The sequence below is a fragment of the Hyperoodon ampullatus genome (genome assembly GCF_949752795.1).
Source record: "Hyperoodon ampullatus genome assembly, chromosome: 13".
Classification (NCBI taxonomy): domain Eukaryota; kingdom Metazoa; phylum Chordata; class Mammalia; order Artiodactyla; family Ziphiidae; genus Hyperoodon; species Hyperoodon ampullatus.
The window spans coordinates 47,139,892-47,200,839 of record NC_136926.1 but is presented as its reverse complement, the minus strand read 5'-3'; the positions used below and the strand labels follow the sequence as shown (position 1 = coordinate 47,200,839).

General features: G+C 37.1%; 1 protein-coding gene across 1 annotated transcript; it reads left to right on the top strand.

Annotated features, from left to right (window-relative positions):
• The first annotated feature begins 319 nt into the window (after positions 1 to 319).
• DSC3 (desmocollin 3) lies at positions 320 to 40,260 on the top strand. The gene is made up of 16 exons (XM_079716969.1): positions 320 to 1,026; positions 7,249 to 7,333; positions 9,112 to 9,311; positions 10,873 to 10,992; positions 14,860 to 15,015; positions 16,732 to 16,876; positions 19,436 to 19,602; positions 22,188 to 22,322; positions 22,709 to 22,894; positions 25,913 to 26,172; positions 26,285 to 26,427; positions 26,849 to 27,073; positions 29,177 to 29,398; positions 31,580 to 31,701; positions 35,690 to 35,932; positions 37,853 to 40,260. Exons 1-16 carry the CDS (start codon positions 958 to 960, stop codon positions 38,048 to 38,050), a joined length of 2,676 nt encoding a protein of 891 aa, XP_079573095.1. The 5' UTR covers positions 320 to 957; the 3' UTR covers positions 38,051 to 40,260.
• The last annotated feature ends 20,688 nt before the right edge of the window (positions 40,261 to 60,948 follow it).

Below are 60,948 nucleotides of genomic sequence, written 5' to 3'. Positions count from 1 at the left end.
CTGGGCAGTGATAAACATTTGTCGAATGATATTGAATCTGGAAGCTTCATTTTAGACTAGAAGCTTTTGTGTGGTAGATTTTTCTTTTACCACAAACTGAAAAATTGCATCTTAGTACAATTACCAGGTAATTACTCAAATCAATAATTTCATATAAGAAGAACAAATTCTTAGAAGACTCAGATAAGACCACAAGATTGGCAGGAAATGAAAGCTTTGAGTGTAATCCCTCATATTTTGGGTGCGTGAAAATGGTAAGATATCAGAATTTCCTTTATTTGCTTTTAATTTCTGGTATAACAAGTGTCAACTTATTCATTCCTCTTGGGATAATTTCCCCTCCCGTCCTTTATCTTATCGTGTGAGTCAAATTTGGGTAGAATACATATATTTTGCATTAACCAGGAGACTTTGCCCAGCATTTGATCAGATGTTGAAGGGAGGATCCGCTGGCCCAATGACAAGGGTGTTGCTGGCACCCAGGAGCGCCCGTGTTGGGGCAGGGATCCCTTCAGGCGGTTTTGGGCTCCGCAGTAGGAACGCGCTAAGCATTGTCTGCGAGGAAGACCCCACTGAACTTTGGGCGAAAGGCGTGGCAGCCAGGTGGGGGGAGGGGCGTGGGAGAGCTGGTAGAGAGGGGGTGGCCTGGACAGCTTTCCCGCGAGCGAGCACCCGGCGCGGCCTCCGAGAAGCCTAAGGGCAGGCTTGAGCAGTTCCCCAGAGGCTCTCGCGGTGATAAAACTTGAGAGAAAAAACGAGGAGGGGCGGCTCGGCGTCTCCCGAGTCCAATCCTGTCTCAGGAGTGAAAACGCTCTCGGGCAGGCAAGCCTGATAAAGGCCCGGGCGACGAAACGAGCAGCTGAAAGAAGTGCACCTCCGCGCCGCTGCACCTCGGCGGGCTCTGGTCTCTTACGTCCCGCCCGGTGCCTGCGTCCTCCTCTCCGGCCCCGCGCCCCGATGGCCGCCGCCGGGCCCCAGAGCTCCCTGCGCGGAGCCCTCTGCAGGCAGCTACTGCTGACCCTTGTGGTGAGTGGAGCCCGGGCGGGGTGGGGCGCGACCACCTACCCGGAGCCGGGATGCGGCAGGGGGGCGAATGGGCCCTGGTCCTGCACGGGGAGCGGTGGGGGCGAAGCCGACCGAAAGGTGACATCCGCGGCTCAGCTCCATCTTGGGGGTGGGGGCAGGCGGGGCACAGACGAGCCAGATTCGGGGTCTGAGGGATGAGGATGGGAAACGAGTCCTCAGTCAGTTCCGGACTGAGGGTTTTGTTTCGGACTTGTTCGATTGTTTGAATTACGGGATGGGCTCTCGCTTCGCTGAGCTCTCTCGTGCTCCGTGGCGAGTGGGCCGGCTTGGGGTTCGCGCTCCTTTTTTGGTTCCTAGGGCTGGTGATGATGGTTGGGGTGGGTTTGGGTAGAGAGCGAAGAAGAGTGTTGGGTTAGGTTTTGGAGGATCCCTGAGTGAGTTACAGGGGCTGACCCCCTACCCAAGGGTCCCCTGGGATGGGGACGCTGGTGAGAGGAGGGGTTGGAGCGGTGCCCCTGAGTCCCGGCGTTGAGTTACCTCTGAAAAACGGCTTCCAGGTTTTGCCTCCGTTGAAGCAGCTCACCGGAGCGGTCCACCCCAGCTGGCCACCCGGAGTGTACCTGGGGCGCGAGGGCGTGCGGCTCGATTAGGGATGGGGATTGGTTCGGCGGTGTGATGGGGGAGTGGGGTGGGGCAGAGGGGATAGAATCAGGCTGAGAGGAGTGTTGGGAGAGGCGTGGGATTAGGTGGTTCTTTGTCCGACTCCAGGCAGGACTGCGCAAGCCCAGAGCCCAGCCTGGGGTCTTCTGTGCCCAGGAAACCTGAGACCCAAGATGAGCTCCACCCCGAGAGGAAGGTACGGACAAGTCTCGGAGAACTCGCGAGACACAAAGCGAAAAATCGGGAACTCTGTGCGATTACGCGGAGCTGCGGGGGAGACCACGGCTGCGCTCAAGAGTTGTCTGGAAAGAAGCTGCGAACTCCCGACTGCCCCGCGCTTGGTCCGGTGGCGAGAGGACCAGCCTGGCTCGGGAGCAGGTCGACTCTGGCTACTTGGATTCTTGCTGCTCTCTGCCCCCAAGCAGGGCGTGTGGGTGCAAGCTTTGACCTCTCTTTGAATCATCGAGTTATGAATAATGGTTTAGTAGTTATGATCTAAGATATATTTATGGACAAGGAATTGTACAGATGAGGGCGTCGACCTGTCAGGCGGCTGTTCCAACAAAATGAGCTGATGAAATGACTCTTTACAAGTGGGAACTGCTCTCAAAGTGTGCCCTTTTGTGATATCTTTGAAAGTGTTTCCAGCTAATATGTTTAAAAGCGTGAATTTAGCATTTTGTGTTTTCCCTGCGAAAGGAATCCCGGAATGGGGAGAAGAAAACAGCGGACGTGCTGTGTTCTCAAGATTTCTTGTGTATTCGCTGGAGGGGAGGGCGTGGAATGCGAGGAGCTGTCCGGGTGGCGGGGTGTGGTGGTGGGAGTACTGGGGCGCGGCAAGGCAGGAAGGTGCCTGTACATCTAAACAGAGATAGCATCAGCTTTAGTGTATGACTTCCTTTAGGATTAATTTTTTAAAGAATTTCCTAAAGTTTAGATTAAATGGTCTATCTGGAGACTTGAATACTAGAGAGTGTATATAGAATAATTTCTTTCACCTGCAATCCCCAGTTTACAGACAACTTCAATTTCTGTCCAGACGGATAAATAAGACTTCTGTTGACCATCCTATGTCTGTATTTCCTTTTGACTCCTAGGACTCTCCACTTTTCAGTATAATATTAAGGGCATAACATTTTAGAAACGCAGTTTTCATTTTATGGATCCCTTAATGGATTTCTCAAAGACAATTCCTTGTTTGAAGTGAGCTCTTCAACAGAAAACTGAGACTTTTAAGGTGTTAGCTTTCCCACTGAGCTGCCCCATAGGTTGTGGAATCTTCCCTTCTGCACTTTTCTCCTGAATCTGCATCCCTTTCCCACCTTTCTCTCCTCAGTATACTCCAAACTGCTACAATTAACTACAATTCCTAATCATCCTTCCACACACATATACAAAGAAAAGGAAGAAAGGAGAGGGGGAAACTAGAAGAGAAACGTGTCAGATCATCCCATTATTGTTGAAAGCATTGAGTATCTCTTAAAATGTTTCTCCTTTTAAAGTAGCAAAATTGTTAGGAATGGTGAAAACTAATTCACATTAGCTCAGTTGCTCAGATGTCTTCTGCCCTGTTATAAATAATGAGATCCTTTTATATGTGTGTTGAATATTGTTTGCCATATCAAATCCACTTTGGGAATTATATTTACTATTATATATTATAAATGGTACGCACTTGGACATGGTTAATCTATCACTTGCTAAGAGGGCTCTTCAAAAGGAATTAAAATAGTATTTTTCTTTATAACATAACATGCTTTTCCCCTTGGAGTATGTGAAATTCTGCCTGCAACCTATGTTGACAAATGGGCATTCTATCTTTTCAGACTTTATAGCATTTGAGAATAATGTGACTCCTTTAACAGACGTTTTTGTTATTATTGTTCTTGATAACATTTGACATATTCAATTTTTAAAATAAAAGTGCGTATAATACTTTCTATTATCTTTTGCACTAGTGGGGAAAAAGCTTAGGACAAATAAAAGAAGTAAATGCGAACTAGTTTATTTCAAAACCACGATCTTAAGGAAGTCAGAGTTGTAATATATATTTATATCAGTGCATTATCACCTACCTTCTTTAATGGAGATTATTGGTGTTCATATTGAGATACAGCAAAACGGTGCAGCACTCTCTGAGTCACTAAATACATGTAAGCTGTGCACATTTTTTGGCCCTGTTGTAATCCTTGTGGCAGTTGCCGTCCCATATATGGCATCTCTGGTGACCTGCAGCTAATCCTGCTTTCCATTTAACTAGAATCCCATCATACAGAGTTTAGTTAGAAAGAAATTTAGTAGAATCATCAAAGCACTTGAGAATACAGAAAGGTAAATCCTACAATTCAGGGGGGTAAGAACTTGAAATGTAAGATTTCCATCTTGAAGATGGCAAGTGTCCACAGGAGAAACGACGAATTGAAAATTCTGTAACCGATATGCTCAGTCAAGATCTCCTTTATATTTCAGATACTCTATAAATTTCTGTTCTTTGGCTTCTTTTTCCTCTGTTGGAAAAGTTGTTATTTTAGAAAGCTGGCCTTGCGTATTCACTCTAAAATTGAACAACAGCACAAAAATGAAACACTGGCAGGTATGCCTGTGTTTTCACTCTCCCTTTGGCATTAGATAGTTCTATCAGGATTTAATGATTTGTATGATAAACTTTCTATGATACAATTAATACAATTTGGACAGTACTGTAAAGTGAAACAAAGCAATTCATTCTTCCCAGACTAGAGTAGATAATACTTTATACTATCATTTTTTAAAACTTAATTTGTTACATTTTAATTTAAAGTTGCTCGCAACTCTAAGTTTTATGTCAGATATTTAAAGTTGTCCTGGAGGGTTCTTCATTAAAATAAATTCTTTTATAACTCAAGTAGTCAATCCATAATTCATTAATCTTTAAAAATTTTTTGTATGTTGTATTTTTTTTTGTTGGGCACTCATCTGTACAAAAGTTACTTTAAAAATACCTTTAAAAGTCATTAGTTCATCATTGCTAATCTAATGGTGGTTTTATTTTATTTTATTTTTTTTACTTTATTTTCAGTAATATATCCAGTCCCCACAAACATAGTATCAAATTTCTTTATAATTCAGGAAACATGGCATAACTGAAATCTATATATGAATATCATCCTTTCCAATATCGATCCCTTATATTAATGAATTAATTGTACCTGCTTTCCAGTGATGTCCTATACAGTGACGAAGATGAATGGGCTGCTGCCATATATTCAGCATGTATCTATTTCACAAACATAATTGAGGAAAAAAATCAAGTTGCATATAATTGGCATATGACTACATATATTTAAAGGCTAAAGTTGGCAAAACAAACCAATCTTTTTTAGGGATACATACTCATGGGATAAAATTAAGCAGAAATGCGGAAGTAAATGATTTACAAAAAAATATCATTTGTTAGTGGTTACGTGAATTTGGAGAGGTTGAAGTCAAGAAGAAAATGCAGTTAGGGAGAGTTATATAGGGACTTTGAAAATAATAGTAATGTTTTATTTCTTAACTTTGAAGGTAAGTGCCCTCGTGTTTCTTTTATTATTTCTTAAAATACACGTGTACTTAGAATATATCTTATGAAGAACAGTTAAAGGAAAAAGAAACAAGCAATTTAGAGGGTTAGCAAAACCAAACGGTATCGTTTGAAAGTATAGACCAACCTGCTATGACTGAACAAGTGAAAAATAGAGAAGGCACAGATAAGACAATATTAGGAATAAAAAGAGGCACAGTTATGGAGAGGACAGATGTTTTAAAAAGTAGATAATAATATTAATATATTATTCTAGTTAATTTGAAAAGAGACAAAATAGGCAATTTTCTACAAGATACAAATTACCAACATTGACTCGAGGAGGTATACAAACTGTAAATAGACTTATAAAGACCCTGACTTGGAAGCCAAATGTCTCCACATACACACACTGTCATATCCATGAAGCCCAGACCTGGATAGGTGAATTTTTCCATAATTATATGGAACCGATAATCTCTACCTTATATACGTTGTTTCAAAGAACAGAAAAAAGTGGAACTCTCCCTAACTCATTTTACGAGGATGGTATGAAGTTGAAAAGTAGTAGGCTGATCTTACTTGTGGACATATATTTGAAATACTAAAATAAGTGGCAGCAAACAAAACCAATAATGTATTTTTAAATATGTAAGGGCCTATTTATGGAATTTCAGTTCCATTCCATTCATCTATATATTTGTCCTGACACTAGTACCACTCTGCCTTGATTATTGTATTTTTGTAGTAAGTTTTGAAATTGGGAAATCCTTCAACTTTGTTGTTTTTCAAGTTTATTTGGGTCTTTGGGTCCCTTGCATTTCCTCAAGGATTGATTTTTAATTTCTGCAAAAAAAGCTATTTGGGATTTAAATAGGGAGTGCACTGAATCTGTTAGATGAATTTTGGGAATACGTCTTTTAATCTTTGAAGATGGGATATCTATTGTGAATAGAATTGTTTGCTTAATTTTGTTTTCAGATTTTTTTATTGCTAGTATATATATATATTGGTTTTTGTATGTTGATCTTGTATCCTGCAACCTTGCTAAAACCACTTATTATTATTTTTTGATAGTTTTTAGTGGATTCCTTAGGATTTTCTATGTACAAGATCATATCATTTGAAAATAGAGACTATATTATTTCTTATTTCCCAATCTGGATGCCTTTAATTTTTTTTTTTTTTTTTTTTTTTGGCTGTATGCGGTCCTCTCACTGCTGTGGCCTCTCCTGTTGCGGAGCACAGGCTCCAGATGCGCAGGCCCAGTGGCCATGGCCCACGGGCCCAGCCGCTCCGCACATGTGGGATACCCCCGGACCGGGGCACGAACCCGTGTCCCCTGCATCGGCAGGCGGACTCTCAACCACTGCGCCACCAGGGAAGCCCCGATGCCTTTAATTTTATTTTTGTGTGTGTGTAATTGCCCTGGCTAGAACCTCCAGTACAATGTTGAATAGAGGTGGTGAGAGTAGGCATCATTGTCTTGTTCTTTATGTCAGAGGAAAGCATTCAGTCTTTCTCTGTTAAGTAGGATGTTTTTCATAGATGCCCTTTATCACATTGAGCAAAATCTCTTGAATTCCTAGTTTGTTGAAAGTTTTTAATTGTAAGTCGGCGTTGGATTTTGTTAATTGCTTGCATCTATTGAGATGATCATATGGCTTTGTTTTTATTCTTTTTTAAAAACTATGTTATTGAGGTGAAATGGACACACAAAAAGCTGTGTATATTCAATGTACACCACGTGATGAACTTGGAGATAAGTATGTACCCGTGAGAACATCATCACCATCTATCCCATAAACATATCCATTACCTCCAAGTTTCCTCTCACCTTCTTTATATATTATTATTATTTTCTTTTGGTAAGAACACTTAACATAAGATTTACTCTCAGCAAAAATTTTAAGTATACAATACAGTATTGCTAGCTGTAGATCTCTAGGACTTATATGTCTTGCATATCTAAAACTTAGTTCTTTATTCTGTACTGTATTAATGTGACCATTTTTTCCTAGGTCTTCAGTTTTGCTTGTGAAGCTTGCAAAAAGGTGATATTTCATATACCTTCCAAACTAGAGGCAGACAAAGGGGTTGGCAGAGGTGAGCAATTTCAAAACAGTGTTTTGTTTTGTTTTGTTTTTGCAGTACACAGTTGTGGCCTCTCCCGTTGCGGAGCACAGGCTCTGGACGCGCAGGCTCAGTGGCCATGGCTCACGGGCTCAGCCGCTCCGTGGCATGTGGGATCTTCCCGGACCGGGGCACGAACCCGTGTCCCCTGCATCGGCAGGCAGACTCTCAACCACTGCGCCACCAGGGAAGCCCAAAACAGTGTTTTTAAAACAGAAATTTAATTTACTTATGCTGGAAAGAGCATGTTATCCAATCTTTTGGAATTAGCCAGAACCAATAATTAGATACAAGTCAAGTTTAAAATATATGTTCTGTTCTTTAGAACTCTATAGAATTCTGTCATTGATTCTAATGAACATGTGCTAATCCATGCTTTTGTAGTCACTTATGTTTTAACAGTAAAAATTACATAAAGAATTACATGTAGAATGTAGCCCTTTCATTACTCTAGGATTCTAAGCACTGGAGAGATATAGGTAAGGACCTGAGAGAATCAGAGCAGTATTTTTATCAATGCCATAGCTTCAGTGAGAAATATAACAAGGTGAGCTATTCCATTCAAAACTGAGCTTAATCAGCCATTTGCACACTTGAGAAGTTAGGGAACCTCACACTTTCCCAACAGCTGGGAAGCTCTGCCCAGGTGGACTTTCCCTGTGGTACAGAGAATATTGGAGGAAAGCATCATGTTTTTTTTCAGAGATATAACTTTTCCCAGAGACGCCACATTAATTTTCAACAGAGTGTCCCATTTCTGGGAAGGAAGAAAGGAGGATGTAAAGAGAAGTCGGGGGTGTTCCTCCAGGGGAATAGACCAGAGGTTATCACTCTGCTGAAAATGTGAACACGAGAGAAATATGTCATCACTTCTAAAGATGTTCACTTCATTTTGACTTAACGTTTCCATCTGTGACAGATTTGGATTAAAGTGAAAACACTATACATGGGTAACATGAATCTTTTGAGATGATATTACTTAAGTGATTATTACTTAAGTGTGTATTAATGTATCAGTTTGGTTTCTGTCAAAGCAGATATTGGAAGAATGGGATGGATTTGATACTTTTGATACAAGTATCAAAACACTTGTATGATACTTATATTTTATGACTTTTTACTTGGGAAAATTCCCAGGAGGAGAAAATTCCACATAGAATTTCACTGGGGAGCCCGGGAAAGCAAGGAACAGGAACACAAAGAGAACTGTGGGCCCCGGGGGTGTTGGTGAGGGTCCAGGGGATGTGACAGAAAAGTGCTAGTGGGAAGAATTTAAAGATTTTTCTTACTTGACTATTTGCCAAACTCATACACTCTGTCACTCTTTGTGTGTAACTTCTGGCTTAACACAGGTGTATCTTAAAAGACTCAGACTATATTGTTAAGTAAAACTTTTCTGTTTGTTTATCCAAGTGTGTGGGCGGGCATGTAGCTCAGCTTTGTCATGATTGCAACACACAGACGTCTTTAATAGGAAGATCATTTTCATAAGCCTCTTAGAAGCATGTAAAGGTTTAAAACACCTTATTTAATACAAATATACAATCCAGAACTATCATTTTTTTAACAGAGGAAGTATTATCACTTTTAAAAAATACATGTAAAGAGTCTTGTTAAGATATTTGATAAATGCAGAGTGATTGGTTCATTTCATTTCACTTCAGGATTTTGAAGATTGTATAAATTATTTTAACACTTTTTTCTTTTTGCATGTGTTTCTTACTTTACAACTTGGAAATTCCTACTTGCAGTTAATTTGAAAGAGTGCCTCGGATCTGCAGACCACATCCAATCCAGTGATCCTGATTTCAGAGTTCTAGAAGATGGGTCAGTATACACAACCCATGCTGTTGTGTTGTCTGATGAGAAAAGATCTTTCACCATATGGCTTTCTGACTCAAAGAATCAGATACAGAAAGAGATTCCTGTGCTCCTGGAACATCAGAAGAAGGTATTCAAAGTACATTGATATTTTCAGGCATGTTTTTCTTCTCATTTAAATACTCTCATTAAAAGTTGCAAAGAAGACAAAAGAAAAAATAGGATTTATTTTCCTCATCTTTTCTCTTCCTTCTGTTTGCTTTCCCTTCCTTCCTCCGCCCTTCCCTCTTTCCCCTTCCCTTTTCAACACTGGTTAGACATTGGATCTTACTTTGTTAAATCTAAATGACACCTCCTCTGTGAAGGTTTCCTCCACCTCTAAAGTCTCCTTGCTTTTGTGTGCCAGTGTCAGTTTGGTTATCCCTCTGTTGTAGCATTGGGAATTTTTTATTAATGCAAACAATTTACCTGTAGTTGTTTAAGGGCATGAATCAATCCCTTTTGTGTTTATAGCCTCATTTACACCTGACCCATAGTCAATAGGTACATGTTAAATTAATATTAAGTGCAGTAGTTTGCAGTGAATAAGAGGTTGATTTCAAGTGCCACAGTGATTCTGATGTTAAAATAGGATGGAAATCCTGGAGTATGTATGCGTCTGAATGGTATTAGCCACCACTCAGTGATTGTTGACTGTAGTTCTAAATTCCATGTCATGAGGAATGCCGTTGTGAAAGTACTCACTGGATTACAACTAATCGATGTGAAGTGTAGTAATGAAAAAGTCATCTAAATGCTTAAATGACTGCTTAGATGGAAATCACTAAAAACTCCAATAGTACTTTCTACAGTGATGGAAATGTTCTGTAATCTGCACTGTGTGATATGGTCACCCAGTATTAATGGCTACTGCTACTTAGCATGTGGCTAATACAACTGAAGGATGGAATTTATATTTTATTTAATTCTAATTGGTTTAAATAGTCACATGTGGCTTGTGGCTACCATATTGGACAGTGCAGGTAGAGTGTTCAGGCAATGAAGAACACGCATTATCTCACTATAGTTCACCCGAGAGCATGAGGTTTTAGCAGAAAGAACAAGTAAGTGCTGTCTATAGATTGTCTGAAAGAGGATGTGTTCTCCATCGCATTTTGGGATGGAACAGGAAGAACTGAGAGTACAGTGATAATTTTCCTAATCTGAAAGTATGGTCAGTGTTGGAAAAGTATGTGAAATGAAATTCTTTGGTTCATGAAATCTTTGTTATTTTTTTTTAATTAATTTATTTATTTTGCGGTACGCGGGCCTCTCACTGTTGTGGCCTCTCCCGCCGCGCAGCACAGGCTCCAGACGCGCAGGCCCAGGGGCCATGGCTCACGGGCCCAGCCGCTCCGTGGCATGTGGGATCCTCCCAGACCGGGGCATGAACCTGCATCCCCTGCATCGGCAGGCGGACTCCCAACCACTGCGCCACCAGGGAAGCCCCATGAAACCTTTAAAATCTGGATACATTCTTTCTTATCCTTCTAACACAAAGAAGACCTTATTATCTGGTCTTTAGTTTCAGCATGGAAATTCCTGACACTGAGCCTCCAGAGAGGTGTTAGATTTATGGTCCATCCACTATTTTACAATGAAGTAGGCCGTGACGCTTTTGTTTATTGTTAATTTTCTTTCTCTAAATTCAGGTACTGAGGAAGAGACACACTAAAGAGACTGTTCTCAGGCGTTCCAAGAGGAGATGGGCGCCTCTCCCCTGCTCAATGCAAGAGAATTCCTTGGGCCCTTTCCCTTTGTTCCTTCAACAGGTAGGTTTTCCATTCCTTCTGATTGGGATTGCTAAATTAGTTCCAAGAGTCTGTTTTGTCCTGGTTTTAATAACTCTTTAAACATTTAAAAATCAACAGATTTGATTGAAGATATTCATGGAGAGTCATAAAAGTACATAAAATGGGAAAATCACTAAAAAGCTAATAATGAGAAAAACTAGGAAATCACTAAAAAACTAATAATAATAATATGAGAAAGACTCTACAGCCATTAAATGATCTTTATTAGTTTATTCATTCACTTAGCAGCCAGCTATTGAGCACCTACCCTGTCCTGTGGAAGGCACTGCTCTAAGTACTGAAGCTAGAAATACACTTAGTCATGGCCTTTGCTCTCATGTATTTTATGAGTCTAGTGAGGAAGATAGAAGTAGGCAAATGATTGCAATACTGCATGATGAGTGCTGAGATGGGGCTGGGTTGGGGTGATTTGAGAATTCATGGGCTGAAATGCTGTAAAAAACAGAAAAAAGACTTAGAGGGGGAGGCATCTGAGCTAAAGCTTGAAGGATGGGAGAGTGTCATGCAGGTAAATCATTGTGGAAGAAGAGAGGGGGACAGAGGTGCAAGCAAGCATGGCTCCTCGCAGGAGCTCACAGAGCTTAGTCTTCCTGTGTGTGATGGGCTTGGAGCAGGGAGATGGGGCAGAAGAGGCAGGTAGGGTCCACCCAGAACTGGCCAGGTGTGCTCTGCTAGATAGTTTAACTTGTTCCTAAAAACAAGTCATTTTTAAGCAGGGTCAGGTTTACTTTTCATAAAGATCCAAATGGAATATACACAATGGAAATAATGACTGAGGTGAGGCTATGGCATCATGCTTGCCTTTTTTCCTTAAATTTCTATTACTGTGGTTGATGTTTAATACCAATGGTGCCACCTGTGTCCTACTTGTTTATGTTTTTAACTATACTTCCAGTGTCTTTCACACTTGTAGAAAATTCTATCCAGTTCTGGACCCTTGTTTCTTCTCTTAGATTATTGTACTTTAAGCACTGGTGAAAGCATATTAAGAAATGATTTCTGTTTACCAAACTCATACTGATCAGAGGTACTTTTGGTCTTTGCACTGTTAAACCAGTCACCACTTCTAGTCCTCATTTCCTTGTCGTGTGTCCATTTGATTTAACTCGCCTGTCCCTCCTCCTTCACGTCGCTTCTAGGACAACATTCACCTAGTTTCCCACTTTTCTCACTGGCCACTCATTCTTAGTATGTTTTGCTGGTTCTTCTTCGTTCCCACATCCTCCCAACCCTCACCACCCTGACCCCTCAGTCTCTAAATTCGGAGAGCTCCAGGGCTCAGACTATGAACCTTGTGTAATGTTTATTTATATTCACTCTCTCGGTGATCTCATCCAGCCTCATAGCTTTAAGTACTTTTTATACATTGGAAACTTAAGGCTTCATATCTCCAGCCCAAACTGCCTAATTAATATTCCCACCTGGAATTTCAGTAGACATTTCAAACTTAACGTATAAAAATCAAATGTTTGCGTTTTCTTATAAAAAATATCCTCCCCTCTCAGTTAATGGCAGCTCCATCCTTTCAGTTCTTGGGGCAGTAGAGTCCATTCAGTAAGGTTTTAGCTGTAGAGAGCACAATTCTCTTTAAGGAATTAACAGAGGGATTTACTATAGTGTATTAAACAGTTTACAGAATTGTTGGGAAGGCTGAAGAAACAAACTTTAGGTTGAATTTTCAGGAACGAATCTCCTAGTTACCCCACGGAGTCTATAACCAAGGGACATACTACTTTCTTCATGATGGGGAAGCCAGTCATTTTAGAGCCAAAGTGCCACTGCCATGGTCAGGAAGCTGCACTGGGCAAGGAACCACCACAGGCAGGAAGCTGCTCCTCCAACTGCAGCTCCAAAACAATCCTAACTGCTCCCATCAGTGTCCACAAAAAGATTGATCTATATCCTGTCTCTCAACATCCACAAAGTCTGTGAAAAACCACTAGAACTTCTGCTGCTGCAGGAAAAAAGAAAAAAAAATACACCACAAAGTGCCAGCAAAAACAGTAGAAGCAGCAAAAAGGAGACATCTATTTCCCTTATGGCTTCCAAATTTCATGGAAGCACACCTGACTGTCTGTATTTTAATTCAGAACTCTCATTTCAAGAGACCCTGGAAAAGGGAGAGTTTTTGGTTTGTTTTTATCTTAATCTTTCTAATATCCATACTATGAGAGGACACAGTAGAAGGAGGTGAAATCGATGTTGAGCCCCAATTTACCATATCCATCCATTCTTTATAGTTAAAATTTTAATTCCTGTATTATAACAGGATAAGGATATAGCCACATTTTACCAAGATCTCAAATCATAGTGGCTAAAGCATGACAGAGATTTAGTCCTTTCATGTCAACGTGTGATCTGGTAAAGAGATTCTAATTTGAGAAATCACGAGGGGCCCAGGCTTCTTTCGTTTTTAAGCTTGGCCATCCTTCCAGGTTGAAGATGGCTCATCATTGTGTCCCATTGAGGGAACACACTCCTCCACTTTCTAGAGTACAGTCTGGATCCTGCATGTATTATTATTATTATATATATATTTTTTGTGGTACACGGGCCTCTCACTGTTGTGGCCTCTCCCATTGCGGAGCACAGGCTCCAGACGCACAGGCTCAGTGGCCATGGCTCACGGGCCCAGCCGCTCCGTGGCATGTGGGATCTTCCCGGACCGGGGCACGAACCCACGTCCCCTGCATCGGTAGGTGGACTCTCAACCACTGCGCCACCAGGGAAGCCCCTGCATGTGTTATTTTTGCTCACACCCTACTGACCTGACCTTTTCGTGTGGTCATACCTAATTGCAAGGGAGACTGAGAAAAGTCTTTCTTCCAGGCAATCTTGTGCTCAACTGTAAATTCTAATAATAAGGAAGATAGGCAGAATAGACATCAGGGGATACTTGTACCCACTGACATAGTGTCATCCCTGACTTCTGTCTTCACACCACGCAGCCAACCAATTGGCACATTCTGTTGGCTGTATCTTCAAATTATATCCAGAATCTAACCACTTCTCACAACCCCTATTGCTACCACCCTGGTCTAACAACAGTTCTCTCTCCCCTGAATTCTTGCAGTAACTTTCTAAATGGCCTTCCTGCTTCTTCCTTTACCTGCCCACCCAAGTCTAATCTTAACAGAGCACCAAGAATTATCCTTCTAAAATATAAATCAGATACTACTCTTGTCTAAATTCTCCAATGGCTCCCTGTCTGACTCCAAGCAGAAGTCAGCATCCTTGGAATCTCTTACATGCCGTGGCCCTATTACTGCATTCGTCCTCCTCTCGACTTCCTTTCCCCCTAGTTCTCTCTATTCCAACCACAGTGGCCTCCTTGCTCCTTGAACACTCCAGGAACGACCCTGGTCTGGTTGTTTTGCACTTCCTGTTTCCTCTGCCGGGAAGAGTCTTCCCTGTTTATTCTCATTCTTTTAATTTTTGTTAATTCCCCTCCCTAAGGAACATTACAACTGGCATTCCTTTCAACAGTATATGAGAGTCCCTGTTTGCCTCACCCCTGTCCACAGTGGTTATTATTGTTTTTTTTCTACCTTTTCCAAATCACTAGATGGGAAACTGTGCCTTAATATGAGGTTGTCTTTGGCTACTATTTATGTTGAACATTGTTTTCATTAAATTTGAGCAGTTTAAAAAAATCTTTTGCCAAATTACCATTGTTCATTACCATTTTGCATGTTGATGAAGTGACAAAGGTGATTATTATATTATTAAAGTCATCTCTTTAAAATAAAAATATATAAACATATAAGTTGTATTTAAAAATAGCATTTTCATGAAAAAATTTTTACATATGCTTTTTCCTCTTAGGTTCAATCTGACGCGGCACAGAACTATACCGTCTTCTACTCAATAAGTGGGCGTGGAGTTGACCAAGAACCTTTAAATCTGTTTTTCATAGATAGAGTCAATGGAAATCTGTATTGTACCCAGCCTGTGGATCGTGAAGAATATGATGTTTTTGATGTAGGAGTTTTATTGATACACATAACTTTAAATGATTAAACTATAAACTATGGGTCTAAACTAAACTTCTGATAGCACATCTCCTCTTTCCTGTCTTCTGAACTTCTTCTTAGAGGGGATCTGAAAGACAAAGGAAATAGATTGTATAATATTTTGGAATACTTGGTCTGCTCTTTATCTCAACTTGTATTAGGTAAGCCTGAAATGAAGCCAAGAAATTTAATTGTATTTGGATGTAAATTCCAGCAAATTTGCAGGAGTTGGTTTTGCTTATGAGATTCTCTTTCTCTCTCTGGTCGTGGTACTTTCTCCTCTCTCCGAGACAGGGCCACAGTTGATTGGAAGGGTCCTCTTCCAGTGTCCCTCTTCTGCTCTGTGTTTTTTGTTTTTCCTTTTTTGGTCTTTGTTCCACCTGTCTAATTATCTGATGATATCTGAGAAGTATATAAGGAAGCAAAACTGGGAGACCAAGTCCAAACAAGGCATAATAAGCCAGCATTCTGATGTGGATGAACTTACACCAATGGGGAATCATTCAGACAATTTTCAGTGTAATATGGTCAATGCTCTGGGGTCATGTGGTACAGGGGGACCGATTCCCCATAGGAAAGAGGGATTCTCTTCCTAAAAGAAGAGGGAAGAGATGCTGGGTAAGTAAACTTGACTGATGTTCACCACATGACATTTCTTTGCTTTTGGCTGGAAAATTTTCAAGTCAGTGTTGTAATCTCATGCTGAATAGAAATACGTTCTATTTGTCCACCGATAGGGGTCTAGTTAAATAAATTACAGCATGTCTATGTGGTAGATTATTAGGCTGCCAATAAATCCCATTTTCAAAGCATGTTTAAGGGCTTTGGGAAATGGTTACAGCATAAAGTCAAATTTGTTTGCTTTTTGGAAAAAAAGGATATAAGCTTACAGTAGTATGATCTCAATTTTTGTGTACAAATATATACACAGAAGGGACTGAAGGAATACATCAAATGTGAACAGTACTTATCTCTGGGTAGTCGGTCATGGATTTTAATTTTCTTCTTTTGTACTTTACTGAATTTTTAAATTTATCATGATAAGTATGTTTCTTTTATAATTGAAATAGTGCACTTTTAACTATGGAAAAATTGTTTATTAAAAAATCTTTTAAAAATGAAAAAAGAAATAAGTTCTATTTGACATTACATTGCTTTTGATTAATTAGTAATGTGGAAACTGTTAAATGTATTTTGTTAGAATTTTTTTTTTTGTTACAAATGTGTGATCTATGAGGTTAAACAATAAAGGGGCTCAGTAGTGACAAAGTTGGGACTCATTGCCTTATTTAGATGATATAGTCAGGATTTTCCCCATTGCAAGGAGGTTAACTGTTCTTCCCAATACAATTTTATGATTATGGGGAGAATAAAGACTGTAATCCACATCTCCATATTCACATTTAATTCCTTAGTCTCATGACCTAAGTAGTCTCTGATTCTCTGTACTCTGACCTAGGTTTTATTTGAAGTGTAGTCACTTCTACCAAACATTGGATACTTTTAACTGTAGTTAAAGTCTTTCTATGTTTGATGTTTTGATAACTAAAGAAGCATTGAATAGGAATTTTTGAAGTGATTTATTGAAAAGATTTGCAGAGAAGGTAGTAGATAAAGCATAGTATTCCTTCATGCTGGAATCTTTTATAATGGACTGTTGAACTTGCTTTTCACTCTTTTACAGCTGATTGCCCATGCGTCAACTGCAGATGGGTATTCAGCAGACTTACCTCTTCCACTGCCCATCATAGTGGAGGATGAAAATGACAACCACCCTATTTTCACAGAAGCAATTTATAATTTTGAAGTTCCAGAAAGCAGTAAAATTGGTAAGACAACTTTTAGGAGTAAAGTGTGCTACATTAAATGTTTGTATACTTTGTTTGAGAGGTTGAGTTTTTACTCTAAGCCAGGGCATCCTGAGATGACCCTGGACCAATAGCTACTTACCAGAATACATTTAATCCTATCAAATCTAATCAATGTGTAATTTACAAGGTATTATAGGAGTTTGTAGTGTTGTTGGTATGATACCAATGAATTATAAAGGCAGATAACAGTTATTCAAGCTTTGTACCATATTTGGCTTATATACTTTATTTCATCTTATTATTATGTGGGTTTATCATTATTCCTAGCTCCAAGGGAAGACATGCAGGGTAGAATGTACGATAAAACTAAAATCAATGTAGATAGTTTTATTAGGTTTTATTTAGGAAGGTGTTGAATGATGTCCACTGAGGATACAATTTTTAAAGCTCTTATCTATATTGTCTCTTCTCTTTAAACGACTACTTTACTACTTCCAATTTAGAGTGAATACCGGAATAACTTTAGAGAAACTTGCATTGTGTGTTCTCCATCCTAAACACTTGCTCCCACATGTGGAAAACCAAAGTGTTTCACTTCCATAGGCCCTTAAATGTGGCATTCTTAATGTCTTCTGAGACTTGCAATATGGAGAATAACCACTCACAATAAAGTTGAAAGGAAGTGAACTCCACCATAGAGGATTAACTAACTTGCTTATTAAAGTTTCTAGGAGTTATTTAGATCTTCACTGGATTGTTGTAACTGCTCTTACCTTTTATATTTTAGTTTGATAATTTGATGTCATAGATGTTAACCTCTTTATTACTCACATGGTACAATTTAAAAAATTATTGTTGCTTTGGAGTTTAGGAAACCTAGTTTTTGATTCAGGGTCTGTTATTATTTCACTGTGGGAACTCATGGAAGTTCCTTTGAGTTCTCTGACCTATAAAATGAGTTAATTATGTTAGATGACTTATAATGTTTTTAACCTCACAAGTCTATGACTCTTACATTTTTCTATTTTCAAAGAGGGATGATTGGTTTTAGACTCTTTCTTGAACATTCTGTTCTCTTTGGTAGTAACAGAGAAGGATCTAGGGCAAACACTTTGATGCCCAGATTAACCCAGAATACTTTAAGCATATCACACCAGTAGGTTCAGCCCTGTTAAGGCTGTGGTGCTCTGAAGGTGTTCTTTGAGTTTGCCTTAACTCACACACAGAGAGTTTGGGCAAAGGATGCTCAACGAATAGTGAAATATAGCACTCATGGAAAATAATTTTCAAGTCATGTTTTAAGGAAGGTTTTATGTAATAAGTAAAGGAGTTCTGTATCCAGAGAATTAAAATAGTGTTTATGTCTTCCTGACTGTCAATGAAATTGCAGGAAGAAAATGTATGTCTTATAAAGATTATAAACAGTTTTCTATGAAAAGATAATTTATTTTCTTATAATAATAAGATTATTACTTCATGTCTTCATATTGATCCACTGCAGAAATCTTTTTGTTACTTTTAAGTATGTATTTGGACATTCTCTACAAATTTATATCTATATCTATGTATACATATATATGTATACACATATATATACTTAAGCACACATATACACACATATATAAAGTTTAAGGATATAATGACAAAATTATTTAAAACTAATACTTCCTTGCATTAATAGTTTTACTTGGCTTTTATTTCCCTCAAATATAAAATTTCAATGAATATCTCTCTCTCTCTCTCTCTCTCTATATATATATATATGTATATGATTGTATGTGTCTATGTATTGTTCCTCAGGCCAACCTCACATACAGGGCTATAGCCAAAGTGGTTCTATGTATTATAATCTCATGGGCATTGGAACACTATCCTTAGACTATAAAAATACCACCTGTGTGTACTCTTTGATACCTGAAGTCCTTTACCAGAGCAATATTCTTACTTTCCATACTGATGAAAAATACTAATAGCTCTAACTGCAGAAAAAGTTAACTTAAATTCTCCCTGAATGGTAAATAGTATGAAATAAGATTAAGTGGGGCTGGGGGCAGTGAGGTTTGGATACAGATCTGGTGAAAGAGAAAGAAGCAAATCAAGAACAAGCAAAAAATAGAATAAAAAGAGACTGAGATGTGAAAGGTCAACTTCATCATCTGTCCAGTTATAACCCAAGTCAGCCTTGATTTAGTTATTAATCAAAACTTTGATTTTAAAAAATCCGATTTACTTCGGAGACATGATTTCTCTCTCCAGCTAGGTTAGTTATTGCAGTATGTGGGAATATGTATTGAAATTATTCTTGGATGCCATTTAAATAAGTTTATAATTAATTTACTATCAAATAGTTTAAGTTGTGGGCAAAGTAAGACTATGCCTTGATTCTCAGCATCAGAGTGTTTCATATTATAAATTTGAAGTCATCTTCATCAGTAGTATGTAAAGATGGAATATCTCTGGTAAGAAATACATCGTAAATGAAGTTTCCACCATCACTGTTAGAATTTGAGAAGTGTAGATATGCCTAAACATATTTTGCAATTCTGGAAAGTAAAGACTCTTTTTTTAAACATGTAGGTACTACAGTGGGAGTGATTTATGCCACGGACAGAGATGAACCGGACACGATGCATACACGCCTGAAGTATAGCATTTTGGAGCAGACGCCAGGATCACCTGGGATCTTTTCTGTGCATCCCGGCACAGGTGTAATCACCACAGTCTCTCATAATTTGGACAGAGAGGTAGCCTTCACAATCCTTAGATTATCATTTTACTTGGGGTTGAACCCACCACCTCCAATTTACTATAATTTGCTATCCTGTGGATTAAGAGTTTCTCATTTTATTTTATTTAGGCATAAGACAATAAGAATTCCTGGCTCTGTTACCTGTTTTTATATTATTTCTATTTCCTTATGTAAGAGAAACCATGAGGAATAGAAATAAAGATCAACTGGTGTTCAGAAGGGGTGAGAAAAAAAGATATTGCTATGAATGTTGATATTATTGAATAATACTTTATTTCTTGTGTATGGCTAGTTGGTTCCAGCTCAGTGTTCCAGCTCAATTCTCATGTAGGACAATTAGTGTTGCTTATTCCATGGGTATAGATTATACCCTGATCCCTATCCAGTTATTATAGATATGTATAGATATGTACTTTTAATCAGGAAAGGATTCGTTGAGATAAAGTTGATAGATTGTTAAAAATCTGTAACACTATTTGGATGATAGTAATAGCATATTTTTACATGTATAGCACTTGATGTTCAAATTCTTTATGGATAATTTGATCTCATCTTTATAATTTCCTTGTTTGATTAGCTAGAGGTTGTATCCAATCTATAAGGGAGAAAGGTGACAGAAGGATTGATTGACTTGCCCAGGTCAAATTACTGTACTGAATCTTCTGATCTTGCTCTTGTCCATTTCATCAGCCCATATTTAACTCAGAGTCTTGCATTATTGACTGAGGCAGATCAATGAATTTCATATGTACAAAGTAGCTTTGTTAGAACACTTCAGTGGTTCCCACTAAAACTAGAATAACATAAATGGAAGGATTGATATGACTGGGAGAGATATTATAAAGAAGAAATCAGCGGGATTTGATGTCAGAGCAAAAGGGAGAGATGGTGAGAACCTATAAAAAAGAATAAAAAATAGTACAAAGGTTTTATTTATTTTTATTTTTGTGGGGTCAGGACATGCTATGTGATAAAATACATAATGGCCATAATAAACGGGAAAGTTCGAAGGGAACAATATGAATGTGTTTTGAATCTGTGGAATATTTAGAGATGATATGGTAATCAAGTGAAAACAAGGATTTTTCCTAATTTTTCAATATTGACAAATGAGGCTTAGAGAAATTAAATAAATTAAGGTTACACAGCTTGTAAGATACAGATTTGGGGTCAAATCCAGATGTGCTTGCTTGATCAAAAAAAAATATAATGGGAGTTTGTGGGGAACAACCACGAGGTGTGTTGTAGGGGACAATACAGGAAGTAAAGAAATGAACAAGGGAGCTAGAGAAACTGCATTTAGAGGAAGAAAAAGCAGGGTCTCAGAGAGTGCTGGAGCCTGTGGAAGGAGCGTTTCGGGGTGGGAAAGTTGGTTTCCACCGTGAAAGAAGGATGAGTAAAATAAAGACCAAGGAAGGGAGAGAGGGAAATAGAAAATGAAGAAGAACAAAAGGAGTGGCTAAAGAAGAGTAAAATAGAAGGGAAAGAAAACAGAGCTGATTGTGTCACAGACCAGGGACTCCATTTCATCATCAACACACCATTTGCAAACTCCATTCACAGAAGTCAACAGCGACCACCTAATTGCCTAATCCAAAGTTTGATTATTAAAACTCTCTCTATTGCTGGCAATTATTAAAACTCTCTCTTCGCTTGGATTTCTGGCTCTCCTCCTGCTTCTCTGATCTTTTGTTTTGAGTGTCTGTCCTTTGCTTAGTCTTCTTACTTCCCTCCCGCTTGAAATGCTGTTGTTCCTTATATCCTCAGCTCTTCTCATCTTTTAACCTCTCCCAGGAAATCAGATTCTTGTCATAATCTCAACCACTATCTACATACCGCTGACTCCCAGATTGGTGTTTCTGGCCTTGAACTCCCCTTAAGTATAGGGCCATCTACCCAGCTGCCTTCTGGACCTTTCTCCTTAGATTTCCCATAGGAACATAAAATTCAGTATCCACCAGACAAAACTCATTTTTTTCGCATCTCCTTGCCAACCTTGCCAGTGTTCACTTCCTCAGAGAATCGCTGTCTTCCTGTATTGGTTGGTGATACTTCTGTGTGCCTGTTATCCAGGTAGTACACCTGAGCAGCATCCTCCACCCCCTCTTTCTCTCGTAGCTTGTGCATACAATCTGTTCTTCAGTCCAACTCCGTTCTGACTTACAAATAACTTTCCTCACCCTTTCTTTTTGTCCTCATTGCTAATGCCCCAGCTTTGTACTATTTCAGGAGCCTTTGAATCTCAGCTCAGCTTACTCCAAATTGTGCTTGACCTTCTTTTAAATATATTCTTTCTCAAACTCAAATGTTTCTATTTTGTGCTCCCAACATGACTCCCATAAAACCTTTCCCATTACCTGCTGCTTAAACATAAGTCTACATTCTTACTATGGATCTTGTAATTGAACTTCTGCTTACCTTTTCAGCTTTATTCCTGTCTACCATGTCTTTGGGTATATACAAATAGGGAAATCAAATAAAAGCATGGATACACACCAATAGAAGTGTGAACAACTGAGGTTTCCTTTATAAATCTAAACAAGGTTTTCAAAGCTAATTAAATATTTGCTTTGTTTTCAGGTTGTAAACAAGTACTCATTGATAATGAGAGTACAAGACATGGATGGTCAATTTTTTGGATTGATGAGTACAGCAACTTGCATCATAACAGTAAAAGATTCAAATGACAATTTACCCACTTTCATACAAAATGCTGTAAGTAGATAATATCAAAATTGATCTCTATTGTTATTTTTATTTAATCTGAATTAATAAAATATTTATCATACTTTGAAGTATGTATGTTGATTTTATCAATAAAATGAAATATCTGTCATATAAATATCTTTTATTTATTCATAATAGTATTTATATTATCTCCCTTTTGTTAAAGACCATAGCATTAGTCTTAATTTGTAACAAATTTCTTCATTCATTTAAAAGATAACCCTTAGTAAAACAATGCTTTTGTGATTCATGTTTTTAAATAATCTAGGCAAAAACTGTAAGAACAAGTACTTTTGGAGTGGAAGAAACATTTTACTTTCTTTGTAAAAGTTTCCTTTATAAAGTAAGTTTTTAATGAGTTTTCTCTGTTTCAGTATGAAGTATCAGTAGAGGAAAATAGGTTCGATGTGGAAATCTTACGAATACCTGTAGAAGATAAGGATTTAATTAACACTACCAGTTGGAGAGCCAATTTTACTATTTTAAAGGGCAATGGAAATGGACATTTCAAAATCAGTACAGACAAAGAAACTAATGAAGGTGTTCTCTATATTGTAAAGGTAAAGTAATAATGAGTAATAGACAACTTGGCAAGTTAAGTTTTAATCAACTAATGGTTTAATCAACTAAGTAGTTTCAGATCATAGACTTTACAAGTTGGAAGAGAACTTAATCTATTTAGTTCACTTGTTCTGCTTTAATGCTGCCTTTCTTCTATAATTTGTTACCAGCTATTAGGCATCTAGCTTATGCTTGAACATTCTCGATCGTAAGAATCTCCGTATATCCATTGGCAGCTTATTCCATGTCTGGAGAACTCTAATTCTCAGAAGGCCTTACTTTTACTGTGCCTAAGTTATTCTCCTTGTAACCCGTGTCTTTGGACCAGGTTTTATCTCTAATGTTATACAAAACCGGTATAATCCTTTGAAAAGGCTGTGATGTCTCTTTGAGATTTACCTTCTCTAGGATAAATATTCCCAATTCCTCTAACTATTCTTTACATGATATAATTTAGAGGCTCTTATTCTTTTCTGTGTGTGTCTCTCTCTCAAATATATGACTGGTTGTATCTGATCTTCTTCAAGGTAATATTGAGGATGAAATATAGTATTATATCAAACAGCACTGAATGAACATATTCTTTATTCTATATGTTGTATTTTTGGTAGTACTGTTACATTCTAGGATCCAGATTATAAGGGCAGAAAAGGCTCTTTTGGGAAGGACTCTTGGTTTTATATTCCTAACCCAGAAAAAGAAAGAAAATTGTCCTGTAGTGTAAAGCAGCACTTACTGTGTGTGCTATTGTTAAATGTCATTCTTATAACAATTGTACAGAAGAGAAAACTTAGTCTCAGAGACATTAAGAAACCTACCCAAAGTGACACTGCTCAGATGTAGTAGAGACAGGATTTGAGTCTATGTTTCTTTGATTCCAAGTTATCTGCTCTTAAGCCCTGTGTTAAATTGCTTTGCATAGTTCTGTGATCTTGGAAAATTAGCCTCTGTATTATCTGTAAAATATAAATAATATTTCTCTCTGTCTTCCTAGTAGCTATTCAAATATGATAATGAAAATGAGAGCACTTGGTAAACTATAGGATATTAGTATCATATTTTTAGAGTCACATCCTGTTCTTGGGAATAGTGTTATAATTTTCCTAAATAGATAACTTTTTTGAAACTGTAGAGTATGAGCTGATTCAATCTTTAGCTGGGTGTCCTGGGTAATCTTTCCATCTTAGTATTTTCTGTCCATTTCAGCAACAGCAGCAGTGCATCAGAGCTTGAGTGAGGAAGACAGAGTTCTCGGTCATTCTCAACGTAGAAAGTCCTCACATCCATCTTCACAACAATACATTTTCTAGGGAATTGTTAGCATCTTAGTGCAGATATGGGATATTTTTGGACAATTTTTTTTTCAGTTGATGAAACAAGAAGGTATCCTATGGTTGAAGAGAATTCATATTTTTTCCTTAATCATTGATTTCATCCCACCAGATTTCTAAATCTTGTGGAGTTTTAAGCTACTACAGCAATATCCAGTTTAAGCCTTAAAAGATTGCATAAAAAAACTCTAGAGCTTTTAGCAAGCAACTCTAGATTGAATAACTGCACCTCTTCTAGGGCAGCAGCTGTTTTCTAAATTTCCATCCATTTCTCATTGCTAGCAGACTCTCAGCCTGATCATAGCAATATGAGCAATTTGTGAGGTAGCGTTCATTAGCAGCAAATAAACAGATATTAATTTTTTTCTCTCTTGGCGCTCCAGTTTCTGGGATATTAATAAAAGAATCAAAAAGAGTTTCACATACATTTTGTAGATTCTAAGATTCAGAAATTTTCTTGACTTCTTATTGGACTTGTGGTATTAGTATCTCAGCTTGATAATGCCTAGATGTGGAGATGTGGAGAAAGGCTTAAACCCAAAATTTTACTCATCAGTTTTGATTTTGTTCAATGTTCAGCCAGTGATTATTTTGATAAGCAGAAAGAGAATGAAAGAAAAAGTGCGTTAGCTTTTCAGTACAGTGTAAAATACTGTTTTATGGATTTGGCTTGTTTGCTGTATAAAAATCAATTGTAACCAAAGAATTGATTTAGAAGATTTTAGAGGCTGGTGAGTCAAGTAAGCAGAAGGATTATAGTGTGGTGGTTAGGAAAATGGACTCAGACCAGACTACCTGGCTTCAAACTCCAGCTCGAATGAGTTTCTTTTGGCTTTGAGAAACCCATTTTATTTCCTCTTCTTCACTTTCCTGCTCTCTAAAATGGGGATGATGATAATAATAATGCCAATAGCACATTATATTTTTCTTACCCCTCTGCATTCTTCACTGTGAGAGTTTCATTGGATAAACTACAAACAATGCCAAAGTATAATTCTCAAATTGTCAAAAATAAAATTTTCATAAAAATAGATAGTTAGCACGGGTAAAAATTTTACTTAACTCATCAGTGAGGGACTCAGCAAAAAGCCAAAGCAGCTTCCTAGAAGAAATGAGAAGCTGTATGGATTTTGATAAAAGGAAAAGCTGAAATAAAGATTGCTCAGTTATATGCCTTAGAGGACAGTTAAAACGTGCATTTGAAATACAATTTCTATCAGAGAGAAAATAGAATCACTGCACCATTTCATCTTTAAGTCAACATCTAGTTTTATAAGAACTGTAAAATGTCTGGGCCCTCATAGTGGTAAGTAGTAAGTTGAACATTCTCCGAGAGTCAGATGACCCTTAGGCCGGTCTTCTAAATAAGGCCAGAAGAACACGGTCATGTTTTTGCATTATCTTCAGGTTCAGAATAATTTTCCTTAGTAAGAATGAGCTATAAAAATATTTTAGGAATTGCTTTCCCACAACTCCATAAAACCACCTGCAGAAACTTTCCGACCACTCTTGCTAAAGGCTTAGTGAAGAATCACCTCTCTCTTTAGCAAAGGATAAAAGTCAATATTGGCTAAGTGAGAGCACAGAATTTATGTAGCACTGTTCATATCGGCAAAAGTTCACTTGCTATTTGAAATACCAAATGTATTTTACACTGATGTTCATATACTTGTCCTTTTTTTAAAGCCACTGAATTACGAAGAAAACCGTCAAGTGGTCCTGGAAATTGGAGTAGGCAATGAAGCTCCATTTACTGGAGATGTGACACTCGGAACGACAAACATGAACAGAGCCTTGGTCACAGTTGATGTGAAGGATCAGGATGAAGGGCCTGAATGCAGACCTGCAATCCAATATGTACAGATTAAAGAAAACTCCCCAGTGGGTTCAAAGATCAGTGGATATAAGGCATATGACCCTGAAACTAAAAGTAGCAGTGGTTTAAGGTACAAAGAAATCTATAACCATATACTAATTATGTATTTGTAATAATTGAGACAGTAATATATTTTAATACATTTTATAGTGCTAAAAACTATTTTTACTTTTTATTAACAGGTACAAATTATTGCATGACCCAAAAAGGTGGATCACCATTAATGAAATTTCGGGCTCACTCGTAATTTCCAAAACCTTAGACAGGGAGGCTGTAACTCCCAGAAGTGCCTTGTATAATGTTACAGTCCTGGCAATAGATCAAGGTAAAACACCAGCTTTCATCTGGTATGTTATAAAAGAATTAGAGAATAAACTTCATTTAATCCTGTGCAGAATTATCCTTGTGCTAAGTATATAGAATTCTTAGAAATTACTTTAAAGATTGTTTCTATTTATCTTAATCATCAAACAAGGTGAAACTGCTTGGTGACATGAAACCATGCCTTATTTATCTTTATATCCCTAGCATGGCAGCATCTTAAATGCCTATAGATCTCTATGTCAGAGGACAGAGATGAAACTTAAGTCTAGGACTAGATGAAATGGTCTCACCAGACTCTTCTAGATCTCTTTACATCATTTTAAATTGAGCTGTTAAATAGCTCAGCTGACTATTAAGTCAAAATAAGTTCTTTCCTTGAATTCTGTTCCTTAAAGTAACCCAGAGTTTTCCTTTCTTCCTAGATAGTAGATCATGTACTGGAACCCTTGCAATTAAAATTGAAGATGAGAATGATAATCCACCAGAAATAGTTCAAAATCATCTAGTAGTTTGCAAACCAAAGATGGAGTATGTTGACATTTCAGCTGTTGATCCTGACGAGCCCAACCACGGCGCTCCATTTCACTTCAGCCTGGCAAAAACTTCTCCAGAAATCAACAGACCATGGACCCTCACCAAAGTTAATGGTATTTCCTCAAAAATAATGATTTATATGCTCTGAAATAATTGAGAATGGATTTACTGCTTTACTCACGTGAAGCATAATGTAAAATGGATTCTCAGGAACATATTTTAGAAGGCTAACTTTAACTTTTGCACACATTGTGTGGGACCTGTGTTATATATTGTACATAAAATGAAAAAAATCATAATTTTTATGAAGGCAGAATTTACATTTACAACAAAGACAAAAAATCCTTGTTAAAATATTGGGCAACTTATCATTAAAACAAATTGCTCTTGCTGTGTTTTTGAAGTAACTACTGTGCGATGAGGAAAGAACAGGAGGTGGGCAGCTTAAATTTTAGTGTAAGCAAACTCTGGAAATGAGGGATCTAGGTATGTGGGATAAGCACTCTATAACATTCTGGAAGGAAACATGGTGGGCTGTGGACAGAGGCCTGGCATTGAAGCCTGCAGTGCAGACTGCTACAGTAGTGGTTTCTGGGGTGTACAGTTTTCTATGTTACAGCCATAGTTCACTGCTGTTTTGTTGCTATGTTGTGCTCTTTCATGCAGTTCAACTTTTGCATATGCTGTTCCTTCTGCCTAGACTACCTCCTTCCCACTTCTTAGCTTGATATTAATTCATAATACTTATGGAGCACCTACTATCTACCTGTTGTATCTACATGTTGTATTCTTATCTGTTTACCTTTCTGCTCTAATACATGACTTTCTCAGAACATTTGTAACCCATCTGTGTATTTCCAGCACCTAGCCCAGTGCTAGGTAGACACTAACTGCTTAATAAATGTTTGTTTAATCAATAATTGATAAACAAATGTGCATGAAATCGGGAAAATACTAGGGCAATAAGTAAATCAGGGTTGTTAGAGTTTAGAAGGTTTTAGTAGGAATGCCGAGAGATTTGGTGGGAGTGGTGATGAAGGGCCTTATGTACTAGCTGAGGAGACTGACCTTTGTATGGTTGGTGACAGCAGGTACGCATTGAGAGTGTACAAGTAAGGCAATGCTGTACCAGATGTATGTCTTAAAAACAGTGACATTGATAACAGTTAGGAGGGCAGTTTGAAGAGTGCAGAGTTGAGTGGCAGGGAAAGTCAGAGGCTACTGCACTAGTAGGAGTGAATGGACATGAATATGGCTCAGCCTGTGGTCTTGAGGGACGAGAGAGATTTGAAGGATTTTACTTTAAACACAATATAATCCTGAAAAGTTCCAAATAAACCTTAGTGGTAATTCACATTCCTCTGGGGATCTTTGTGTCTGAGGTGTATCCAGAAATCTTTGGAGCTCTCAACAGCTCTAACAGTGCATTTAAGAAAGGCTTAGAAATTATAGATCACTTCCAGGAGGTGCATTATGGTATTTTTTCATTTCACTTATTGAAAAACCCAAAAGATTGCAATTGCCATTGAAAGTGTGTGGAGCTTTTGGTCAGTTGATAATAAAGTCATTGAAATAAGGTAACAAGTTCATTGGGGAAATAACACTGTTTGTAAAAACTTGTATTGTTAGAATATAGATATGTCTGTGTTTATGTAAGTCTTATACCTAGCCTGGGTGATGTTAATTAGTTTTCTGGTATTGAGATTACTTCCACAGGGAAGGTGTTAAATACCAAGGGTCAGTTGTCCTTTGAGAAATTACCTTATACATAAAGACAATGGACAGGTACCAGAAGGTAAATGGATAAGAAAATATGAACTTAAGACATCTCTTGTGTGTAACTATTGGTGTTAATTCTTTATGAGTACCATAAACTGGTACTTTAGAGAAATGCTTGGAGTGTATGTCAAGAGCCAATCTAGCATCATTAGCTTGTAGATAAAGGAGGAAATAAGGGAATACTAAGTATTGCTGAAAGGCTGCTGGGTCACTCCAATGCCAAATTATTTATTTAAGCCTCTCTTCTAAAAAGTTACAATGGGCAACATACATCTGGTGATATTAGTGCTTGAAAATGTCGAAGATTGTCATCTTTTTTTATCCATTTTCACATGGAAGGTGGTTCCTTGAGAATAGTGTCTTTAAAAATAGGTGTGGTGGAACAGATGTTAAAGGAGGAATCAATGTTCATTAAAAATATAATTCTTTTCTTTCAGATACAGCTGCCCGTCTTTCATATTTGAAAAATGCCAAATTTCAAGAATATTATATTTCCGTTATTGTAAGTGATAGAGGCCATCAATCTGCAACAAAAACCTTGAGAGTGGAACTCTGTGATTGTATTCGTCCAGATCAATGTCGCACGACTGCACCGAGTGCAGGAGTACTTGGCCAATGGGCGATCCTTGCGATACTTCTGGGTATAGCATTGCTTTTCTGTAAGTCCTTTTACTTACCTGACTTTAAAATATAAAATAAATATGTGAGTGCAGGAAAAAGTCTTTAAAAAGAAATCTTGTCCAGCTATCTGTCAGGTGTGAGTCCCCTTTACAAATTCTTTTTGTGTTATTTTCTGAGTTCTGAATGAATATTTTCTGTGAGAAGAAGCAAAATCCTTTTTGAGATCAAAGATTTCATACTTGGACAGAACTGTTGAAAATTCCTTAGATTTTGCCGAACCTGTCAATGTATAGCTTTTATTTCTTGGTCCTCGTACTACCCCTTTTAAGGCGAAATCAAACAATCTAAAACTTCTGCCATATGCAAGTCCACTAAAAGCCACTTTCATGTCATGTCATTTTCATTTCAGCTACAGACTTATGGGAGGTGTTCAAATCACAGCAATATCTCTTCTTGGTTGTATCATACCAGGTTAATTAAATTCTATTAACCTCCTCCTAACCAGTTGTGTAGTTCCCAATGGTGTCCTATTTTTTTCTTCTCTTTTCATTTCCATTCAATCCTTCAGCTTATTTTAGCTGTTGTTCCTTTATTCTGTGATAGGACTAGTGGTTAAGAGTAAGACTCTGGAACCAGACTGTCTGGGTTTGGACCCTAGCTCTATTATTTGTAAGCCATGTGACCTGGGGCAAGTTACTTCACTGTGCTTCAGTTTCCTCATCTGTAAAAAGGGATAATTGTAGTAGGTTATTTTATGGGGTAGCACCGGAGATTCATTGAGTTAATGCACGTGAAGAGCTTAAAACAGTGCATGGTACATTTCTAATAAGGGTTTATTATTTTTTATCAACTCAAAATATATATATATATATATATTGAACACCTACTATATACCAGAACTGTCTAGGTGCTTGGGATTCATCAATGAACAAAGCAGACAAAAGCAAACAAACCAAAACAAAGTCTTCCTTGTGACAGTAAAGTAATAAATAAATTAAATGCTGTGAAGGAAAAAAATAGAGCCAGATAATTAGGGTCTCTGGTGCTGTAAAGTGTGTGTGGGTGAGTGCAGGGGATGGGTGCTAGTGATAGTAATTTTCAGTAGATGGTTGGGCCAGCCTAACTGAGAAGGTTATCATTGATGGTTTTTGGAAAAGGTGAAAGAGTCAGCCAAGAATACTTAAGGAAGAGCTTTCAGTCAGAGGAGAAAGTCAGTTCAAAGGCCCTAAGGTGAGGGAATGCTTGAGAGATCAAGGAAGGCAGGGAGACCAGTGTGGCCTGAGAGTAGAGAGAGGATGAGGGAAGAGGAGGGAAGAGGAGTGTAGGAAATGGAACCAGAAAGGTAACAAGGGGCCACACAGAGTTGGCAAGGGTTGGTACACTTTTTCTGTGAAGGACAAGATAGTATATATTTTAAACTTTGCAGGCCATATGGTTTCATTTGTAACCAATCGAATCTGCTCTTGTAGCAAGAGAGCAGCCATAGAAAACATTTAAACCACAGGCATGGCTATGTTCCATTAGAACTTTATTTATGGACACTAAAATTTGAATTTCATATATTTTTCCCGTGTAATAAACCATTATTCTTTTGATTTTTTTCAGTCATTTAAACATATAAAAACCACAGCTCATGAGTCATACAAAAAATGGTGGGCTGGATTTGGGGCCATAGGTTGGCAATCCTTGGTATAGGGGCTTGTAGAACACTGTAAAGAGTTGTTGTTGCTGTTAGCTTTATCATCATGTATTTCAACCTCCCACAATTATGATACAGAATGAAAATTCTGAATAGGCAAAATACAAAGTAAGTTTAATTAAGATACTTGGAGATAAATCTATTCTGGGAAGAAAAGTCTGCTTTGTTATCTTTTCATATTGGCAAACCATTCTTTTGGGAATCAGTAAATCTCTTTAAAGTCTTTGTCTTAAAAAATGTCATTGATTTTTTAAAAATTCATGATTCAAAATACTTAAATGATGGGTGGAATTCAAATTCTTGAAGATATGTGTATCAGAATATACATATAATCACTTTAAATGTTAAAATCTAAGCTAAATCATGGCCTGTTAATTTAGAAGGGCCAAGGTAATTTGTGGGACACCATGCTCAGTGACTTGTTTTCCTCCTGTGCACCTTAGGTAATAAGAAATAAAAGATGAGTATTTTATTGTGTGCATGTTAAACATTTTTGTTTTTGTTTTTGTTTTTAACTCAGCTGTATTGCTAACTGTAGTATGTGGACTTGCTAGTGCCAGAAATAAAAAAAGTTTTCCTGAAGATTTGGCACAGCAAAACTTAATCATCTCAAACACAGAAGCACCTGGAGATGACAAAGTGGTAAGTAATTTTTCTTTTGAATTTTATTTTATTTTTTTTATACAGCTATTTATCTCTGAGTAGTTCCCACAATTTCTTTAACTCATCCTTATGAAGTTATTTCAGAATTTAGGAGTTAATTTCTATTTTTCATTTGATCAGATTCTGTAGACATAAATATGTTATCTGTCAATATTCAAATATTTTTGTAGGGCATTTATTAAACCAGATATATTGTCTTAGTTATTTTTTTTCTACTCTCTAGTGTTATGGTTTAAACCTTGTTATTTGATGTTGTGAATTTATTATAAGAAGAATCTTTTTGACTGCTCTCTACAATGTATATTTTCAGTTATTGTTTGTTTATCTAACTCTTTGACCATTTATAATAGGAAGAACTTGCTGAAAGTTCTCAAGATAAACTAAAAATATCAAAAAGATATATATTTTAAAAAAAGTGTGTGTTTGGGGGGGCAGATTGGAGCAATACTGCAACTTTCTTTTCTTACATATTTCTTGGGACCTCTGAGGTGCTTGGCACTATGCTTCTTGTTCTGCGGGAAGTATGTAAAAAATTATTACAAGGCATGTTCTTCCCTCGAAAAGATTTCAATTCATTCCTGAGAAATTAAAAAATAAATAGGAATGTGATAGTAAACTATTAGCACCAATATGATAGGACACTGGTGGAGTTCAAAGATACTGATGATACATAAGTATATTCATGATATCTGGCTATCAACCAGAAAGGCCTGGTGGAAGAGGTACAGATTACTCTGTAACATAAAGAACATGAAGGGTTTGAAAGTGAAGAGATGGAAAAAAATAGCCTAATGAATAAAAAAGGAGATGATAAAGTTTAGGGATTATTCAACGAATAGTAAATAAATTGATTTGAAATGGAAGAAATGATATTTTGGACTAGAGGCTTGACACTTAGGTTCTGGAGGGAGAAGATATAATAAGAGAGGGATGGGGGATGAAACTTTTTTGTGGCACACTAAGGATTTTGGATTTATTCTCTTGGTAAGGGAGAGCCAGTCAAGGCTTTCTGCACGAAAGTGGCATAACGTGAGCAGTGTGATACTGAATCAGTAGGGTGACCAACAAGAACAGGAAGACGTTAGGAATGGGGAGGATAAAGGATTAGGATCTTTTGATAATTTAAGCATAAGTAGAGATAACTCTACTAGGATAATGGTTATTGGAAAATTAAAATAGGGATGGATAAGAAATATTTTAAGTGTATAAATAAAATTGTTTTCTTTTAAGTAATAAAATAAAAAGTGGAGTCAATGTGACAGAAGCTATAGCCCGGGACAGTGACTTTATATCAGGCCTTTTCTGTATCTCAAGGTGACGATGCCTTTCTTATCGACTATTTCTCTCACTTCCTTCCCACCATCAGGCAAAATCATGACTCCTCTATGCTTGACATGCCTATGTGTGGAACCCTGTAATTATCTCTCCATTCAGGAAATAGATTTAGCCCCATGATAGTCCTTGACTCATAGTAAGCTCTTATTTTATATCTGAGAATGGAATGATTGAGCTGTACTTAATATTTTTTCTTTGCCATTTGACGCTGGAGTCGGTGGCATTGATTGGCCACTTCACCGTAACATACACCTATTTACCTGTTCTCTATCAGGAACACTTCTCAAAAGGACTTGAAATTGTTAATTTATACGAGTATATAATTTTAGGCATATTTTTGCAAAATGCAACAAAATTTCACGGTGAATGTGTAAGCTCATTTTAACACAATGAGTAAAGGTGGTAACTTTAGTTTTGAATCTGAGTTTAAGTCAAAGGCATTCAGATGAGGTTAGGAGTTGTGTGAAAAATCAGGACTGGAAAAGTAAATTTGAAAATCACTGACATGGAGAAGGAGTTGTTGATGCCCTATGAGAATAAACTTGGGGGAAGGAATAGAGATTAGAGAATGTGAAACAGTACTGTGGATTCAGCTTTGATTTTAGTTTATTTTCAATTCTCCCTTTATTAGCTTAGAAATATGATCTTAATATGTATTTATAATGGAAAAATTATACCCATCAAGGAGATTTGACAAACAGGATTTGTGTGTGTGTGTGTGTGTGTGTGTGTGATAGGATTTTACTGTAGCAGCAACCTAAGCAAAAAATGTAGGGTAGCAGTGCCACCAAATGGCTACTTTTCAGTTCTCTTTTCTGATATTTTTTTCAAAGGCAGTAAAATAATATGTTTGACTTTTATAGATATATTTCAGATTCAGTAAATTATCTGAACTTGAAAATCTTTGTTTTGATAGAAACTCTGCATATTAGATAGAAAAAATAAATTGGTAAGAAGATGACACCATGACACCTGATTATAGTGGAGGTCTTGTCGTGAAAGTGATGGTTTAGAATTCAAACTGACATGCAGAGGTTATTGCTATAACTAAACATCTCACCTACGGCCTGGAGGGTTGGTGTTCAGCTCCAGCATTAAGTTAATGTTTAATCAAGTCTTTTCCATTTTAAAGTATTCCCTTGACCCTTTGTCCTCCCCTAGATCCCTCCATACTTCTTTTTCTTTGAAACTGAATTTTTTGAGAGAAATAGTTTTTACTCGATTTCTCTATGACATTACTTCCCGATCATTCCACACTCCGTGGAAATTCTTTTGACACAGCTCACCCCTGGCCACTTTTTTACTTGACTCTCATGAGTGCTTACTTTATTTGAACCAGTTCTTACCCTACTTGGATTTTTTCTACACCATTGATCTCCTTACCGTAATCCTCTCTTGGCTAGAGAGTCATGGCTCTTTGGTTCCGTATTATCTCAGTGGCTATTCCAGATCAATTCTGTCACAGCTCTAATTCCTTTATCCACCCTTTAAAACATGATGTTTCTTGTCGTTCTATTCTTAGCCTTTTTTTCTTTTGGTCTGCAGTTTTCTCTGGGTGATATCATTTATTCCCATGGCTTCAACTCCCCCCTACATGGAAGTGACTCCCAGAATTATACTCCAGCTCAGATCTCTCACCTGAGCTCCAGACCACATATTCATATACTTATTTTGGAAATCCACAGGTTTCTTGTTTACCACGTCCAAAATTGAATTGCTCACCCTCCTCTCACCCGCAAGTGCATCCTTCATCCCTGTTTCAGTGAGTCATACCATCTATCTAGTTGCACAAGCAGGACACATAGGAATAATTCCTGACCCTTCCCTTTGCTGCGTCATCCATCTAACCACCAGGAAGCACTCTATGGAGTCCATCCTCTTCTTTTAATCATCCCTGCTTCGACTTTGGCTTAGATCCTTATCGTTTTTCACCTATAATGTTTCAGTGACCTCTCTGATATCCATGACTCTAAACTTGTCTCCTTATTTGTCTTTCACATTATTGCCTAAAATGATTTTTTTAAAAATATGTCCCTTGCCTGTTATTAAAACCGTTCTTTTAGTCCCCATAATCTTCAAGATAGTCTAAAAATTTTAGCATGGCATATAGATCTTTATGTCCTCTGGCCTTTTATAACCTCTCTAGCTTCCTCTCTCTCTCTTTGAACTTTCTGTGGTAGGCATTCTCGACAGGCTGAAGTTGGGAACCCCCAAGGAACACCATTTGCCTTTGCCTCTAGACCCTCTTACACATAATGCATTCTTCCTCCTATTTCTCAGTAGGAATCCCTCAGCTCAGAGTTTTCCCAGTTTGCTCCACTTACTTTCTCTGAGTTTGAATTTTCATGCTCTTCCTCTGTGTCCCTATAACATTCTGTGTTCACCTGTACATCAGCATAATCACATTCTTAAAGTAATTGTCTATTTTTCTGCCTCATTGGAGTAAGAGCTTCTTGGAGCCACTGAGGGACCATGTCTCTATCTTTGCACCTAATTGGAAAATGATAAATGTCTGTTGAATGAATGAATGAATAAAAGGTTGAGTAAATGAGCTGTCTCCTTTGCCTTCTTGCGACTTTACTTGGAATCCATTTCCTCCCTATATGAACTGTCTTATTTTATTTTATTTCAGTGTTCTGCCAACGGGTTTACGACCCATACAGTCAACAGCTCTAGCCAAGGCTTTTGTGGTACTATGGGATCAGAAGTCAAAAATGGCAGGCAGGAAACCATTGAAATGGTAAAAGGAGGAAACCAGACCTTGGAATTGTGCCAGGGGGCAGGGCATCATCACACCCTGGATTCCTGCAGAGGAGGCACCATGGAGATGGACCACTCAGAGTGGTACAATTTCACTCAGCCCCGCCTTGGTGAAGTGAGTTTCCTTGAGTGTTTTGACCCTGCAATTTAAATGTCCAAGTGGAGAACATTAGGAAATTGAGATTAACATATATTTTCAGAAACTTCTTTTTCAGATTCTCCAATGTATCCTTTCTCTCTCACTCTCTGATTATTTTTGCTCCTGCTCTTTGATTTTGTTACAGTATTTGATATAAAAGTTTTTATTTCATCTGTCACATTTCTCTTAATTTCTAAAATCTCATGAAAATTGGAGGATTCTACTATCCCTCACTAAAGTTACATTTCATTTTTAGGTGTGTGTTTATCTCATGAACTCTTTTAATATAGAAGAATAGGGAAAAAATCTCATTCTCCACAATCACAAAAATCCCCAAATCAAATCTGCATCTCTCTGTGAAAACAAAGCATCTGTACAGAATTCTGGAGTGAATATTAAATAATATGGTTCATATGAACTATTTTTTCATGTAAAAAGCATCATGCATATATAAATTGTTTTCTAATTCAGAGGAAAGCAAGGATATGAAAGATAGGGGGGTTCAAAAAGGGATTTTCATTCCTGGCAGCACATCAAAATTCCCTGGGAAGCTTTTAAAAAATACTAATGCCTGTGCTTCACCTTGAAAGATTCTGATTTTAATTGGTTTAGCTTTTTTTTTTTTTTTAAGCTCCTCGGGTGATTCAAACGTGCAGCCTGAGTAGAGGACCACTGAATTAAGTATTCTTTCTGGTACTAAGTTTTCACTTCTTTTATCAGAGAGTACCAGTGCTGTTGTAATACAAACACTGGTCCAGAAACCCTAAAGCCTTTGATGGACTGCAGATGGGCAACATTCTGTGACATGGCTGTAGGTTATCATAGGTCCACAGCATATTTATTTTTTTCATCAAATCCAAGTGTTAATCCCTTTTCTGTTTCTAGACAGTCAGTAGCCATGTAAGATCAGGCTGAGGAGGAGGGAAGCTTAAGAAACCCTCTTAGAGGTGTTCTCCAATGTGCATGTCAGGTAATGGGATGTGAGGCTAAAATGGTCATGAAGAGAGACACTTGCTAATGTAAGCCAAGGTAATAAGCACTGGGTTTGAGAGGGGATGGGTACACAGGTGAGAAAGGGGAGAGGTGCACGAGTTTGACAAGTTGGCAGACAGGCCAGTGACAAACAGCAAGGGTAAATGTGGCTGAATGCTTGCCCTCTATTCTGGCCAGGTTTTTGCAGTGTGAGTTATCTTGATTATTTTAAATTTCACTGAAACTTTTTGGTGCATCTTTTTATTTTGTCATGTTTTGGCTCTCTCGGAAGCTTGATTCTGAAGACAATGTGGTAATCTTACCGACATTATATCTGCAGATAATAGTGATTTTAGTTTATTGAACATGTACTACGTGCTGGACATAATAAGAATATTTTTCATGCATTATTATTTCATCATTTAATAAAGATCCTGTGAGATAGTCATTGTCTGTATTCCTATTTTAGAAATGAGGAAACTGAGACTTAAAGATGTTCAGTATTATAACTTGCTCAAAGACATGTAGCTAGTTGGTAAAGCCAAGCTATGACTCCAAATCAGGACTGCTTGACTATCCAAGCTCAAATTCCTAACCGCTATGCATATTGCCACCATTTTGTGGACTAGCCTGGCCTCTAGATATCAAATTTAGGGATAAGAATTTAATAATAATTTAAATGTACTTAAATATAATGTGTATACATAATTTTGGATTTGTATGGATCACTAGAAATGTAAAATATACTGACTTTGTGGTATGGCTGTGATATAGACCAACCATGTGCATTTTTTGTATGTAGGAATCCATTAGAGGACACACTGGTTAAAAATTAAACATAAAAGGTAAATAAAAAATAAATTTTATGTTTATATTTCAGTGTGTTTAAAACAATAATACAATCCCTTTTTTTAACTTTTACAGAAATTGCATCTATGTAATCAGGATGAAGACCACATGCCATCTCAAGATTATGTTCTTACGTATAACTATGAAGGAAGAGGGTCTCCAGCTGGTTCTGTAGGTTGCTGCAGTGAAAAACAGGAAGAAGATGGCCTTGACTTTTTAAATAATTTGGAAACCAAATTTACTGCCTTAGCAGAAACATGCACAAAGAAATAATGTTACAGTGCTACAATTAGATATATCTTTGTCAGACATTCTGGAGGTTTCTGAAAGGGATATTGTAAAATTTAACTTATATCTAGATATCTAGATATATATGAATATGAATATATATGAATTTTTCTAAAATTTTTGAATTATGCTACGTACCAATTTGTACTTTAAAACAGTTTATTACTTATCTTTTCAGGAAGTTTAAAATGTTAAAACAGATTTTGCCTCTTTTACTGCTGAGTAAATAGACAACCAGCAAATCTCATGCTATAGCACTGTAATTAAGGTCTATAAAGGACTTCCTCTTCTTTGCATATATTTTTCCAATAAATACATTGGCTAAATATTTGTCCAACAATAGAAGCTGTATTTGACTGACTATAGTAGAACAGCTCTCTGGGCTAGAAATTCCATTCTTATTCCAGATTTAGATAAAAGTAGAATATTAATCATTATGGCAAATTATGTTGGATATTTAAAAAATCAATAGCACCTGGTCATTTGCTCTGAAGCCTACTAGAATTTTGTTTTTCTTCTGGGTAGCAATTAGATCATGAAGAGCAGTTCTAGATACTAGATTGCCCTAATAAGGTCTCAAAAACACAGAGCCACAATGTGAAAACTAGACCAGGAAAGTGTAGACCAAAAAAAAAAAAAAATGTGTTATTTTTATACTTTTGAAAGTGTGTTTTATGGTTTACAAAAGTATTGTTATGAGGAATATATCTGTTTCCTTAATCTCGAGAAAGAAAACTATATTCACCATACAAAGTTATTGCCAGTATTTTAATGTAAAGATCTTCTGTTGAGATTGTAATCACAAGTCTTTTTCCTGAGATTCAGAACTACCTTTGATAACTTGCCAGTAATGAGAATTACGCTGAGAAAAAGTTGCTTTTCTTCTCTTGAGAATTATACTTTCATATTTTCATTTGCAAGTTTAGCACATATGGCTCTTTATTTTCTCTCAACAGTAGTCATTTGCAATTAGAATATCTTATCCTTAGATGGACTGTAGTTACGCCATTGAATCAGTCTGAAGAAACAGACTCCCATCGTAGTTATGGTAGCAATGAGCATTAACATTCATTTCTATTCACTACCATTTTCAAATAAAATTATTTGAAAATAATTATTATTCCTTATTAAAGCAGGTAAATATTACACAATGCTATAATGAATCAAATGAATATAGGGAAACTTAAACCTTAGGTGCAATTTAATATCTTCCAAGGTGTTGCTTAAATTTTGTGCTTCTCAAATTTGTTCACATGCTACAGCCTCTGGAAGGCCTTGCAAAATTCCCCAAAGCAATGACGTTTAAACTTAAAATAATTAACATCTAATCTTATGATAAACCTAATAGCACATTATTATATACTCACTTCAAATGATAGTTTAAAAAATAGACAACAAATAATAGGTACCACTAGTTGAAGAAAAGTTTGAAAGAAAAATAATTAAGACTAAATTAATTTTAAAATTTTGTAGCCATGAAGAATTGGGACTTGCTCCCCATACCCGACCCGACCCCTGCAAAAAAAAAATTCTTTATTTTACTTTGTAGGCAGAATTTGTTGAGCCAGCCCATGAAGTGGCAATGTTCGATAGGAATACAGTTTGAACCGGATATATGTATATATACACATACATACATATTAATATTTATTGATTAATGGTTAAATATATAACCATTAATCATTAATGGTTAAATATATAACCACTAATCATTAATGGTTAAATCATCAATCAATGCAACATTTAAAATAAAGTGGAAAACAAAGTGAAAAACCATTTAAAACAAAGTGAAAAACATTTAATTTTAAATGAGGGGGGGTTGTGGTGTGTTCTATAATAGAAGTCCAGGATTTAAAAAATAGAGAACTTATGTTTGATTCTTAAGTGCTGCATGATAACTAAGCATATCAGGAAATAGTTCATTTACATTTATGTAATTTGTTTAAAATTGTATACAGTTAATTAAGCTTTTCTGGTTTCAGTGGAAAGGAAAGAAGGGATCACGTGGAACAGTAGATTTGCTTTGCAGTCTCCTTCTGCATCTACAGACTGGGAGCAAACTGGTGACTTTCTATCACAGCTAGGGCTCCTTGACTTCCAGTGACAGGTTTCCAGAGATGAAATGTTTTTCTTGGAGCTAACACTAAAAACTTCTTTTAACCTAATTCTGGTAAAAATAAATCTTCTATAACCATTTTCATTGTCTCTCCTACCAATCGACATTTAAAAAAATTTAGAGCCAAACAACCATGTTCTCTGGGTCAGATTTAAAGGCTAAAGGGGGCTGGGGCAGGGTAAATCTTACAAAAGTGGGCATGACTGTCCTAAGACCTCAAATCTGTCACCTTTATACTGTGCTCTAATCAAAGCCTGGGAACTATAAAATGTCATTTCCCTAATCACTGCCCTGTTTTAAAGAGACAGATTGATTCAAGGAAATCAGCCCTCCCATCAGGCCCCCTTTCTTTAATCTCTCTCCCAACCTTGTCAATAACACTTAGCTGGCAAATACTCCGGGCTGTCAATCACCCTTCAGTATAAATTACTTTTTACGGGTTTGCTTTCTTACGAGGATTTTTTAAATACTAGAAGAACTAAGAAGTTTGAATTCATGAAAGAAAAAGATCACGTGGTCAGGTGGGGACACAGAGAACTCTAGGAGAGGGCAAGCCCAAGTGGGGTATTTGTACAGTCAGAGAGGAACATGAAAACCCAGGCCTTCAAGGGCAAAGAGGCCACAAAAGGAACATGAGTGGTAAACACTGAAGCAACATTGTTTGCTTCTTAATTTGTCCTAGGCCAGGCCCTTCCTTTTCCTTTTTTCTCAGGCCAGTGGCAGCTGCCATTTGAGTTTGATGAAGTGTCACCAACCCTTTCTCTGCCTCAGCTTATTTGCAGTGTGGAATCAAGAAGAGAGCTGGCTCCTTGCTGAGTCTGAAAGCGTTTTCAGGATGGGCCTGAACTGGTTGTGCAGGACAAACGCGGCATTCATGGGGAATACTGGATTCCTAATGTAGCCCTCTGGTCACTGAGATAGATGTCTTCAATTAAACAGGTGTCTGAATTTTCTATTTGATGCTCCATTTTCTGTTTTCTAAATTGCTCCTGAAACCTAGCTTTTTAGACTTAGACATTTTAAAGAGTAATTTTCCTTTTAAGGGCTTCTTATTTTTAATGTAAACATTTTTAATATATAGTATTCTTCTTTCCTTACATGTGTAAGGTGAAAATTATGCTATTTTAGTGTGAAAGAAAATATCTTCTTGAAGTTTTTTTTCTTCCAGTGAATGTTCTTGAATTTTTATGTAAATGTACAAATTATTTTTTTCTTATTTTTGTAAGGAAGCAGCTAACTATCTGTCTAAAATGCAGTGAGATTTTGCAACGTTTTTAACAGAGCTTTAATTTTGCTGTTCAGAGAAGTTACTTTGCTTTTAGAGAAACATGGCAGGTTAAAATAAGCAAAAATTTAATGTGTAAAGCAATATTTACAGATCTGGGATATAATAAAACAATGTTAACTTGATTTCTTGTCTTTGCTGTTCTTAGAGATTAAATTATTCCAAGGTGGTCATGCTGCAAAATTGTGCTTAAGACTGGAATGGAAACAGATCCTTAGTAATAGTTTCATTGTATTTGTAGGGAAATACTTTAGAGAAGGGGTCATTACCAAATTGTCAACATCATTATACTATTTGGGAGAACGTCACCATTTGGGGCACAGCTTTACAAATGATAGCTGTCTGCTAACTGTCTGTCTATATATCTGTCTATCAGCTGATTTTGACTGGTGAAGAAGTATTGTAAGGTTGTAATTGCGGAATGTTCCAGAATTAATACAGTGATACAGGATTCTTACTTGGAGGAGCAATGTAGTCAAGGAAAAACATTATGAGTTAAAAAAAAATCAAGCAATATTCCATTCTTCGTTCCACATGTCCAGCAGAATTGGTTTGGTTAGATTTGGGGTCATAGTGGCTGAGAAGCATGGAATCTAGAGTCAGATTGTTTGAATCTGAATCCTGGCTCTGCCACTTATTAAGTGTGTAACTTTAGAAAGGCTACTTCTCTTCTAAGTCTTAGTTTTCTTATCTTTAAAATCAAAAAAGCATACCAACTTTACAGAGTTGTGGGGATGATTAAATGAATTCATATATTTAAAGCATGTAGAACATTGCCTGTACATAGTAAAAGATTTATGAATGTTATGTATATAGGAAGTAAAATTAAGTAGTTGAATATAATATAAAACAATATCTGATCTCTTTTTGGAGAAAAGGTTATGCTTATATAGGAGAAGAGGAGGAGGGGGGAAGAGACACTTATTCCCCCCCAAAATTTGTGCTCATAACACACAAAACAATTCTATAGCATGTTTTTCTTTCTGATAGGTTGTTTTTATTCCCCAACCCACATCCCATTTAAGCAACTAAGTCCTTCTGTTTTTATTAGATTCTGTGTACGTGTGCCAGAGAATTAACATCTAGAGATTCAAGGTCTAAGCCATCCAGGTAACCCTGATCAGACTAAGAGCTGCCTTAATGACCACTTGTGTGAGTCGAAGACCAACCACCAGACTCTCTCCCTACTCAGTGCCACTTGCCACTTGGTACTCTATCGGAGTGAGTGAGACTTAACCCCAGAAAAGAGAGCTGAGGATAAAATCCCAAATGACTGAGGTTTGTTTTCTGCCACCTTGACTCAATAATGACCCAAAAAAGAAATTGAATATTAGAAAAATGAAAGGAGATGTATTTCTGGAACTTCTGGAGAAGTGAACTGAGATTCTTTCCTACTATTCAAACAAGCAACTGGTGATTGTTGAAAGACAGGGAAGTATGTATACAGCACATTTTCTTATCCATTCATCTATCCATGGACATTTAGGTGTTTCCACCTTGTGGCTATTGTGAATGGAGCTGCAATGAGCATGAGAGTTTAGGTTTCTCTTCAAGATCATGATGTCAGTTCTTTTGGATCATACCGTAGTTCTGTTTTTAAATTTTTGAGGAACCTCCATATATTTTTCACAGCAGCTACACCATTCAGCCACTAAAAAGAAGGAAACCATGCCACATGCTACAACATGGATGAACTTTGAGAATGTTACGCTAAGTGAAATAAGCCAGTCACAGCAGGACAAATACTGCACGAGTATGCTTATATGAGGTATGGAAAGTGGCCAAAATTATAGGAACAGAAGGTAGAATGGTGGTTGCCAGGGGCTGGGGGCAGAGGAGGAAATGGGCAGTTGCTGTTCAATGGGTGTGGGGTTTCAGTCATGCAAGATGAAAGTTCTAGAGATGGGCTGTACAACACTGTGCTCACAGTTAGCCATACTACACTGTACACCTAAACGTTTGTTGATGGTACATCTCAAGTCATGTGTTTCTCACCATGTTGGGGAAAAAACCCAATATACTTCCCTTCAGGAAAAACTGGGTTCAAGTGTCCTTGGGCGAGGTAATTTCCATGAGTCTTCAGGGTAGGAGAGGGTGTTCTGCCTTTTCCTCTGGTTCCCAGTGTCCCTGGCTCCTTTTCATACACCCTTCAGTCACTCAGACATCTGCTGTGTTTGAGCACAGCCTGAAGACACCTGGGGATGTACAAACATGTGGGCAGTGCCAGAGAAGCACGCTGTTGTTGTCACATGTAACTTCAAAAGCCGAAGTATCTTCAGAAGGCAATTTGAAACAAGCTAAAACATTGGCAGAAACACCTGCAACCTATGTCTTCTGTCATTGTTCTATCTCCTGTGAACAGCACAACAATAGTGGGGAAAATACACACTTGGGATATTATAAGCTAGTATTTTACTTAGGGGCAAGTTAATAGATACAATATTCTAGAAGAAACCTGAATATTTGTTACCAAGTTCCCACGTATTTATTAAATTAATTTTACTGTTTTTTTTCAAACTACGTAATGTAAATACAAGCTGTGTGATAATACATTTTTTAAATTAAAGGATAGATTTCCATGTTACCTTATTAGATTCACTTCCTGTGTAGAGACAAATTGTCTGTGGTGGTGAATTGTATTACTGGTGGCAGCTGAGACATTGGCATTTTGACTCATAGACTATGCAAGTTTCTCTGACATGATGTGATGAGTTCCAAGCAAAAGTGCAATTTCACAAAGATTCCTGCTACATTGAAATTTCTGTGTTTTTTTCTTAATATGAATCATCATAGTCAAGTTAAAGCAGATAGAGAATAACAAGTTTATTTGGGGGAATGCAAGAAAACAGCTTAAACATATTAGGCATAGAAGGAAAAAAAGCAAAGCAGAGAGGAAAAAAGTGATGTGAATTTTATTAGAATCACATTGCTTTAGTCACATGTTGTTCTGTGATTCTAATTTGGTGATACTGGATGTACCTGGTCCACTCTGGAAATGGTCCTCAGAATTAAATATGAATACTTTCCTCAGTCCAATTCTCAAAACACTGTATTTTTCAAAAAGAAGCCTTATTCACCTCACCCTCTTGATTTGGGAAGATCATGTATGATTTAGAAGGAATTCTATGTTGTATGTGTGTAAACCTAGAACACAGATAATATCCATGATCACAATTCCAGATGTATAAAATATGTCAATATTTTTTCATAACTTAATTTGTCTTTATCTTGACAGTCCCCTCACACCCTATTTAGCTGGTTGGCAATAATAAAATAAAAATGGACATTTTATCAGGCTAAAATTAGGGCTCTCTTTCACTCATCTATTCATGGATTGTGTCCGAGTTTCAAAGAGTTTATGCTACTTCAAGCAATTGGGGATCAGAGGGAAGGATTTCTCTTCCTGAGATCTTCAGATCTAGGATGCCCCCTAATTTTTTAAAACTATTTTACTAATCCTTGAAAAAGTTGTAAGCTCTTATTTTCTGACCAGATTTGTAGGTAATTTAATTGAGCAAATTATTATCTCAGGCAGCAAATTAGACTAATTTCCCATCTCCAGTCTACACACCAACACTCATACTGAATGTGTAACGATAGAATAAGATTATTATCTTGATAGATGAGGATAACACATTTAGAACAATGATCCAAAGAGAAGCACAAGAAAATAAAACAAAAACACACATGTATACACAAAGTAAACATCAGCTTTAAATTTGAACACAAGTTATGTTCTAAATAACTACAAAGGTTGTTTGGCTCATTACAGTAAAATTATTTAACTTGCCAAGTAACCTGGACAAACTATTATTTCACTGTGCTTCTGTTTATTGTCTAAAGCAAGTCCCTTCCCTCCCCCCTCCCTCCTTTCCTTCCTTCCTTCCTCCCTCCCTCCCTCCCTCCCTCCTTTCCTTCCTTCCTTCCTTGTCAGTCAGTAAATCACTGACAATTATTTCTTGGTCAACTACCACATGCCAAGCACAGTTCTAGATGCTAAAGATACAGCAGTGAATAAAACAGCCAGTCTGTTCTCATGACAAATCCCAAGAAGGGAAGGGAGAGAGATAATGAACAAATGTACAAATACATGTCATGGAGCAATGAATGATGTAAAGAAAAAAATAAAGCAGAAAAAGGGCACACAGAATTATGGGAGATTTTTATTTTCTTAAACAGTGGTTATAATTATAACAGTCTTTATTATTAGGTGACTTTTGAGCAAAAACCTGAAGGAAGTGAATGAGGAAACCCTGTTGCAGGGCTGAGGAGGGCAGAGAACGTTCTGGGGAAAGGTAATAGCTAACCCAAATGCCCTGAGGTAAGATTTTACTTGGTGTGTTCCACGAAGCTGGTGTCGCTGAACTTGAGGGGAAGAGGGAGGAACAGTGGGAGGGCCGGGGAGGGGGCGTCACCGTGGGAAAATCCTGTAGGGTTCTGTGGCTACCATAATGGTTTGGGGTCTTACTTTGGATAAGGTAAGCGTCCACTGGCAGGTCTTCGGCAGAGGAGAGAAATGAATTATAACAGCAGTTCCTACTCCCCAGGTGAGATGAGTTAGTACATAGAAAGGGTTTTCTTCTTCCTCTTTCTCTCTTCCTTCTTTGCTGCCTTCTCTCTTTTAAAATTTTCTTCTCTTCTCTGCTTCCTCTTCCTCATTTCTTCTTCCCCTCCCCATCACACCCCTCTGCCTCCTCCTCTTTCTCCTTTCTCTTCCTGTTGTCTTCTATTTACTGCCTCCCCGACTTAGACTTGAGTTGCCTCCTAACTTTTCTACTTACCAGATCCCTTCCTTCACATGTCACGATGGAGGCGCCCACGTGAGTGACTTTGGAATGTCACAAGGAATACATAAATAGGCGTGAACCGGCAAGTGTTCTGGGGGGAACCAAGCTGCCAATGTCAGCGCTTGGCATCTTGTTTCTCCTCCAATAATGGGAATCCAACTTGTCTTCGAACATGTCGCTACAGCCATGAGGCAGGTCTGATTTCAGATCTGATGTTTGCCTTCCAGCCAGCTTACATCACCTTTGAATGGTTTGTCTCCACCCCAAGTCAATCCATTTTTCCTACAAGGCTTGAAAAACATCCCTCTTAAACAGGGCCTGCGTGTCTTTACTAATCTGATGTCATGTATTCCACAGTTTTCTTCCTGCTGCTGCTGTTGCTTATATGAAACATGAATCAAATAAATGTACTGGAGATGGTTTCTATGAGAAAATTAATTTATTTTTCATACCTTGCCAACATTAGGTGAAAAATCCCAATTTGGGGCTATGGTCTATTTTTCTAAAATTCTATTATAAAATTAATGAGGTTAACATTTCAGGATAGAGCCCAGTCTAAGTGGTGCTTTTCCCTGCTCCTTTATTTTCTACCTAAAATAATATTAGCTAAACATGTAGATATTGACCACATTCATTTGTTTGTTTGTTTTGTGTTTTTTTTTTTTTTGTGGTACGCGGGCCTCTCACTGTTGCGGCCTCTCCCATTGCAGAGCACAGGCTCCGGACGTGCAGGCTCACCGGATATGGCTCATGGGTCCAGTCGCTCCGTGGCATGTGGGATCTTCCTGGACCGGGGCACGAACCCGTGTCCCCTGCATCGGCAAGCGGACTCTCAACCACTGCGCCACCAGGGAAGCCCCTCGATTTGTTTCTTTTATAAAGTTTATTTAATTTCCACTCTGTTTTTTTGTTCCTAAGTGGTTACAATGCTGAAAATTATATAGAAAATTTCTCAAATCAATGCAATAAACATTTCATTATTTGAAATTGTCAAAAAAAATGGGGTATTCTACTTCCCTGCTTTTCAAAATTTAAAATAATATGTTTTTTGAAGTTGCTGCAAGTTAAGTTTTATATATGACATTTAGGTCAATTTGGCTGATCAGGTTGCTCAAATATTGTATTTTTTACGACATATTTGGTCTGCTCATTCTATCACACATCTATACTGAGAGGGGTGTGCTAAAACCTCCTATTATGATTATGGATTTGCCTGTCTTGAATTTTTTGACAATTTTATATAAATTTTCATATCTTTCTGTTTAATTGATTTATCACTATGAAGTGTTCCTTTTTATCACTTGTAACATTTTTAGCCTTAAATTCTAATTTGTTTAATAGTTATACAGCTACACCAGCTTTCTTTTGCTAAATATTTTGCTAAGAGTATATTTCTTTCCCTTTCCTTTATTTTCCTCACATCTGTGTCTTTATTTAAAGTGTGTTTCTTGCATACAGCATGTAGTTTGATCTTGTCTTATAATAACAGAGAAATCTTTTAACTGGGTTAATTCATTTATTTAAATATTGATATAGTTGGATTTCAGTCTACCATCTTGCTATTAGTTTTCTTTTAGAACCATCTGTTTTTTGTTACTTTATTCCTCTTTCCTTACTATATTTGCATCAATCCAGTTAAAAAAAATTCATTATATCTCTACTACCAGTTTTCTACATTTACTTATTTATTGATTTGCCAATTAACCAATCAGTTAGTTTATTTATTTTAACAGCTTTATTAAGATGCAATTCACATACTATACAATTAATCTAATGTGTAATTAACTGAATATCTTCATTATAGTCAAAGTTGTGCAACCACGACCACAATCAATTTAAAAACATTTTCATCATCCCCAAAAGAAATCCTGTAGTCATTAGTTATAATCCCCTTGTGCCCCCAGCTATATGCAACCACTAGTTTACTATGTTTCTAAAGATTTGTCTATTCTGGACATTTTATTTCAATAGAACCATATAGTATGTGGTCTTTTGTAACTGGTTTCTTTCACTTAATTAACATAGTATTTTCAAGGTTTATCAATATTGTAACATGTATATTATTTCATTCATTTTATGGCTGAAAAATACTCCATTGTATGGCTATACACATTTTGTTTATTTATTCATCACTGATGAACATTTTGGTTGTTTACACCTTTTAGCTATTATGAATAATGCTTCTATGAACATTCATGTGCTCATTTTTGTGTGGACATATGTTTTCATTTTTTTTCTATATAGCTAAGAGTGAAATTGCTGGATCACATGGTAATTCTATGTTTAAATTCTTGAGGAACAGTTAAAATGTTTTTCAAAGCAGCTGTGCCATTTTAAATGACCACAAATGGTGTATGAAGGTTCTGATTTCGCCACATCTTTGCCAATGCTTATTAGCGTATGCTTTTTGATTGTAGCTGTTTTAGCAGATGTAAAATCATATCTCATTGACAAACAAAAATACACCCAAAAAAAGTGAAAAGAAAGAACAACTATCTCTTCCAGTTTTTGCAGACTGGCTTTTTGTTGAGACAGTCCTTCATGGATCAGTGCAAGGTGAAAGCTTAAGGTCTTCGCATGACTCTTCTGAACCTGCATCTTGCCTAGGCATGCGTGTGATATTCTAAAATCCCCCATATAAGCAGCTGCTTTTGAATGTCCTGATTTCTCAGAGTCTCACTCCAGATTCTCCTCCAGATCTTAGATGGTCTATTGCATGTCTCTACCTATAATCTCTTACTCGAGGTGTCTGTGAGTTTGTAGCCCCCTTGTAGCTTTTTTGAGGAGTGTTTGCCACTTTACTCTGCCTGCATTCCAAGTTATGTGAGACAGAGACTAGTGAGTCAGCCCTTCAAATATCCTCCAGCCAGATTAGAACACATCTACACTACAACTTACAAATAAGGTCTGCTCTGTTCCCTCTGGTCCAAATATGAGGGGAACTGGGAACTGGATTGCTGCTGCTTAAGACCAAGCCTGCCACTGTACCAGGGAGGAGGTGAAGGCAGATAAAAACACCACAAAACTTTGCCACCATTTTGGAGATGACTTTTTTGTGGTTGGGTGTTTGCTATGTCACAAACCTTGGTGTCTAGAACTCTTGCAAAGTTGGTTTAGATAGTTTCCAGTTGTTTTGTAGATGTTTTTATGTAGGAAGGAGGGTTTGGACCTTCCTAGTCTGCCATTTCGCTGATGTTGGATTCCATAGAGTTTTTAACTACACACAAGATTCCAATTTTTTCCATGTTTCTCCCCACTTTCTGGCGTTTCACTTACCAGATGTGCTAAGGAATGAAAGAAAATCAAAGGATCCATTGTTTACTGCCCAAAAGTTGAGCTTTATTCCCCATTGTGTTTGTTACAAGTAAGATACTAAATACTAATGATTCAGGCTCAATGACAGTATTTGTATATAAAATTATTTATAAAATTTTTCTGACTTGAGTAATACTGTTGTAAAATATCTTATGGTGCTATGTTTGATTTCCCTGTAGAGTTGGTAAATATCTTTATGTTTCAAATGTTTTTTTAATATACTTCAAGTATCACATTTTATTTCAAGTCATAAAATTATTTGCTGTCAATTTAGAAGAAGGAATACTTGTTTCTCCTTTTTAAAATATAATTTAAAATATCTACTAGCATTGCCTTCATGTTTAAAATCCTTTTTTTGAGATTTCTTATGTTTTTCATTTTCAAGTAATGATTCTTTTTCTTCTGAGAAAATGTAATAAATGGACATAGGAATTGTCTTTGTGAAGGTAATTTTCAAAATGGTGTTGATTTAATCAACCCATTTAATGTTGTAATTATGAGATAGTCTCACAAGTAGGCTTCAAAGTTGGTTTTTACTTTCAGTTACCTTTTCAATTAACTAAGAAGTGCTTCACAGCTAAAAATTTGTCCAAATATGACCTTTGAGAATAAAGGGGTCATTTTGAGAGAATGACCAGCCAAGCAGCTTTAAAGGATTATTTTCGTAATGAAGCAAGGGTAAACATTAAAGAGATGAGGTGCTTTATGATTTTGACAGCCTGTGAGAACATGCCAAGAACTATATTTAAAATAGGTAACCAACAAGGACCTATTGTAAAGCACAGAGAACTTGGCTTAATATTCTATAATAACCTAAATGGGAAAAGAATTTGAAAAAGAATGGATACTTGTATGGGTATAACTGAATCACTCTGCTGTACACTCGTAACTTAACACATCATTGTTAATCAACTGTACTCCAATGTAAAGTAAAAATTAAAAAAAAGGACATGCCAAGATAGTAATGACCACATGAGTCGATAACCGGTAATATCATGATCAACCTTCTTGTGCATGTATTTTGTGATTATCTTTGATTATCCCATTATACTTTTTATATTTCTGGCTTCTTAAAAAATAAGTATTGCTATAATAAAATAATACAAACTCATTATTCAAAAATATAAACATTGAAAGAAAAGTATATATAACAAAATACATACCATCCCTGAATTTTACTAGTCTGAGCTATCACAGTTAGAGATCTTTTCTATTATTATGGTAGCAAAATCTCATCACCCACTCAGCTTCATACCCTGAAAGATGAAGAGCTGTGTATGATTTTTTTATCTAAGCTGAGGTCTCAAGGTGAACCCCAAGAACTCCTACTCACAGTGGCTTTTCATTTGTAATTTCCAGGTCTGCTCACTCAAAGTATCTCGGAATTGAAGGCTATTAGTAGGAATACTCAGGATTTAAAAACAAATAATTTATATTCTTTTCTCATTATTCTCTCTTTGGGGTGGGGTGGGGGTCAGAAGCTGTGCTACACGAAAATTCTACAGATCATTTCTTTCTTTACTTTGGTGTTGCTTTTCAAGGTTTGGGGCACACGGTTAAGCTTTATTCCTTATTTCATTGAGACTGGAGAATTTATCACAACTGGTTTTATATTACATTATGTTGAACTCAATTTAAGGAGAAACCATTATAGATTTATCTAGGTGTGTACACATTAGGATGTCATATTTTAACACTGTTTACCAACATCATAAATCTTTTATCCATTATTTACATCATGCCAAGAATCCAAAAATTATCAATAATAGACAATACAAACTATCTGTCCTTGGCCCATGAAAAGAATGGTAGTGTTTGAACAAAATATTACCCTAGTCAATTTTTTAAATATATTAAACATGAGTTTATACTGAAAAGCTTATTTAAGGCAGCACTTAGTCATTCATTTATTTTTATTCTTACTTGCTGTCTGCTTAATTTTTATACAGATGTTCTAGCTGGAAAGGAATACCCCAAAATCTTGATATTTCAATAACATTTCTATAGTATAAATATTTTCTCCTGAAATGGATTGCAAATTTAGACATGATTTCTTTTCATTAGAGTAATCATGGACATATTTTTAAAATATAAATATTTTAAGACCATATTTTAAGTTACTTTGTGTAATGTGGGAATTTCCTTTTCCATGAAGGTGTGAGAGTAGTGAGAAGGAAATGAATGTCCAAGAAGTATTCCTACTTCTCAAGGAGTACAGAATCCTAATTGGACATGGGTATTTTTCTGATACTTGGTAATGAGTGGGGTGTCTGATATTGATGAGTTGAAGGGTATTTGATGAAAAAGATAAACATATACAAGATGATAAAAGTCAACATTTTAGAATGTGGCCAAGATCTTCAGAAAAATACAACAGGCTGATAGCAAGAGAAATGGTGGACAAACATCCTAAATTGTGACTCTGAAACCCAAAACTAAGGTAAGAAATTTATTAGATAAGTTGAAATTCTTGTTTAGAAAAATAGACTCTATGCCAGAATTTAGAGAAAGTAAAAACAAACAAACAAATAAATAAAAACTAGAACTCTGGAAGCAAAAACATCCAATGGGACAGCATTCAAACTGAGGGTTTAGGTTATTTTATATCATAGTAGAATCTACTAAAATTAAAAAGGGTTTTACTGAGGCCCAATGGGAAAGAAATGTTCAAGAGAAGCAAAAAAAAAAAAAAAAAAAAAAGTAAGAGAAGGAGAGGAAAATTCCCAGCTATGATTAAAAAATAGTGTGGACCAGCCAGATAACTTGGAACCATGGGTTTGTGCTCACATGCTGATGTGGTAAGTACTTAAAATAGCAATACATGCAGAACCACAGTAAACACAGTGGGAAGAAATAAGTGTAGCTGTCATAAAATCAAGGTGTGAAAAAAATCTGGAATCCAGTGGCAAGACATTAGTGGTGGTTAAGAAAAGAATATTGAAATTAATCTAGTCAACAAATCGGATCAGTGTGCACACTCTGGACCTTATCATGTGACACTGATTGATTGATTGAGAATGCTTCTTCGATTTGTGTCTCAACTGCTAAAAGACAAGATCTATACCTTTGTATGTTATCAGTGAACTCTTCATCAGGTCATATGGGTTTTCTTTTCTTCTTGTAAGTTTACTGAAAGCAAAAATAACAATTGTAATCATGTTTAACTTAAATAAAATGTGATATTTAAAAAACTCTTAACCTAAAGCATAGTTGTCACAGCAGGAATACTGTATACACATCAAGCAGAGATGGATCTCAGTTGGTGTGGTATCACAATCCCATATTTTACTCCTCTTTCTTACTATGTGCTATATAGACATTGATGATCCAGCATTTGCTCCTAGAATACAATGAGGAAAGGAAGGTCAGAGCTGGTACAATGATGGTGGAGAGATATGTGGCTACAGTCTTTCATCTAATGGTGCCAAGAATTCCTTTGAGTCAAATTCAAAGCCTGAAAAGCTGTCAATCTGATTGACCCAGGACCACTTAAAACACCTATTCTCTATTCCTCCTACTGTTCCTTCCTGTACAGTAGCAGATAAGCTAGAAAGAGAAAAGCTACATTCTTCAGACTCACTTGCATTTAGGGTTTTGGCTGTAATTTAGGTTCCATCCATCAGATGCCCTTGCACATGTGCTGGAAGGTCGAAGAGAATCAGAGGTCTGGCTTCTGTTTCTTCTGTGCTTTTCTTCTGAAAAGAAGTCTTTCGGAGGTGTCATATTCCTGTGATAGCTTTCTGATAATTGATGCTTTTTGATTGTGGCTTTGTCCTGATGGTGGTAATTTCATGAACATGGCAGTGGTGGCTTAGTCCTGGAGCCAGACATTGTAAAAGCAGCTCCCATGGTGACTTGTTCTTCAGTGTGGCTCTATATTATTTCATATTCAACATGTTCAGTTCAACCTTTTAAATGACTAGTCCAAATATCTGATATTATTGTTGCTCTAATCAGTGCAATTAAATATTGAAGTTAAATACTGGCTAGACTTTAGGTGGACCTGAAAGTTTTGAGACTGGCTGCTGAGATGTGCACATTGGTGGATGTCACTAGTGCACATGGGTTGCACACTATCCAATGCATTATCCAGTGCTGATCCACTTCCCCACTATTCCTTTGGATTGAGACTTAGGGAATTTTCTTAGGTCTCAAAGATATAGTTGATGTGTCATTCCAGTTAGAATGGTAGATTCCAAGCTTTTTTTTTTTTGCGATACGTGGGCCTTTCACTGTTGTGGCCTCTCCCGTTGCAGAGCACAGGCTCCAGACACGCAGGCTCAGCGGCCATGGCTCACAGGCCCAGCCGCTCTGCGGCATGTGGTATCCTCCTGGACCGGGGCACAAACCCGTATCCCCTGCATCGGCAGGTGGACTCTCAACCACTGCGCCACCAGGGAAGCCCCCAAGCTTTTTTTGTGTGTGTGAATGTGTGTGATAAGAAGTTAAAACAGGTTTTCAGGATGACCATAAATCTCATCAAGAAGCTTCATCTCCTCTGTGATAGGAAGACTTCAGGAATGGTCCCCAATAATTCCCATATCCTAGTACTCATGCCCTTAACAAATCTTTCCTTGAGTATGAGCTGGATATAGTGACTTGACTCTAACCAAAAGAGTACAGCAAAGTTGATGAGATGTCACGTCTGTAATTTGATTACAAAATACTGTAACTTTCATCTTGCTTGAAGATTCTATTGCCTTCATGGCTCATTCTTTGATGAAGCAAGCCTCCACGTTGAGGAGGCCTGTACAACAGGGATCTGAGGCCAACAGTTAGAAAGGAACCAAGACTCTCATTCCAACAGTCCATGAGGAACTGAATCCTTCCTACAACCATGTGGGCTTGGGGGCCTGCCGGAGCCTTGTGATTATTATAGCCCAGCCGGCATGCCTGCAACCTGTGAGAGGCCCTGAAGCAGAACAATCAGCTAAGCTGTGCTGGATTTCTGACCTAAAGAAACTGTGAGATAATAAATATGTTCTTTATTTTTTCTTAAATACTGATGCCTAGTATGATAACACACACATATGGAATCTGAAAAAAAAAAAAAAAGGTTCTGAAGAATCTAGGGGCAGGACAGGAATAAAGACACAGACCTAGAGAATGGACTTGAGGACATGTGGAAGGGGAAGGGTAAGCTGGAACGAAGTGAGAGAGTGCATTGACATATATACACTACCAAATGTAAAATAGATAGCTAGTGGGAAGCAGCCGCATAGCACAGGGAGAGAAGCTCAGTGCTTTGTGACCGCCTCCGTGTTTCTGTGACAGCAGAAACTAACACAATATTGTAAAGCAATTATACTCCAATAAAGATGTTAAGAAAAATATGGAAGCATAGGCCCTTTCTGACTGAACTGGACTGAGGGGAGGGTGCCTTGCGCATCAGTATGTGTATATATATATATATATATATATATATATATATATATATATATATATATATAAACATCTTTATTGGAGTATAATTGCTTTACAATGGTGTGTCAGTTTCTGCTTTATAAAAAAGTGAATCAGTTATACATATACATATGTTCCCATATCTCTTCCCTCTTGCATCTCCCTCCCTCCCACCCTCCTTATCCCACCCCTCTAGGTTGTCACAAACCACCGAGCTGAACTCCCTGTTCTATGTGGCTGCTTCCCACTAGATATCTATTTTACATTTGGTAGTGTATATATGTCCGTGCCACTCTCTCACTTTGTCACAGCTTACCCTTCCCCCTCCCCATATCCTCAAGTCCATTCTCTAGTAGGTCTGTGTTTTTATTCCTGTCTTACCACTAAGTTCTTCATGACTTTTATTTTTTTTTCTTAGATTCCATATATATGTGTTAGCATATGGTATTTGTTTTTCTCTTTCTGACTTACTTCACTCTATGATGGACTCTAGGTCCATCCACCTCACTACAAATAACTCAGTTTTGTTTCTTTTTATGGCTGAGTAATATTCTATTGTATATATGTGCCACATCTTCTTTATCCATTCATCTGTTGATGAACATTTAGGTTGCTTCCATGTCCTGGCTATTGTAAATAGAGCTGCAATGAACATTTTGGTACATGACTCTTTTTGAATTAGGGTTTTCTCAGGGTATATGCCCAGTAGTGGGATTGCTGGGTCATATGGTAGTTCTATTTTTAGTTTTTTAACTAAATTGTTCCATACTGTTCTCCATAGTGGCTGTGTCAATTTGTATTCCCACAAATAGTGCAAGAGTGTTCCCTTTTCTCCACACCCTCTCCAGCATTTATTGTTTCTAGATTTTTTGATGATGGCCATTCTGACTGGTGTGAGATGATATCTCATTGTAGTTTTGATTTGCATTTCTCTAATGATTAATGATGTTGAGCATCTTTCATGTGTTTGTTGGCAATCTGTATATCTTCTTTGGAGAAATGTCTATTTAGGTCTTCTGCCCATTTTTGGATTGGGTTGTTTGTTTTTTTGTTATTGAGCTGCATGAGCTGCTTGTAAATTTTGGAGATTGATCCTTTGTCAGTTGCTTCATTTGCAAGTATTTTCTCCCATTCTGAGGGTTGTCTTTTCGTCTTGTTTATGGTTTCCTTTGTTGTGCAAAAGCTTTTAAGTTTGATTAGGTCCAATTTGTTTATTTTTGTTTTTATTTCCATTTCTCTAGGAGGTGGGTCAAAAAGGATCTTGCTGTGATTTACGTCATAGAGTGTTCTGCCTAAGTTTTCCTCTAAGAGTTCGATACTGTCTGGCCTTACATTTAGGTCTTTAATCCATTTTGAGTTTATTTTTGTGTATGGTGTTAGGGAGTGTTCTAATTTCATACTTTTACATTTACCAGTCCAGTTTTCCCAGCACCACTTATTGAAGAGTCTGTCTTTTCTCCACTGTATATTCTTGCCTCCTTTATCAAAGACAAGGTATCCATATGTGTGTTGGGTTATCTCTGGACTTTCTATCCTGTTCCATTAATCTATATTTCTGTTTTTGTGCCAGTACCATACTGTCTTGATTACTGTAGCTTTGTAGTATAGTCTGAAGTCAGGGAGCCTGATTCCTCCAGCTCCATTTCTCATTCTCAAAATTGCTTTGGCTATTCGGGGTCTTTTGTGTTTCCATACAAATTGTGAAATTTTTTGTTCTAGTTCTGTGAAAAATGCCACTGGTAGCTTGATAGGGATTGCATTGAGTCTGTAGATTGCTTTGGGTAGTACAGTCATTTTCCCAATGTTGATTCTTGAAATCCATGAACATAGTATATTTCTCCTTCTATTTGTATCATCTTTAATTTCTTTCATTAGTGTCATAATTTTCTGCATACAGGTCTTTTGTCTCCTTAGGTAGGTTATTCCTACATATTTTATTCTTTTTGTTGCAGCAGTAAATGGGAGTGTTTTCTTAATTTCACTTTCAGATTTTTCATCATTAGTGTATAGGAATGCCAGAGATTTCTGTGCATTAATTTTGTATCCTGCTACTTTACCAAATTCATTGATTAGCTCTAGTAGTTTCCGGGTAGCATGTTTAGGATTCTCTATGTATAGTATCATGTCATCTGCAAACAGTGACAGCTTTACTTCTTTTCCGATTTGGACTCCTTTTCTTTCTTTTTCTTCTCTGATTGCTGTGGTTAAACTTTCCAAAACTATGTTGAGTAATAGTGGTGAGAGTGGGCAACCTTGTCTTGTTCCTGATCTCAGTGGAAATGGTTTCAGTTTTTCACCATTGAGGACGATGCTGGCTGTGGGTTTGTCATATATGGCCTTTATTATGTTGAGGAAAGTTCCCTCTATGCCTACTTTCTGCAGGGTTTTTATCATAAATGGGTGTTGAATTTTGTTGAAAGCTTTCTCTGCATCTATTGAGATGATCATGTGGTTTTTCTCCTTCAATTTGTTAATATGGTGTATCACGTTGACTGATTTGCATATATTGAAGAATCCTTGCATTCCTGGAATAAACCCCACTTGATCATGGTGTATGATCCTTTTAATGTGCTGTTGGATTCTGTTTGCCAATATTTTGTTGAGGATTTTTGCATGTATGTTCATCAGTGATATTGGCCTGTAGTTTTTTTTCCTTGTGGCATCTTTGTCTGGTTTTGGTATCAGGGCAATGGTGGCCTTCTAGAATGAGTTTGGGAGTATTCCTCCCTCTGCTATATTTTGGAAGAGTTTGAGAAGGATAGATGTTAGCTCTTCTCTAAATGTTTGATAGAATTCGCCTGTGAAGCCATCTGGTCCTGGGCTTTTGTTTCTTGGAAGATTTTTAATCAAAGTTTCAATTTCAGTGCTTGTGATTTGTCTGTTCATATTTTCGATTTCTTGCTGGTTCAGTCTTGGCAGGTTGTGCATTTCTAAGAATTTGTCCATTTCTTCCAGGTTGTCCAGTTTATTGGCATAGAGCTGCTTGTAGTAATCTCTCATGATCCTTTGTATTTCTGCAGTGTCAGTTGTTACTTGTCCTTTTTCATTTCTAATTCTATTGATTTGAGTCTTCTCCCTTTTTTTCTTGATGAGTCTGGCTAATGGTTTATCAATTTTGTTTATCTTCTGAAAGAACCAGCTCTTAGTTTTATTGATCTTTGCTATCGTTTCCTTCATTTGTTTTTCACTTATTTCTGGTCTGATCTTTATGATTTCTTTCCTTTTCCTAACTTTGGGTTTTTTTTGTTCTTCTTTCTCTAATTGCTTTAGGTGCAAGGTTAGGTTGTTTATTTGAGATGTTTCCTGTTTCTTAAGGTAGGATTGTATTGCTATAAACTTCCCTCTTAGAACTGCTTTTGCTGCATCCCATAGGTTTGGAATGTCGTGTTTTCATTGTCATTTGTTTCTAGGTATTTTTTGATTTCCTCTTTGATTTCTTCAGTTATCTCTTGGTTATTAAGTAGTGTATTGTTTAGCCTCCATGTGTTTGTATTTTTTACAGATTTTTTCCTGTAATTGATATCTAGTCTCATAGCATTGTGGTCAGAAAAGATACTTGATATGTTTTCAATTTTCTTAAATTTACCAAGGCTTGATTTGTGACCCAAGATATGATCTATCCTGGAGAATGTTCCATGAGCACATGAGAAAAATGTGTTTTCTGTTGTTTTTGGATTGAATGTTCTATAAATATCAATTAAGTCCATCTTGTTTAATGTATCATTTAAAGCTTGTGTTTCCTTATTTTTTTTTTTTTTGGATGATCTGTCCATTGGTGAAAGTGGGGGTTTAAGGTCCCCTATTATGATTGTGTTACTGTCGATTTCCCCTTTTATGGCTGTTAGTATTTGCCTTATGTATTGAGGTGCTCCTATGTTGGGTGCATAAATATTTACAATTGTTATATCTTCTTCTTAGATCGATCCCTTGATCATTATGTAGTGTCCTTCTTTGTCTCTTGTAATAGTCTTTGTTTTAAAGTCTATTTTGTCTGATATGAGAATTGCTACTCCAGCTTTCTTTTGATTTCCATTTGCATGGAATATCCTTTTCCATCCCCTCACTTTCAGTCTGTATGTGTCCCTGGGTCTGAAGTGGGTCTCTTGTAGACAGCATATATATGGGTCTTGTTTTTGCATCTATTCAGCCAGTCTATGCCTTTTGGTTAGAGCATTTAATCCATTTACATTTAAGGTAATTATAGATATGTATGTTCCTATTCCCATTTTCTTAATTGTTTTGGGTTTGTTATTGTAGGTCTTTTCCTTCTCTTGTTCTTCTTGCCTAGAGAAGTTCCTTTAGCATTTGTTGTAAAGCTGGTTTGGTGGTGCTGAACTCTCTCAGCTTTTGCTTTTCTGTAAACGTTTTAATTTCTCCATCAAATCTGAATGAGATCCTTGCTGGGTAGAGTAATCTTGGTTGTAGGTTTTTCTCCTTCATCACTTTAAATATGTCCTGCCACTCCCTTCTGGCTTGCAGAGTTTCTGGTGAAAGATCAGCTGTTAACCTTATGGGGATTCCCTTGTGTGTTATTTGTTGTTTTTCCTTTGCTGCTTTTAATGTGTTTTCTTTGTATTTAATTTTTTATAGTTTGATTAATATGTGTCTTGGTGTATTTCTCCTTGTATTTATCCTGTATGGGACTCCCTGTGCTTCCTGGACTTGATTAACTATTTTCTTCCCCATATTAGGGAAGTTTGCAACTATAATCTCTTTAAATATTTTCTCAGGCCCTTTATTTTTCTCTTGTTCTTCTGGGACCCCTATAATTCGAATGTTCATGTGTTTAATGTTGTCCCAGAGGTCTCTGAGACTGTCCTCAATTCTTTTCATTCTTTTTTCTTTATTCTGCTCTGCAGTAGTTATTTCCACTCTTTTATCTTCCAGGTCACTTATCCGTTCTTCTGCCTCAGTTAATCTGCTATTGGTCCCTTCTAGAGTATTTTTCATTTCATTTATTGTGTTTTTAATCGATGCTTGATTCATCTTTAGTTCTTCTAGGTCATTGTTAAATGTTTCTTGTATTTTCTCTATTCTATTTCCAAGAGTTTGGATCATCTTTACTATCATTATTCTGAATTCTTTTTCACGTAGACTGCCTATTTCCTCTTCATTTGTTAGGTCTGGTGGGTTTTTACCTTGCTCCTTCATCTGCTGTGTGTTTTTCTGTCTTCTCATTTTGCTTATCTTACTGTGTTTGGGGTCTCCTTTTTGCAGCCTTCTGTTTCATTGTTCCAGTTGTTTTTGGTGTCTGTCCCCAGTGGCTAAGGTTGGTTCAGTGGGCTGTGTAGGCTTCCTGGTGGAGGGGCTAGTGCCTGTGTTCTGGTGGGTGAGGCTGGATCTTGTCTTTATGGTGGGCAGGTCCACATCTGGTGGTGTGTTTTGGGGTGTCTGTGGCCTTATTATGATTTTAGGCATCCTCTCTGCTAATGGATGGGGCTGTGTTCCTGTCTTGCGAGTTGTCTGGCATAGGGTGTCCAACACTGTAGCTTGCTGGTCGTTGAGTGAAGCTGAGTCTTGGTGTTGAGATAGAGATGTCTGGCTGATTTTCGTTGTTTGAGATTATGTGGAGCTGGGAGGTCTCTTGTGGACCAGTGTCCTGAAGTTGGCTCTCCCATCTCAGAGGCACAGAACTGACTCCTGGCTGCAGCACCAAGAGCCTTTCATCCACACGGCTCAGAATAAAAGGGAGAAAAAATGAAAGAAAGAAAGAAAGAAAGAAAGAAAGAAAGAAGGAAAGTTGTTAAAATAAAATAAAATAAAATAAAGTAGGATAAAATAAAATAAAGTTATTAAAATAAAAATAATTATTATGAAAAAATTTTTTAAAAGTTAAAAAAGAAAGAAAAAAAAGAAAAAAGGAACAGACGGACAGAATCCTAGGACAAATGGTGATAGCAAAGCTATACAGACAAAATCTCACACAGAAGAATACACATACACACTCACAAAAACCGGCTGGCCGTGGCACAGTAGC

Excerpts from the sequence above, each read along its gene's own strand:
- DSC3 (XM_079716969.1), top strand. The coding sequence starts at position 958 with ATGGCCGCCGCCGGGCCCCAGAGCTCCCTGCGCGGAGCCCTCTGCAGG. Across the intron at positions 16,877-19,435 it reads TCCAGAAAGCAGTAAAATTG|GTACTACAGTGGGAGTGATT; the intron begins GTAAGACAACTT and ends TTAAACATGTAG. Across the intron at positions 31,702-35,689 it reads CACCTGGAGATGACAAAGTG|TGTTCTGCCAACGGGTTTAC; the intron begins GTAAGTAATTTT and ends ATTTTATTTCAG.